The 72,089-nt window shown below is 43.8% G+C and overlaps 14 non-coding genes across 14 annotated transcripts; 6 read left to right on the top strand and 8 right to left on the bottom strand.

The window, feature by feature from the left end:
- Positions 1-4,018: 4,018 nt before the first annotated feature.
- TRNAA-UGC (transfer RNA alanine (anticodon UGC)) lies at positions 4,019-4,090 on the top strand. Its single transcript has one exon. It is a non-coding gene; the product is annotated as a tRNA-Ala (tRNA).
- An 11,566-nt stretch (positions 4,091-15,656) lies between these two features.
- TRNAA-CGC (transfer RNA alanine (anticodon CGC)) lies at positions 15,657-15,728 on the bottom strand. The gene has a single exon. It is a non-coding gene; the product is annotated as a tRNA-Ala (tRNA).
- A 671-nt stretch (positions 15,729-16,399) lies between these two features.
- Positions 16,400-16,471, top strand: TRNAA-UGC (transfer RNA alanine (anticodon UGC)). Its single transcript has one exon. It is a non-coding gene; the product is annotated as a tRNA-Ala (tRNA).
- A 2,617-nt stretch (positions 16,472-19,088) lies between these two features.
- TRNAA-CGC (transfer RNA alanine (anticodon CGC)) lies at positions 19,089-19,160 on the bottom strand. Its single transcript has one exon. It is a non-coding gene; the product is annotated as a tRNA-Ala (tRNA).
- A 3,785-nt stretch (positions 19,161-22,945) lies between these two features.
- TRNAA-UGC (transfer RNA alanine (anticodon UGC)) lies at positions 22,946-23,017 on the bottom strand. The gene has a single exon. It is a non-coding gene; the product is annotated as a tRNA-Ala (tRNA).
- Positions 23,018-25,531: 2,514 nt separating this feature from the next.
- On the bottom strand, positions 25,532-25,603 carry TRNAA-UGC (transfer RNA alanine (anticodon UGC)). The gene has a single exon. It is a non-coding gene; the product is annotated as a tRNA-Ala (tRNA).
- A 314-nt stretch (positions 25,604-25,917) lies between these two features.
- TRNAA-UGC (transfer RNA alanine (anticodon UGC)) lies at positions 25,918-25,989 on the top strand. The gene has a single exon. It is a non-coding gene; the product is annotated as a tRNA-Ala (tRNA).
- An 11,677-nt stretch (positions 25,990-37,666) lies between these two features.
- Positions 37,667-37,738, top strand: TRNAA-UGC (transfer RNA alanine (anticodon UGC)). The gene has a single exon. It is a non-coding gene; the product is annotated as a tRNA-Ala (tRNA).
- Positions 37,739-38,188: 450 nt separating this feature from the next.
- TRNAA-CGC (transfer RNA alanine (anticodon CGC)) lies at positions 38,189-38,262 on the bottom strand. Its single transcript has one exon. It is a non-coding gene; the product is annotated as a tRNA-Ala (tRNA).
- Positions 38,263-40,338: 2,076 nt separating this feature from the next.
- On the bottom strand, positions 40,339-40,410 carry TRNAA-UGC (transfer RNA alanine (anticodon UGC)). The gene has a single exon. It is a non-coding gene; the product is annotated as a tRNA-Ala (tRNA).
- Positions 40,411-40,747: 337 nt separating this feature from the next.
- TRNAA-UGC (transfer RNA alanine (anticodon UGC)) lies at positions 40,748-40,819 on the top strand. Its single transcript has one exon. It is a non-coding gene; the product is annotated as a tRNA-Ala (tRNA).
- Positions 40,820-41,377: 558 nt separating this feature from the next.
- On the bottom strand, positions 41,378-41,449 carry TRNAA-UGC (transfer RNA alanine (anticodon UGC)). Its single transcript has one exon. It is a non-coding gene; the product is annotated as a tRNA-Ala (tRNA).
- Positions 41,450-42,150: 701 nt separating this feature from the next.
- On the bottom strand, positions 42,151-42,222 carry TRNAA-CGC (transfer RNA alanine (anticodon CGC)). The gene has a single exon. It is a non-coding gene; the product is annotated as a tRNA-Ala (tRNA).
- Positions 42,223-44,705: 2,483 nt separating this feature from the next.
- Positions 44,706-44,777, top strand: TRNAA-UGC (transfer RNA alanine (anticodon UGC)). The gene has a single exon. It is a non-coding gene; the product is annotated as a tRNA-Ala (tRNA).
- Positions 44,778-72,089: the final 27,312 nt, after the last annotated feature.

Below are 72,089 nucleotides of genomic sequence, written 5' to 3'. Positions count from 1 at the left end.
TGAGACAGTGGGATAAGCTGGTTGTCATCCAAGGACTCCTATGTCGGACCATATACATACAGTCAGAGCTGCAACACCGGCAACAGATTGTCATCCCGATGTCATTGGGACCAGTAGCCGCTCAGGAAGCCCATGAGAGTGGGGCCCATTTTGGGAGTGCCAAAACGTACCAATGGCTCCAACGATTTGTGTATTGTCCAGATTTGGGAAAGATGGTGACCAAGGCATGTCTTCAATGTCGGTCCTGCGGGCTGAGTAAAAGTCCCGAACAACGTGCCCCTGTACAAACTATTCAAACATCTGCCCCCCTGCAAATTCTAATGATTGATTATGTACAGATTGGGTACTCTACCTCAGGACATTCTTACTGTTTGGTTATGACGGACCATTTTACAAAGTATGCAGTAGCTGTACCCACCAGAGATCAGACGGCTGAATCCGCTGCCGAAGCGGTCTGCAAACACTTTATACAAGTGTTTGGGTGTCCACAGAAAATCCATTCAGATCAGGGGGCGTGCTTTCAGGGGGCTTTGATGAGTGAATTGTATCAACTCTATGGGATCGAACGTTCTCGCACGACCCCATATCATCCACAGGGGAACGGGGCATGCGAGCGGTTCAACCGCACCTTGATACAGATGTTGCGGACGCTAGAGGATAGTCAAAAAGCTCGGTGGCCAGAGTATCTACCTGAACTGATGTGGGCCTATAACAATAGAGTACACAACACCACTGGTTACTCTCCACACATGTTGATGTTTGGGAGGGCAGGTCAAGAGATTGAGGATCTCCACATGCCAGATCCAATGCAGCCTCCTCCAAGGAGCACTACCGCATGGGCGCAAGAACACCGTCGCCGACTGAGAGCAGTACATAAGGTTGTGGGTGAACGCATGAGACAAATAGTACACCCCAACCCAGGGCCGGTGCAGAGGGATGAGTACGCCCCAGGTGATCGTGTGATTGTCAGGGCCAAGAGGCCAACGGGAAAATTGGATGGGCGGTGGGAGGCGGTACCATATGTTGTGAAGCGAAAGGTAGACCCTGATATTCCAGTGTATGAGGTACAGCCAGTAGGGACTGGAGGACCCTCAAGGAACCTTCACCGTAACATGTTAAGACGCTGCAATTTTGAACACTCGGTGGCCGACGAGGTGGTACAGGCTCCTAGCATTGTTACCAGGGAAACCCCCTTAGACGATGAGTGGTGGGTTGTCCCTGCCCCAGCCGATCCAGGGAACCAAGTCGAGTCTAGTTTGCCGCCCAGGGAGGGAGTTGTACAACCTGCAGAACAGCCATCATTGGGTGTGCCGGGTGCCCCTGATTCTGTGACTCTGCGTAGGACAGCCAGGTCCAATGCTGGGGTACCCCCACAGCGCTATGCGCAAGATGAGTTTATATGGGAAAGGTTGCCAGGGACGTCAACCTCTAGTGGGGTGGCATGTAAGAGGGTGAAACAGCCCCTGTGTAGTGAATGTGCAATGTGTAATTGAGTTGGTGTTTTCATAACCTGACATTTTGTTGTTTGACCACGAGAGGTCGCTGTTGCAAGATAACAAGTAAAAGGAAAAAGGCTGCATGCCCCTGGAAGATTGGTGTGGAGACCCTGATCATTGTAGGAAGGTTCTAGGAGCCATTTTGAGTCAGAGTGTGCTGGACTCTAGAGGAGAAGAGAGAGCTGTGGAGACATCACTGTGCAGAGAGGGTCCTTGGAGGGAGAAGCCACAGCAAGAATAGCTGTGGATTTGAGACTTTCAGAGTCTGTCCAGACACCATCCTAAGGAGAAGATTACTGTCAGAGACTTGGCTGAGAAGTGAGACTGCCAGTGAGACCGCATGCTGTCCGAGGAGCTCCTCTTCACCCTGATGCTAACAGAGACTAAAGGTACCCAACAGAAGTAAGCGTGCACGCACCACACTGCAAGTTTTGCACCATATTGCTGGGACTGAGTAAAAAGCCTGTAGTTAGTTAGTTAGGTATAATCATCACCCCAGGCTGCAATACTGGTGAACTATCTACCTGTCTGGTAAAAGGACTAAGTCACAGAGGATTTCTACAGAGTTATATCTCCCAGAGAGGGACTTGTAAGGAAGTCTGGGAGCAACATTTAGTTTAACTTTACACTGTTTGGCTTGCAAGCTAACCAACTATTATACTTGCTTAGTTGTACTTGGTTTGGGGGGAATTTAGTAGTATTGTGATAAGATTGTAAACCCTGGTGTTACACCGCCGGATGCCTGTGTCACACACACTGAATTGTTCCTGTGTAATAGGGTAATAACAGGTAACAGGCAGCTGCATAGGCGCAGCCTGCATGTAGGTAAAAGCTTGGAGTATATTGAAGGCCACACTAGTGGGCACCGTGCTGTATAACACCAGGGTCCCAGCCTCTAGGCTGTGTAAATGTAATACCTGGGAGTGTTCTTTTGGACAAAAGAGGTTATCTAAACTAAGTAAAGTCCTATCTTGGTTAAATTGAATTGGACTCACTTCCTTTGTTCGTGACTTCGCTGTATCCTGGGGAGCCCACCTCGGTACACGGCTTACAGCTCTACCACTGAGCTACATCCCCTATAGACAAGCTCTAAAAAATGCTCCAATTCCTGAGACAATATACTACGTGTAGCCCTATTGTGCTGATACTACTGGATATCATTATGTGATTAGTAAAGTGGAAATATACACTCACCGGCCACTTTATTAGGTACACCATGCTAGTAACAGGTTGGACCCCCTTTTGCCTTCAGAACTGCCTCAATTCTTCGTGGCATAGATTCAACAAGGTGCTGGAAGCATTCCTCAGAGATTTTGGTCCATATTGACATGATGGCATCACACAGTTGCAGTCGCAGATTTGTCGGCTGCACATCCATGATGCGAATCTCCCGTTCCACCACATCCCAAAGATGCTCCTCTATTGGATTGAGATCTGGTGACTGTGGAGGCCATTGGAGTACAGTGAACTCATTGTCATGTTCAAGAAACCAGTCTGAGATGATTCCAGCTTTATGACATGGCATTGCATTATCCTGCTGAAAGTAGCCATCAGATGTTGGGTACATTGTGGTCATAAAGGGATGGACATGGTCAGCAGCAATACTCAGGTAGGTTTTGGCGTTGCAACGATGCTCAGTTGGTACCAAGGGGCCCAAAGAGTGCCAAGAAAATATTCCCCACACCATGACACCACCACCACCAGCCTGAACCGTTGATACAAGGCAGGATGGATCCATGCTTTCATGTTGTTGACGCCAAATTCTGACCCTACCATCCGAATGTCGCAGCAGAAATCGAGACTCATCAGACCAGGCAACGTTTTTCCAATCTTCAATTGTCCAATTTCGATGAGCTTGTGCAAATTGTAGCCTCAGTTTCCTGTTCTTAGCTGAAAGGAGTGGCACCCGGTGTGGTCTTCTGCTGCTGTAGCCCATCTGCCTCAAAGTTGGACGTACTGTGCGTTCAGAGATGCTCTTCTGGCTACCTTGGTTGTAACGGGTGGCTATTTGAGTCACTGTTGCCTTTCTATCAGCTCGAACCAGTCTGGCCATTCTCCTCTGACCTCTGGCATCAACAACGCATTTCCGCCCACAGAACTGCCGCTCACTGGATGTTTTTTCTTTTTCGGACCATTCTCTGTAAACCCTAGAGATGGTTGTGCGTGAAAATCCCAGTAGATCAGCAGTTTCTGAAATACTCAGACCAGCCCTTCTGGCACCAACAACCATGCCACGTTCAAAGGCACTCAAATCACCTTTCTTCCCCATACTGATGCTCGGTTTGAACTGCAGGAGATTGTCTTGACCATGTCTACATGCCTAAATGCACTGAGTTGCCGCCATGTGATTGGCTGATTAAAAATTAAGTGTTAACGAGCAGTTGGACAGGTGTACCTAATAAAGTGGCCGGTGAGTGTATAAATGCCATATACCTGCCCATAATAATAATAATACCAATGTAATACTGCCATATAGGTGGTATGTAGTCTCAGAAACAGGAGCATTTTCACACTGTGTATGAGGGGATGTAGCTCAGTGGTAGAGCGCATGCTTTGCATGTATGAGGCCCCGGGTTCAATCCCCGGCATCTCCATGTTTTGTCTTACATAATAATCACTAAAAAAAGATAGGAGTGCACCATCTGCCCTATATTTAATGCGGCCCTGTATTCCCTGCTCATATAATACCGCCAGACAGTTCACCTATACCACCGTATCATATCCAGGGGCCCCTCCCAAATGTTTTGAGAGAGTTGGAGAATAACAGAGGGGCCTTGAGCCTCCTTGTGCACTTAGGCCCATGTATATCTGCCCTCCCCGCAGCCCCTGGAGCTCTGATCTCCTCATTACACAATATACACATTTACATATATCTGCCATATATTGGAGCATTTGTTGGTGCGGTCGTGTATTTGGTGTAACTGCTACCTCTGTCTTACTTATCATTATAGGCTCCTAGATCACAAAATATTATTATATACAATAAAAAAAGAAAAACAATTTACACAATCTTTTTTTTTTTTTTTTTTTAATTTACATTTTTTTTTTTAGGAAGAATTTGCCATGGAATAAAGTATATGGCACCATCCGGGTCTGGAGCTGCCGTGTCCTGTAACGGATTGTAGTTCAGGCTGTTCTTTTTCCAGGCTTCGATATTCTTTCTGGATAGAAAAAGATAAAATGTTATTATTTCTATGTTACATGTCACATACATCTGATAGGGCGGAGGGAAAAGATGAAATATAGATGACTTACCGTCCATTATTTTGGGATGTCTCTGTTCATAGCCCTTCATGGTGAGTTCACAACCAGGGCTGAATACAAGGCAGGATCCTCCCCTGAGGTTATTGTTGGTGCTTCATTGGACGAAGTGCTCACGGCACACGGGGCACAGAGAGTTGGAGTGCAGCCAGATCGAGATGCAACCCTGATGAAAGTTATGAGTACAGGGAAGCTCTGTGACTCGCTCTCCAATCTCATATTCAGTCATGCAGATTACACATGACTGGGCCTCCTCCTGAGATATTACCTCTCTAGTGGGTAAGTTCTGAATTTGCAGAGCTCTCTTGCTGAATCGAGGATACTCTCTTTCCAGCAAAAGAAGATATTGTGCATTTGGTGCAAGTGGTTGAGTTTCCGTCATCCCACCTATGCACAGCAGCCGAAGGAAGCTACTGAATACACGAGTTATAGGGTGGTGGTATACAGGAGATCTGCTTGGAATTGGAACCTCAGGGGGTCTGCGGCTGGGAGGAACCGGATTTGGCCGTTGAAATTCAGTGGTGTCAGCTGTGGATCCACTTGCTGGACGGCTGCTATCACTGCTACTCTCTCCTATTATTCTGGAGGGCTCTGCAGGGGCGGGTCTTAATGGAGAGCGGCTTCTTTCCCTGCTCTCTTCTAGTCCTCTGTGCTGTGGAGGAGCTCTGTCGCGTCTCCCTGTCCTCGCAGTGATAGGATTCCTGCTTCTTTGATGTCCAGTAGAAGGTTCTCCACGATGTCCTAGGGATGACCTCAGTCTATGGACAATTGCTGCCTGACCTGTAAATATATAAAGGTAACACATTTAGCCCATAGGAATGGATCCTGTTATTGCTAAGGGTTTTGAGGAGAAGAGACCCCAGTATAGTTAAGTTCAACAGTAACCTGAATAAAGATATATATCATTCACTGGATGAAGGGACGCCATCAACTAATATTGGACAAACTGGGCCCCATAATCACAAAACAATAAGTCGTCTGTTTTTTTTTTTTTTTTTATTCCCAATAAATAAATAAAAGAACTCCCAGCAATGTTAAATCCCCAATGCTAAGGGCTAGTTCACACGTAAAAACCGCCTGGCTTATTTTGGTCCCGAAAAAAAACGCTTGCTAATTAGGAAGCGTTGTTTTTTACCTTGAGGCGTTCTTTGGAGCGTTTTCTGGAGCAGTTTCCTCTCCCCTAAAGCGAATAGAGGGGAGGGAAAACTGCTAGCGGAAAAATGAAAGCTAGCAGTCTCCATAGACCACCATTGTATGGAGGCAGGTTTTGAGGTGAAATCTGCTGTCAAAATCTGCCTCATTGCCCCCCGTGTGAACTAGCCCTAACGGTCCCGCTGCTCATAGTGTATAGTAATCATACAGGGAGCAAAACAATAATAATCTAATGGGGATTTATACAGATTATTAGAAGCCTAATCTAATGCCAAACAAAGATCTTTGGGAGATATAATTGTCCAACCTGATAATTGCGGGGATTAATGCATGTCCATAGCATATGCCATTAAGAACAACAGGGAGGCATAGAAGGCACTCTCCCCAGCATTTTGTCGCGGAATGTTCAAATGGAGTGTTCCGTGAAAAAGATATGAAGGTCACAGCTCTTAATATAGAAAAAATGATAATAATTTAGAAGTGCACTACTCACGTGTCAGAGCCGTCAGCGTTGTAGCAGGATTCCAAAAGATCGGTGCACGGATAATGGCTCTCTCGGCTAAGCCAAAATGCAGCAACAGGAAAAGACAAAAGGATATATCCAGCACTCGGAATCCGGCCTAATAAAAATAAAACTGAACTTTTATTAAGAAATGGTCATTCTTCCATTAAAAAATTATGATCATACAAGGGACATTAGCTTACCTCTCGTATGATCAAACAATTTTTAATGGAAGAATGACCAATTCTTAATAAAAGTTAAGTTTATTTTTATTAGGCCGGATTCCGAGTGCTGGATATATCCTTTTGTCTTTTCCTGTTGCGGAATGTTCCGTGACCTTTTCCTCCGTGTGAACATACCCTTTGAGTGGGGGGTTTAATGTTGTTGGGATTTCTTTTATTGATTTATTGGGAATAACAGTTATGTTTTAGACGGGTTATTGTTTTGTGATTATGGGGCCCAGTTTGTCAAATTGCCTGAATAAAGAACTTCTGTTTTCTATCATGGGCAGGGGTGGAATTCGGAGGAAAGTAAAACCCACCCCAAACGACTAGGAATGGAAAATGTGCTGTTTACCCTGAAACATTGCTCAGCAGAGCCCAGGGATAACTCCTCCCAGGAAATCTCCTCTAGGGTGGGGGGAATATTGTCTCTCTCTTCCTGAACAATTCACTTACCTTGATTCTCCGGTCGGCGCAGCCATGTATCATTGTCAGCTATCAGCTGACGCAGCTCTCGGGCGCTCATGGCTTAGTTACCAAGGCGGATCTGATGAAATATTAGAGAACTAAGTTCTCAGGTGGCTCCGATATTACTGGGCCCTGATCAAAGATCAGTAAGAATGAATGGAAGTAATCACTAGATATGTAGTACAAACTAGTTCGCTCTTCCAGAACCAAAGTGAAGTGTCAGCAAAAGCATCAACTCAAGAAATGGCTGTGATGTCACAGCGCTCAGGGTTTATATCCCCTCAGGGTTCCGTTATGATATCATCATATGCAAATATGTGCATTATGACATCATCATATGCAAATATGTGCATTATGACATCATCATATGCAAATGTGAACAGAACCTCACATAATAGGTAAGCAGATCCTAGTTTTATGACATCACAGAAGTAAGGTCATGTGACTGTGTGTGTGTGCAAAAAAAAAAAAATAATAATAATAATTTGAATTAAAATCTGGATGTGGCTATTTCTAGGTACCGTACCTATGAACTCCTGGCTATTTTTAGGTACCATCCGTGTACCGTGCCTATAAACTTAAATGAACTGCAGATGTATCATATTTATCCCAGTAAATTTTCACTTTATTAAGACATTTATGTTACAATGGCTAATCTTCCTCGCACTGCGGACATCCATCCACTCTATAACAATCTTCATGTAGTGTGGAACAACAAGAAAAACAAGTTGTCAATTTTTTAGACTTTTTCCCCAAATCAAAGTGGCAAATCAGACATTTCTCCATTTCCTTGCAATTTTTTTGTGTTTTGGTTGTTTCCCTTTTTCTCCTCTTTGTGGATACCTTCAGCCTGAAAAGGCACAACTACCTGCGGACGTGCAGATGAAGATTTGCAGCTTGTAGAAGGTGGTGTATTTCCATCAACTATATCCGGAACATTTGAAGTCTCAGCACCTGCAACATCTTGATGTACAGACTGGTTATATGACAAGCTGGGTTGTAACAACGAAGAACCTCGTCTGGCATTGTTTTGGATAACCTTGATTTCTTCCAAGTAGTTTAGAAAGGTTGAAGTTCCGTGATTAGATAAAATATCCGCCAACTGAGTTAGGGATTGGAACGCCAGATTGTACTTAGCAGTACTACTGAGTGGTTCTTCATCAATAGTCTCTTGTTCTTCCACAGCACAATATAAATCAAATTCTGTGTCTTCAAAACTAGGCTCAATTTGCAAATTTTCCCAGTATTTTTTGTGGAAGCAGTTCCTATCATACAAAGGAATTGATTCGGTTTCTCTCATTAAAAGCATGTGTCTGCATGGAACACAATATTGTAGCCGGAAACTGCAGTTACACAAGTTAACAGAACTGTCGTAAGCTTTTGAGTGATCGCCATTGCATGTTTCGATTATGGAATTCTACAAAATTTGCAAATTTGGCTTCATCGTTTGAAAACTCTTTAGAACTTTGCAAAAGAACCGTACACCAACTTCTGTCATTTCCTGCGATGCTGAATCAAGGTGAGTTTGCAATGGCGGATCAATTATTCTAAATGTTTTAAGCGACTGTTGAATCTGTTTATGCTGTAATCAGTTATCTATGAACGTTATGAGTTCTCAAGAAGAAAAAAAGTTACCTGGCGCCCGTATATAGAAAACCCTGGAAGGGGGCTGAAAATAGGCAGTTGCAGCTCTTACCCGGACACCAACCAATGAGGTGGTGGAGGTTAATGAACAAGAAAAATAAAACCCGGGATATCTATAGAGCGCTACTGTGTGACAATAAAACAGAAGCCAATTGCATGCAAAAATAAAACCAAATTATTGAGTCTTTATTGATTCCAATTGACAGTAGAAAAATATGCAAAAATGTAGGCTACGCGTTTTGGGCGTCTTCCTCAGGCCACTAAAACAATAGTAGTAAAAAATACACAGATCAGCAGATTGCCAAAACTTAAAAATATTACAAATATAGAAACAGTCTATGGTATGTTCAGAGCAGGAAACAAGTTGTAATGTCACAAACATGTTATATACAAAGTTAAAAACTGAGACAGTAGTCTTATCTTACATTCAGTCAATCAAAGGTTCACATGTAGAGTAAATCTGTAATAAGTTATATCAGAGGATGTTACTCACAGATGTCCTGAACTGTCAGAGCATAGGAATCAGCTAACCTGCGCTCCAGACAGCCAGAACTAAATAGACTACCTGGGCGACGCCTAGGCCTCGTGCATCACAGGGAGCAGGCGTTTACAGGTGGATATGATTACGAGGAGGTGTATACGGGTGTGGAGGTGTATACAAGTGAGGAGGTGCGCCATATACATATACACAAACAGACGCACACATATAAACACATACATATACATACACACACACCTACACAAAATCTCACAATTAGCGAATGATTATAAGGAGGTGTATACAGGGGTAAAGGTGTATACAGGTGAGGAGGTGCGCCACATACACATACATATACACATACAGACGCACATATATATACACACATACATACACACACACACAGTGCTGCATATAATGGTGGTCATGTTTTGATAATATTCGTACATATATATTAAAATTGACATTAAAGCATATCGGAAAGACATGGCTATGGTTATGTGAAACAATACTGGATAAATTGGATTTATGAATCAAGCAATTTAACTAAGCTAAAAAATACAAATGTACGCTTATATGAACACACCCATATAAATAGTGGCATATGACAATAATACAAACAAGAAGAAGAGACAAAAATGTATTAATTATAAAGGTAGAAAAGGTTGAGTACCGAGGATTAACCTAATGCCTAAAGCCCAGATAAGGGGATATGGAGGTCTTGTTTCCAGAATAAATGGACTGACAAATGTATGATGCAGGCTTATATACATACATATATAAAAATAATCGTAATTGATGTTAGACTGAGGATTCCACCACATCATTCAGACCGTGTGGATAAAGGGTGTTCAATTTATAGATCCAATAGGATTCACATTGTCTAAGTCTTTGAAAATGGTCCAGGATGGAATCAGGTATATGTTCTATGGGCAGAATTACTGTGTTGCTAAAATTGCAATTGTTCATTACTCTGTAGTGGGCAGATACAGAATGTTTCTGGTACCCTTTATTGATATTAGACCTATGCCTGTTTACCCTACAATGGAATGGTTGGATGGTGTGTCCGATATATTGGAGATTGCACGGGCATTCGAGTAAATAGATGACATATTTGGTGGTACAGTTAAGTATAGTCTGTATCTGAAATGTTTCTTGGGTTATGTTAGATTTGAATGATATTGCTTTATGGTGTATGTTCTTGCAGCATAAACACCGGGTGTGTCCACATTTGTACACTCCTGGTGCTGTTAGGGGAGATGTTATACTCAGAGGTTTAGGGTTGCGGAGCCTGCTGGGGGCAAGAATGTTCCGCAAGGTGGTCGACCTTCTGAAGGTGACCCTGGGATGAGCGGGGAGGGCTCGATTGAGGAATGGGTCACTACGTAACATGTTCCAATGTTTGGATAATATTGCTTTGATCTGTTTGTGGTCAGAATTAAAGGTTGTAATGAAGTTATTACATACTTCAGAGGGTGTGTTATTTATCAAATGAGAAGTTTTGTCTTCATTTTTATCAGTATGACAGGTAGACTGACTTAGCTGTGAAGCCCTCCGGTAAGCGTTATCCACTAGAGGTTTAGGGTATTTTTTCTCCCTGAATCTATGTTTGAGAATGTTTGCTTGTTGATGGTATGTGGTGTCAATATCGCAGTTTTTTCGCACCCGTTTGAATTGGCTATATGGAATATTGCGCAGCCAAGGGCCATAATGGGCACTGTTGAATTCTAAATAGCTATTAACATCTACTTTTTTAAAATGAGTGGCCGTAGATAGGGTCCCATCTGGAGTGATGGAAATAAGCAAATCAAGGAATTCAATAGTGGTGGTGGAAAACTGATGCGTGAAAGAAAGGCCTAAATTATTGTCATTAAGTGTAGAAATGAATTGATATGCTGATGATTCATCTCCCTTCCAAATGAAGATGAGATCATCAATATATCTCCTAAATAGGGCTATGTGGGTATGAAAGTAATGTGAATGGTAAATATAGGTCTCCTCAAACAGTCTCATATAGAGGTTTGCATAGGATGGAGCGAATCGCGTCCCCATGGCGCAGCCCCTGGTTTGTCTATATACCTTATCCTGAAATGAAAAAATATTATGATTCAAAATAAAATCTATACCCGCCAGTATAAACTGTTTTTGGTGCGTAGGCATGGATGGATTGGATGATAGAAAATGATCAATAGATCGGAGGCCCTCCTGGTGGGGAACATTGCTATATAATGCTGACACGTCAGCAGTGAGTAATGACCACTGTGTGACTTGGTTATGCTGACTGTTAACTTGGTGAAATTCTCTAATCAATTGTGCGGAGTCTTTTAGATATGATGGTAATTGAATGACTAATGGTTGTAAATGTAAATCTATAAAATGTGTGTATGATTTTGATGATGACGTTATTAGTTCTTTCATGCAAATAGTCACTGTTGGTAAGCTTCGAAACTTTTCCTGAAGATTAGAGAGGAGCAAACGCCGTTCGATCGAATAAGTATTCGATCGAATATCATGGCGTTCGATGTATTCTTTCACAATCGAATACCAGGCCGCATACGCAGTAAAAATTCGTATCCCCTCCCACTTTCCCTGGCGTGTTTTTTGCACAAATAACTGTGCAGAGGAGGTGGGACAGGAACTACGACAATGGAGGCAGTGAAAAAAATAGAAAACACCCATTGTCTGCCGAAAACATGTGCCCTCCCATTCATAAGAACGGCCGCCGCCCTATTCGTCATTTTTGCCGTCAGACATATGGAGAGAAACATATCTGCTGAGGGCTAGATAGCAATTAGCTTCATATAGGCAGGGAAGAAGTAATGAAGAAAGCCAACAGCTCTTCTCAGAGCTATACACTGTAGGGACATCAGTCCAGCTTTCCCCAGATGGTGGAAAACAGGGATACACAACAGATACAACTTCATATATAGCGGAGAAACAGCTTTCATTTTTAGCTGTCCGCACACAGAATAGCCGGAATCCATAGCAGTGACTAATTCATATAGAGATTAAAAAAGCCTTGAATTTTTTTTTTTTTTGAGGGGGGGGGGCCTGAAACATAGCAGCAATCCACAGCAATTACAAGTTCATATAGCTGGAAAAAGCCTTGAATTTTGGGGGGGACTGAAACATAGCAGCAATCCACAGCAGTTACTTCTTGCTACATACGTGCTAAGCAGCTTTTCAGGCTGTGTAACCCCAAAACAAGGATACAGAGCAATTAGTTCAGGCTATGTACGCTCAATCCAGATATTCAGGGTGTGTCCCCCCAAAACCTAGGTGGGAGACCCAGAAATTCAGTCACGCTATATCAGCTCAATCCAACTTTTAAGGGTCTACCCCCAAAAGCTAAGTGTGATACACAGAAATTCAGTCAGGCTATATCAGCTCAATCCAATTTTTAAGGGTCTACCCCCAAAAGCTAAGTGTGATACACAGCAATTCAGTCAGGCTATATCAGCTCAATCCAATTTTTTTTTCAATCCAGTATTGTTTGCTCTCCATGATGTGAACTATGCCTTTGTCTCTTGAAAAGCAACCCAACATGAAGTCAGCCATGTGTGCCAGTGTGTTACTTGGCATGACTTCGCTGCCCCCAATTGTAAGGGTCACTCTCCATTTCCTCCATTTTTCACTCCCCTTCACACCATCCGTGCTGAAGCAATGGGATGCACTAAAGTGCACCCACAAGCCTCGTGTGGGACAGTGACATGAAATGCCACTTCATCCCCCTCATCTTCCTCCACCAGCCAATGGTGCGAAGATGACAGGAGTGCGCTATGAATGTTTTCTGCCTAGTAGAGGCTACTTCTCACTTATGAAAATGGCCGCACTTTGACCAGTATATCAGGCACAATGGTGTAGGTTTCAAAGAACCTTTGCACCAACAAGTTGAAAACGTGGGCCATGTGCGGACCGTGTTTGAGTCTGGCAAGCTCCAGATCTGCTACAAGGTTCCGGCCATTATCACATACGCAAAAATGCCTGGCCCTAGGTGCAGCAGGGAAAAACACATTGCCATCTCAGCCAGGATGGCATCCCTGACCTCGGAGGCAGTGTGCTGTCTGTCCCCCAAGCTGATGAGCTTCAGCATGTCCTGCTGACATCTCCCCACGCCAGTGTTACAGCGTTTCCAGCTTGTAGCTGGGGTGGAGGTTGCAGCGCAGTAGGCTTTCAGATAACCCGTGGCATGAATTTTGGGCTGGGAGAGGAGATAGGCCACCCCAGTTTGCACACCCGGCCCAGACTCCCCTACATTCACCCTTCCTGTCATTAAAGATAAGCAGCATCCCTGACCACAGGTGCTTGTCCATGCATCGGTGGTCAAGTGGACCTTGCAGCAAAGCGCGGAGCTCTGGGCCCGACTGATGTTATGGGACACGTGCAGGCGCAAGGCAGGGACAACAAACCAAGAGAAGTAGTAACAGCTAGGCCTAGCATAGGGAGGTGCCCCAGCTGCCATCTGGTGACAGAAGGCCTGGGTATCCAGAAGCATAAACGTCAACATCTCCAGGGCCAACAGTTTGCGCAAGGCAGGGACAACAAACCAAGAGAAGTAGTAACAGCTAGGTCCAGCATAGGGAGGTGCCCCAGCTGCCATCTGGTGACGGAAGGCCTGGGTATCCAGAAGCATAAACGTCAACATCTCCAGGGTCAGCAGTTTTTCGATGACGCCATTAAAGGCTTGGGCATGTGGGTGGCTTGCACTGTACTTGTGCCTGCAATGAAACGCCTGGGAGATGGGGAGTGGCTGGGAAGAAGCGCATGATGGTGTAGGCCAAAAGGGCGGATCAGCGTGAACTCCCCAATGTGTCAGAGACAGATGTGTAGGTGTCCTTGCATCATATCCTTGCACCATACTTGGCTTGATTGGACTTTCATTTTGTGCCAAAAAGTGGTCAAGACAGCGATCCCTCAGCTAATCTCGTTACACCGTCCATTGCCAACTGCAGCACTGAAGTTACCATCACTGGAAGTGGTACAACGTCTTTCTCTGCATTTAGCCATGCTCGATGATATGCTAGCTGACTACACTTGGTTGCTTCACGGTTCTCTTAATGCATATTGCTAAGGGGACTCAGATGTGTTTCTCGGCACTGAGGCCACCTCCTCTGAGATCCCAAAGGAAGTTGGGTAAAAAATATGCAAATCTATTCTCCTGGATGGAATTAGGAGAACAGAGTGCACACTGTACACCACCCTATAGAGGGCAGCATCCTTAACATCATGAATGACTCAGTTATAAAGTTTTTTAATCATGATGTGGATTTAATTGCCAAATCAGTATTTCTGTTCCAAAAGGAACAGATTCCCAGCTATGGACAGCGCTGTTTCGGCCTATTGGACCATCCTCAGCATAGCGTAGGGATACTGATTGGCAGAGTGAGAGACTATAGACCAGGGTTTGGGGACACTCGTCCACATCAGGGAGAGTGTGTGCCTACATAGGCAGTAAAAAAAGATAAATTTGCTCAACTTCAGAGCAGAAATATCCGGATGTGATCCAAGAAACTGTATTAACTGGTAAACCAAGTATCAAAATATCCTTCACACCATACACTATATTGTAGAGATATAGGCATAAAGTGTCAGGTAGGTGGCAGTCTGCTCATACACAGAAACACACAAGGATGAGATCAGCTTCTGACCAGGGCTTGGTGCAAGATGTCTGACACGTGATATTTTATACTGGATTTCCTTGTTACGTCTCCTCCTGTAACTTTCGATTAATTTATTCTATTATATTGGCGGTATTATTTTATAGATGTCGCACTCAATATCCGTTTTCAGATATATCTATATCTACATACACAGATCCAGCATCTCCAAATACAAAAGGGCAGAAAAAAATTCTGTCTACATTTTAGGTCTGTAACCATGGACAGAACTGGTAAAGACTGGGCCCAATAGGAAACATTGACATCATGTGGGGCAGACGGGGCTCCCTGGAGGGCTGAAGCAGAAGTGGAGGCAGCAGGGCTGTCAATGTTATATGGAGGAATATGATGGGCCCTATATAAATAAAAAATGCCTGTTCATTATACCACAGGCAGTGTATTGTGCTGACTATACTGACCCCTGGTGTCCATCACTGACTGTACTGGGGATTCGTAAATGCAGGATGACATTTTGATAGTTGAATCCGTCCTTTGTGTTACGTCCAGACAGACATCCTGTGGATTCCTGCACATTTATCAGTTTTATGGATCTTTGATGTTTTTGTAGTTGTTTATCACATAAAATGGAGATACCTGGATGTTTCTGTGTATGAGCGGACTGCCACCTACTGGCCACATTATGTATACATCTTTAGGAATACTGCACATGACAGTGAAGGATATTTTGATACTTGCTTTATCAGATATTACAGTTTCTTGGATCACATCCAGATATTTCTGCTTAAAGTTGAACAAATTATTATGTAAGACAAAACATGGAGATGCCGGGGATTGAACCCAGGGCCTCATACATGCGAAGCATGCACTCTACCACTGAGCTACATCCCCTAAAGGAAACCTCTGCAAATACTCCAATTCCTGAGACAATATACTACGTGTAGCCCTATTGTGCTGATACTACTGGATATCATTATGTGATTAGTAAAGTGGAAATATATAATAATAATAATACCGCCATATAGATATAATGTAGCCATACAGCGCCCACATACAGTACACCGAAATAACACTGTCGTACAAATAAATACTAAAAACATAGAGTGCATATAAAGGATACTGTCACACTGCGCAAAACAATAATACCACCATATAGTGCACACGGATAATACTCCCATACTATACACATTAGTAGTGCTACCACGCAGTACACGTAAAAAAAACACTTTCATGTAATTTTTTCAGAGACTATAATATTGATGTTCTGTCCTAAGAAAAGGTCATGAATATACAATGTTGTGGGGTCTGAGACCCTTTTTAACCCCCTATATGTTCTATGTGCACTATACCCCGTAGGTGCTGTGGGGGCTCAGTCAGTGTTTACTATGGGGCCCGGTCCTTGCTAGTTACAACCCCTGATAACAGACCTGAAATGTACACAGAATAGTACCAACATATATAAGTGCCATATACCTGCCCATAATAATAATAATACCAATGTAATACTGCCATATAGGTGGAATGTAGTCTCAGAAACAGGAGCGTTTTCTTACTCTTTATGAGGGGGTGTAGCTCAGTGGTAGAGCGCATGCTTTGCATGTATGAGGCACCGGGTTCAATCCCTGGCATCTCCATGTTTTGTCTTACATAATAATCACTAAGATAAGATGAATTTGCTCAATGCAGAAATATCCGGATGTGATCCAAGAAACTGTAATATCTGATAAACCAAATATCAAAATATCCTTCACACCATACACTATATTGTAGAGATATATGCAGAAAGTGTCCAGTAGGTGGCAGTCTGCTCATACACAGAAACACACAAGGATGAGATCAGCTTCTGTATGGACATATTGGGCACAGATCCTTGTAGACCAGGGCTCGGTGCAAGATGTCTGACACGTGATATTTTATACTGGATTTCCTTGTTACGTCTCCTCCTGTAACTTTCGATTAATTTATTCAATTATATTGGCGGTATTATTTTATAGATGTCACACTCAGTATCCGTCTTCAGATATATCTATATCTACATACACAGATCCATCATCTCCAAATACAAAAGGGCAGAAAAAAATTCTGTCTACATTTTAGGTCTGTAACCAGGGCCGCCGATAGGCCAGTACTACTGCTACTGGCGTCAGGGGCCCGGCCAAATTTAAAAATTGGGGGGGCCCGGGCCCCTTGGCGCCGGCAGCAGTCATTGTATGTCCTGCTTGTTTCAACTCAGATCTGCGTCTAGAGGATGCAGATCTGAGTTGAACACATACGCGGCTGAAGCGAGGAGCTGACCTGTGTCAGCTCCTCGCTTCGCCGCTGCCCGCCTCTCTCGCTGACACATGCGGCTGAAGCGAGCTGACCTGTGTCAGCTCCTCGCTTCAGCCGCATATGTGTCAGCGTCAGCGAGAGAGGCCGCAGCGGCGAAGCGAGGAGCTGACACAGGTGAGCTCGCTTCAGCAGCTGAAGCGAGGAGCTGACCTGTGTCAGCTCCTCACTTCGCCGCTGCCGCCAGCTACCCGGCAGTGTAGACGGGATGTGATGACATCACATCGCGTCTACAACTGTGCGCCAGTAAGAGAGAGGCGCGCAGAGAGCAGCGGGGGAACGAAGGAGAAGGTAAGTGTAATGTGGATTATGTGGAACGTGAAACTGGGGGCAGATGAAGGAGAGGACGGCATGACACTGGGGGCAGAGATGGGGGGACATGAATCTGGGGGCAGAGATGGAGAGGACGGCATGACACTGGGGGCAGAGATGGAGGGACATGAATCTGGGGGCAGAGATGGAGAGGACGGCATGACACTGGGGCAGAGATGGGGGGACATGAATCTGGGGGCAGAAATGGAGGGGACATGAATCTGGGGGCAGAGATGGAGGGACATGAATCTGTGGGCAGAAATGGAGGGGACATGAATCTGGGGGCAGAGATGGGGGGACATGAATCTGGGGGCAGAAATGGAGGGGACATGAATCTGGGGGCAGAGATGAGGGGACATGAATCTGGGGGCAGAGATGGAGGGGACATGAATCTGTGGGCAGATGAAGGGTGTATATGAAGCTGGGGGAGAGACGGAGGGGGGACATATAATTTACGGGTGACTAGGAGGATTATACAGTGTGCGGGCACATTAAAATTAATGAGTGGGCGGAGTCAACATAACAGTGGGTGGGGCTAAATTTCCCACGCCGCGCAAAGCGTGCCGCACATTTTATCCCTCTTTTGGTTCTTCAACAGTTGGGAGGTATGGGTACAGGGGGCAATGGAAAGATGTTAGAGGGTGGACGGGGGGGATTGTTGGGACATCAGGTGTGCTGCACTGCGGAGAGGGAACTGGGGCAATAATATATAATATATAAGTTTTTAGCTGGAGAATAATAATGATGTAGGCTGCTATGTTACTAGTATAGCAGCCTGTTTGGGGGTGGGACTTTCACTGTAAAGGAGTATTCACGTTGCGTTTTTGGCCTCCCTTGCCGGGATACGTTGGTAACCAGTCAAAATCAGCTACCCACTTATCCCTGCACGGAGAACTGCAGGCCCCCCTTTTTTTAATGGCCAGGGATAAGTTGACAGCTGATTTTGACTGGTTACCAACGTATCCCGGCAAGGGAGGCCAAAAACGCAATGTGAATAAGCCCTGAGGATTTATTAGGAGGCTCTTATAAATGGTGTTGGCTCTCTATAGGCGCTGTCACATGTAGCAGATTTTACCTGCAAATAGAATCTGATTAAGCCTTGTAATGCTGCTAAATAAAGGGAAATGTAATACAGAATGGGTATGTCGCAAAATAAGGTCGTTTTAAAATGGCAGGGTGGGGGGGGGGCAGACACTTAGGCTGTATGGGGCCCCAAAATTCCTGATGGCGGCCCTGTCTGTAACCATGGACGGAACTGGTAAAGACTGGGCCCAATAGAAAACATTGACATCATGTTGGGCAGACGGGGCCCCCTGGAGGGCTGAAGCAGAAGTGGAGGCAGCAGGGCTGTCAATGTTATATGGAGGAATATGAGGGACTCTATATAAATAAAAACGCCTGTTCATTATACCACAGGCAGTGTATTGTGCTGACTCTACTGCCCCCTAGTGTCCAGCACTGACTGTACTGGGGATTCGTAAATGCAGGATGACATTTTGATAGGGTTGAATCTGTCCTTTGTGTTACGTCCAGACAGACATCTTGTGGATTCCTGCACATTTATCAGTTTTATGGATCTTTGATGTTATTGTAGTTGTTTATCCCAAAACATGGAGATGCCGGGGATTGAACCCGGGGCCTCATACATGCGAAGCATGCGCTCTACCACTGAGCTACATCCCCTATAGGAAACCTCTATAAATACTCCAATTCCTGAGACAATATACTACGTGTAGCCCTATTGTGCTGATACTACTGGATATCATTATGTGATTAGTAAAGTGGAAATATATAATACTAGCTGGTACCTGTGACTTCGTCTGCGGTGATTGTAGCAGTGGGTATATACAGGCGCGGGTAAGGTTTTCGTACTGTGTATAAGGTATGGGATATGAAATGTAACTTTGTATCTTGTTTTTGCTGTAATTCTGAGAATACGTGAGACTTTTGTGTTGAAGTTAATTTGTATTTCAGCCGCTATACGGTGTTGTTATAAACTGTACATAGTGTCTTTGGGACACTATGACACTATGATACTATGTACAGTTTATAACAACACCGTATAGCGGCTGAAATACAAATTAACTTCAACACAAAAGTCTCACGTATTCTCAGAATTACAGCAACAACAAGATACAAAGTTACATTTCATATCCCATACCTTATACACAGTACGAAAACCTTACCCGCACCTGTATATACCCACTTCTACAATCACCGCAGACGAAGTCACGGGTACCAGGTATTTCAGGTTAATATATTTCGAATTAGACATTGTATGATTTGTTATTTTCCGCCAGTACATGTAAGTTTTGGGCACAGGATACTCTTGAGAAAGCAACATAAAGTCTGTCCCTGTGCATGACAGTTTAGTAACTCCATGCGCCTCTTATTAATAGCAATTAACCCCATCATGTTCCTTACTTTAACACTTGTATAAGAGTTACTGATATGTGAGAGACTTGGAGGTAATAATTAAGTATCTTCATTACTGAGGTCTTTTATTAGTACCTCCATATGTCTCACATATTAGTAACCTTTATATGAGTCACACAGGCAGGGCCGCCGATAGGGCAGTACTACTGGTACTGGCGTCAGGGGCCCGGCCAAATTGAAAAATGGGGGGGGCCCAGTTTTGGCCCGCCACCGTGTGCCGCCCCCCTGGCGCCCGTAGCAGTCATTGTGTATGTCCTATTTCAACTCAGATCTGCATCCAGAGGACGCAGATCTGAGTTGAAGACATACGCGGCTGAAGCAAGGAGCTGACACAGGTCAGCTCCTCGCTTCGCCGCTGCGTGCCTCTCTCGCTGACACACATGCGGCTGAAGCGAGGAGCTGACCTGTGTCAGCTCCTCGCTTCGCCGTCGCCGCTGCTACTGGCTTGTAGACGCGATGTGATCACATCGCGTCTAAAAGCCAGTAGCCGGTGGCAGCAGCGAAGCGAGGAGCTGACACAGGTCAGCTCCTCTCTTCAGCCATCGCATCTACAATCCAGTAGCCGGCGGTGAAGCGAGGAGCTGACACAGGTCAGCTCCTTGCTTCGCCGCTGCGCGCCTCTCTCGCTGTCACATATGCGGCTGAAGCGAGGAGCTGACCTGTGTCAGCTCCTCGCTTCTCCGCCTCCGCTACTGGCTTGTAGACGCGATGTGATGACGTCACATCGCATCTATAACTGTGTGCCAGTGAGAGAGAGGCACGCAGAGAGCTGCGAGGGAACGAAGGAGAAGGTAAGTCAGTCAGTGTAATGTGGAACGTGAAACTGGGGGCAGAGAGAGGACGGCATGACACTGGGGGCAGAGATGGAGAGGACATGAATATGGGGGCAGAGATGGAGAGGACGACATGACAATGGGGGCAGAGATGGAGGGGACATGAATATGGGGGCAGAGATGGAGAGGACGACATGACAATGGGGGCAGAGATGGAGGGGACATGAATATGGGGGCAGAGATGGAGAGGACGACATGACAATGGGGGCAGAGATGGAGGGACATGAATATGGGGGCAGAGATGGAGGGGACATGAATATGGGGGCAGAGATGGAGAGGACGGCATGACAATGGGGGCAGAGATGGAGGGGACATGAAACTGGGGGCAGAGATGGAGGGGACATGAAACTGGGGGCAGAGATGTAGGGGACATGAATCTGGGGGCAGAGATGGAGGGCATGAATCTGGGGGCAGAGATGGAGGGGACATGAAACTGGGGGCAGAAATGGATGGGCGGACATGAATCTGGGGGCAGAGATTGGGTGGGAGACATGAAACTGGGTGCAGATGAAGGGTGTACATGAAGCTGGGGGAGAGATAGAGGGGGGACATATAATGTACGGGTGACTGTAGGAGCATTATACTGTGTGCGGGCACATGAAAAATTAATGAGAATGTGTGGAGTCAACATAACGGTGGGTGGGGCTAAATTTACCGCGGCGCACATTTTGTCCCTCTTTTGGTTCTTCAAAAGTTGGGAGGTATGGGTACAGGGGGTAGTGGAAAGATGTTAGAAGGTGGATGGGGGGGGGAAGGGGGATTGTTGGGGCATCGGGTGTGCGGCACTGCGGAGAGGGAACTGGGGCCTGATTAAGCCTTGTAAAGCTGCTAAATAAAGGTAAATGTAATACAGAATTGGTATGTCGCAAAATAAAGTAGTTTTAAAATGGCGGCAGCGGGGGGGGGGGGGGGGGCAGACACTTAGGCTGTATGGGGCCCCAAAATTCCTGATGGCGGCCCTGCACACAGGGGTTAATATGAGGGACATGATGGGGTTTATTCCTATTTATATGAGGCACACAGGGGTTAATATGAGGAACATGATGGGGGTTATTCCTATTAATATGAGGCACATGGAGTTACTAAGACTAAACTAATAACCCCAAATGCCTGACATTAATGAGAATAGTAATCCTATGTACCTGTGTGTTTTTTACTTTCAGTTTGCTAGCACCTTCCTCTCCTCCTCAGGAAATGTTTGCAGGGTGCAGACGGCAGGAGCTATCACTATAGCAGGCAGAGACTTGAGCAATTAAGCTCCACCCCCTGGGTTTCCTGCACCCCTCTCAAAGGGGAGTGTCCTTATGCCTCAGCTCTAGCAGAGCACTGAAGGGACACTCGGACTTCATTTAACTCTTGCAGGTCCTGTGCTGCTGGTGTGCCAGTGAAATATGGCAGGAGTGCCACTCTTGGCACGTGTGCCAGGGGTTGCTGACCTCTGCTGTAGGGGGTAATATTAATTTTGTGGCTAGCTATGGTCCAAAGTGTGTGAGATTGCAGAGATAGTGATGTGAGTTTGGGTTTTGTGGGGGTCCTGGGAAAAACATATGTGCGCTATTGTGACGAAAAGTAGCCTATTGCGCAATCGAGTGTAGTGACTATGTTTGTGGAAAATTTCAGCCAAATCGGTGGAGCGGGTTTTGCGTGATTGAGGAACAAACATGTAGCTGAGGCTGAACAGTGTCAGGACGTTGTTGACAGCAACGTGGTATGCAACGCACAGGGCCCCCTGGAGGGCTGAAGTGTAAGCGAATGATAGATACCACGACTATTTTTCCCAGATGGGGGCAGTCTAGTCCGCGCAATACATGTACAGGAATACATTGCCGGTGACGCTGCAGCATCTGGTGACTTCACATCCTACCACCAACGTGGTATGCCAGAAATCCAGTATAAATTGTCATGTGCCCGACATCTTGCGCCTCCTGTCACTGTGGAGCCGAGCCCTGGTCTACAAGGATCCGTATCCAATATGTCCTTACAAGCTGAAGTGCGTACATGGATGTTTTTGTGTTTGAGTTGACTGCCCCCTACTGTCCACCATGCGCTTATGTTTCCACATTATATGATGGTGAACGATACAATCTTTTTATTTTTAAGCTTATTTTTTGACACAATCCAGTTGTTTGAGGATCATCCAGACACCTGAGCTCTGAAATGTAGTATCTTCATGGTATTTAGATAAACCTGTACAAAACATGGAGATGCCGGGGATTGAACCCATGGCTTCATACATGCAAAGCATGCGCTCTACCACTGAGCTACATCCCCTATAGAAGGTACAATAGTCTATATGGGGTTCACAAGGACACTAACAGCTCAGTGACATGTACAGCAGTTCCGTTTTGCACATTTCCGGTCTGGACGAAACCGCTACATAGATAAAATGTAGCCATACAGCGCCCACGTACATTACACCTAAATAACACTGTTGGAGAAATAATTACTAAAAACATAGAGTGCATATAAATGATACTGTCACACTGTGCAAAACAATAATACCACCATATAGTGCACACGGATAAAACTCCCATACTATACACATTAGTAGTGCACGTAAAAAACACTTTCATGTCATTTTTTCAGAGAATATAATATTGATGTTCTGTCCTAAGAAAAGGTCATCAGTATACAATGTTTTGGGGTCTGAGACCCTTTTTAACTCCCTATACGAGGGGTGATCCAAAAGTAATGATCATCAATAATAAATACAATGAATATAGTAAAAACAATAATGTATTTTTCTACATAGTCTCCTAACAAGTCTATACATTTAGTACATCTCTTTTCTAAACTTAGAATTCCCTTAGAAAAAAAATTCTTGAACTTGACCCTAAAAAAATCCCAAACAGTGGTTATCACGTCGCTATCATCATCAAACTTCTTGCCCCGTGTTCCTTGAGCCGAGGAAGGAGAAAGAAGTCACTGGGGGCTAGATCTGGCGAATGGGGAAGTGTTCCACGAGTTCAATGCCTGCTTCTTGGACGGCAGCCACGGCTTTGTGAGCCGGCGCGTTGTCTTGGTGAATCAGCACTCCAGCCCGCAGTTTGCCGCGCCTTTTCTCCTTGATAGCCTCCCGCAATCTTCTTATTTGTTCTGTGTAGTAGGAGCCTGTAATAGTGGCTCCCTTCTCCAAATAGTCCACCATAATAATTCCTTCAGCGTCCCAATAACCTTCCCTGCTGAGCCTGACACTTCTTGAATTTCTTCAGCGTCGGTTCGTCGGCTCGTTTCCATGTCATCGATTGTTGTTTAGTTTCGGGATCAAAGTGGTGGATCCAGGTCTCGTCCATGGTCACAAAACGTGACAAAAATCTCCTGGTCTCATTGGAACTTTTTGAGATTTGCTCTTGAAATGTCGACTCGTTTCTTCTTTTGCTCGTCGATTAACATTCTCGGCACCCAACGTGCGGAGACCTTTCTCATATGCAATTCGTTCGCAAGGATTCTTTGAATACTGCCATATGAGATCCCTGTGACCTCAGCTACATGCCTGATAGTCACTCTTCCATCTGCCAATACAACTTCTTCAACTTTTTTCACGTTATCTTCAGTGAGGGACGTGGATGGGCGTCCTTCACGATGTTCATCTTCTGTCGATGTTCTTCCCAGCTTAAACTCCTTGGCCAAGCGTGCAACTGTGGAATATGGAGAAGAAGAGTCCCCCAAATGTTTCCACCAAGTCGCTGTGTATGTCTCTGGTAGACATTTTTTTCAAGCAGAGGTATTTGATGACAGCTCTGATTTCATTTTTTTCCATTCTGATGTTCACTCCTTGGCAGTTCGTATTGAAATGAATGTAGCTCCCGGGAATCGTGGCCTATTTAAGTGATTTTTTCCCCCTGAACTAGAGGGTACATAAGCGAGTAGAGGACATTTTATTTTTATTTTTGTGTGCACTAGAAATAATCAATTATCATTACTTTTCGATCACCCCCTATATGTTCTATATGCACTATACCCCGTAGGTGCTGTGGGGGCCCAGTCACTGTTTACTATGGGGCCCGGTCTTTGCTAGTTACAACCCCTGATAACAGACCTGAAATGTAGACAGAAGTTTTTTTGATCTTTTGTATTTGTAGATCCTGGATTTGTGTATGTAGCTATAGATATATCTAAAGACGGATACTGAGTGTGACATCTATACCGCCAGACAGTTCACCTATACCACCGTATCATATCCAGGGCACTCATACTGACAGTGGGATGTGAAGGCTCCAGTGTAACTGTTTATTAGCTTTCTTTCTATATATAGGCTCCTATAGTTGAGCTGGAAACCACAATGACATAGGATGGCGCTATAGAAATAAGGAGGACTATTTATTACATCACTGCTGATGTATTTCTATACATGTATTGTGTTAGTTACACCTAGTGGTCACTATCAAAATAGGATTCTATAAAATAATACCGCCAATATAATAGAATAAAAAAGCCGAAAGTTACAGGAGGAGACGTAACAAGGAAATCCAATATAAATTGTCATGTGCCCGACATCTTGCGCCTCCTGTCACTGTGGAGCCGGGCCCTGGTCTACAAGGATCCGTATCCAATATGTCCTTACAAGATGAAGTGCGTACATGGATGTTTTTGTGTTTGAGTTGACTGCCCCCTACTGTCCACCATGCGCTTATGTTTCCACATTATATGATGGTGAACGATACAATGTTTTTTTTTATTTTGAAGCTTATTTTTTGACAGAATCCAGTCGTTTGAGGATCATCCGGACACCTGAGCTCTGAAATTTAGCATCTGTATTGTATTTAGATAAACCTGTACAAAACATGGAGATGCCGGGGATTGAACCTGGGGCCTCATACATGCAAAGCATGCGCTCTACCACTGAGCTACATCCCCTATAGAAGGATTACATTAATGCTCAATTCTGAGATGAAACAACACGTTCCATTGAGCCCCTGTACTGAGGGGAAATAACTGAGGGAAGTATTAGGCCCTATATAGTTACCGGTCCCTGTCCCTGCCACCTTTGCTTACATTTCAGTCCTCTAGGGGGCCCCATACATCTCATATCATGTAGCTGAGGCTGAACAGTGTCAGCAACGTGATCCGCATCGTACAGGGCCCCCTGGAGGGCTGAAGTGTAAGCGAATGATAGATACCAAGACTATTTTTCTCAGATGTGTTGGGGGCATTAGTATGGATATACTATAGGGGATGTAGCTCAGTGGTAGAGCGCATGCTTTGCATGTATGAGGCCCTGGGTTCAATCCCCGGCATCTCAAATTTTTGAGAAAAACAACTACAAATATGCAACAGATATAGACTTATTGTATTATACTGTGTTGGAGGAACTTACAGCTTCCGGACACTAGATGGCGATGTTATTATTGTTATGTGCTGAATACATGTAATGATAAACTATGGAGACTTGTCTATATCTCAAAATGCTGCATATCTATGGTTAGGTCCTTTCCAGTGTATTCCTTGTATATTGCTGTATAGAGATGATGTATGTTACCTCATGTTCTGATAAGTAAACTGAAGATTAACCCATATAATCTACTCTGAATCTTTCTTCTGTGACTGCACTCTGCAACAGGTTATGGGCCCAGGCACAGACACAGGCCCAGGCACCCAGACAACCTAGACACCCCAGGACCCAGACATCCCAGGCACCCCAGCAACCAGACCCAGCAACCAGGCAGAGAAGAGAAGAGGACTCTGTGAATGCAAAAGAATTCTCCAGAACAAGTCTCTACAACCAAGTAAGATAAGTTAAAGATGAGCAGCAGCTCAGAGGTCAGACTTACAGTAGCTAAGCTGAACAATGAGAACTATCAGTTATGGAAGTTCAAAGTGGAGATGTTGTTGTCTAAGGATGATTTATGGGAGGTAATCACCACAGATAGACCCAATGAGAATGATCAGACATGGGAGAAGAAAAACAGACAAGCTAGAGCTACAATCAGCTTATTAGTGGAGGATGATCAGCTCATTCACATAAGAAATGAGAATACAGCAATGGGAATGTGGCAAGCTTTGAGGAAGTTACATGAAAGATCCAGCTTAAATCACAAGTTATTTCTGCTACGGAAACTGTACAAGATGAGATTAAGTGCAGAGAGAGACATGCATGAGCACATAAACGCCATGATGGAAGTGATAACACAGCTGAGATCTATTGGTGAAGATATTCAGGAAAGTCATATAGCAGCGATATTATTATGCAGCTTACCAGATTCGTATACTGCTCTAATAAACACTCTAGAAACAAGACCTGAAGCAGAGATTACTCTAGAGTTTGTAAAGACCAGACTCATAGATGAATACCAGAGAAGGAAAGAGCAAACCAAAGAATCCACAGAAGAGGTTAGTGGGAATGCTCTTAAAGTTACAGATAAAAAGCGCCACAAGACAGAAACAAGAGAGTGTTTCAGATGTAAGAAAAAGGGTCATTTAAAGAAAGATTGTTCTATATGGAAAGCAGAACAACAAAAATTACAACAGAGAGACAGTAAACAGAAAGTGAAAAGCTCCATTTCTAACTCACATGCAGATCACTGCAACGGTACGTTTAAAGCAGCTGATAAAAAGTCATCATCATCATCAAGTTGGTTTATTGACTCAGGAGCAACAAGTCACATGACAAGTAATAGAAGTTTCTTTACTGAGCTTGATTTAGATAAGAAGGAAGCCATTTATCTTGCAGATGGGAGCAGAATAACAGCAGAAGGTATTGGACAAGGAATGTTGATCTGTTCTGATAAATCTGGAAATAATGTAAAAGTCCTAGTAAAGGATGTATTGTATGTTCCAGGACTAGAAGGAGGATTATTATCCGTAAAACGTCTAAGGGTGCATTCACACTGAGTAAACGCTAGCTTATTCTGAACGTAAAACACGTTCAGAATAAGCGGCGTCTAAAGCAGCTCCATTCATTTCTATGGGAGCGGGGATACGAGCGCTCCCCATAGAAATGAATGGGCTGCTTCTTTCACTCCGTGCAGTCCCATTGAAGTGAATGGGAAGTGCCGGCGTGTACGCTCCGGCATGAGCAGAGCTTGCCGTATACGCCGGCACTCCCCATTCACTTCAATGGGACTGCACGGAGTGAAAGAAGCAGCCCATTCATTTCTATGGGGAGCGCTCGTATCCCCGCTCCCATAGAAATGAATGGAGCTGCTTTAGACGCCGCTTATTCTGAACGTGTTTTACGTTCAGAATAAGCTAGCGTTTACTCAGTGTGAATGCACCCTAACAGCTAAAGGACTTACTGTAAAATTCAAAGATGATAAGTGTACAATCCTAGCAGGAGACAAGGTTATAGTCAGTGTAACTGCAGGAGAACAATTATATCATCTAGACACAGTACAGGAACAGGTGAAGTTATGTACACATGATAAACACAAGAATTGTATTCATGTATGGCATAGACGTCTAGGACACCGACATCCTGAAAGTATAATGGCATTACAGAAGAAACATCTGACAAAAGATCTATTAATATCTAATTGCTCAATGACCATGAAGTGTGAATGTTGTATAAAATCAAAAGCTACAAGAGTGTCAATGTCTAAAGAAAGTGAAACAAGAAGCAAAAGACTACTTGACTTGGTACATACTGACGTATGTGGACCCATGAAAGTGACCACATCAGGAGGTAATAGATACATGGTGACTTTCATAGATGACTATTCAAGATACACAGTCACGTACTTGATAAAGAACAAAAGTGAAGTTTTCAGTAAATTACAAGACTATGTGACAAAGTCGAGTAACAAGTTTCGAAGGAAGCCAATCATCATTAGAAGTGACAATGGAGGTGAATTTACAGGACACCAAATAGAAAACTACTTAAAACAGAATGGAATAGAGCATCAAAAGACTGTTCCATACACACCCGAGCAGAATGGGGTAGCAGAAAGGAAAAACAGAACTTTGACTGAAATGATAAGATGTATGCTGACAGATTCCAAACTACCAGAGTAGTGTAACAGACCCACTTCTCGTCAAACTAAAAAGTGACAGGTGCCCCGCCCCTTTTTTGATGTAACCACGCCCCTTTTATTATATGACCACGCCCCCTTTTATATGATTATTTTGACGTCACTACGGCCATTTTATAATTAAACCCCCCCCTTTATTAATATGATGCTCCGCCCCTTTTTATATAAGCTCTCCTTTTGCGCTGGCATAAATGATATTTCTTTGATAGAAAGGAATATCATTCATTTCAGCGCAAAAGTGTCCGCCCCCCCCCCCCCCTTTTATATATGCTTCTCCTTTTGCACTGGCATGAATGATATTTCTTTAATATTAAAGGAATATCACTCAGTCCATTGCAAAAGTGTCTATAGTTTTATTTAAGATAAATAATATACCTATTTATTGTTGATGTAACCAGCTATGTACTTCAGCACCGCTGCGTGGCGTCATGAGTCAAGCTCCTACACATCCACCCCAGAAGACGGCAAGACATATTGTGACATGGCCGTACAAAGTTCCCCTAATACAACTATGGACCGTGCTTCTGCGCAAGCGTGAAGCGCAAAAACATGTCTTGACATGTAGAGGACCTGGCCACAATGAGCGATTGGCATGACCGCACATGGCTTTTCAGCAGAACTTATGGTACATTCTGCGTACGAGCAAAAACCACAAACACACAGCATTTATTTTAAAAAATATAGAATAATTTTATTCAGAATACCAAAAAACACATGAAATATTATTATTACAATGTTAACCACGCCTGCTGTAATAGTGGAAAAGTTCTCACTTTAGGTAATAAAGTCGCATGGGGCAGTCCCGAGGCTGTGGGTGATGAGGGAAAAATGTGGGTTCTGGACCGAGGTAGTTCTGAAGTTGAGGGATGAGTCAAATTCATTTTTAAACGGTCCAGATTTTCCCTTCTGGTCGGATTACCCACTACACTGGAGGGTATATTTAATTCGGCCATCGAGCTAAAAAATACGTCCCAGCCGGGAGGCGTATTCTTTTTCACCAAGCTGTGACTCTGCGTGGCGTGTTTAATGAGATCCAACATATTAGATCCGGGGATCGGTTCCCCTCTGTAAATAAATTCACCTTTGTCATTCCAGGCTGTGACATCTGATTTCTGATCCATTTTGCTCAGTATAATTTCTGCGCTCCTTTTAAAGCGCGGGCTGACACTGTCCACAATTTCACGGATTGAAGCATTTTTATCAGGTAGTGTATTTGACAATTGCTGGTGGTCGGTGAGAGGAGGCGCAATAAGGTTCAAACTAGATAACTCGGTCGTCTCCTGTTTTACAAGATTCAAGTACCTCGCTAGCACCTCTGTGTATCTCTTAATTTTCACATCATCAGGGAGATCTCTACGCTGTAAAATGTTGTTAAGCTCCTCCTCAAGAGTATGCAGGGTATTTTGGCGCATAGTGGGTGCTGGTGTAATAGTCTGTTTTAGTTTGTTAAGTTCACTTTTAGGAACCAGGTACATTTTCTCTGCGTGTTCCATTACTTATTAGCAATAAGTCCAGCTATTAGCGGTATAGCAAAACTCAGCAGAGGTCCTATAAATCCGCCGCACTGGTTCACTATGCGCTTCTTTTTCTTTGCGTCTATATATTTATTCCCCAGCTGTCTTATAGCCTTACGCCATTTCTTGAGTATATTCTTCTGTCTCTCTTTTAGAGGAATTCTACCTTTCAAAATATTTAAAGCAATTTCACCTATGGCCAGTATTAAATCTCTACTGGCATTGCGTAAAATTGATGTCCTGAGCGGCGGGGGTGCCTTCACCAGAGTTTTTAAGAGGTGCCAGTTACGGCGTATTCTCTCAGACATCTTGTCGATACTATGCGCAGGACATAGAATGTGACTAGATCTCTAAGTTTTTGTCTTATTAACCTTTGATTTTCTTTTGAACATAGGCAACTGGTAAATCTGGTGGAAACAAACCCGCTCTTAATCGCATATCCTCAGGAGTAGAACCTCTTAAGTCTACTAACAAATAACCGTAAGGGTTACGTGTCGCGTCTTCAAAAGCTTCTAAAAAGAAGCGTGTTTTCCCCGGGTACATCTGCCGTGCTAATGTCATAACTTGTAATTTATCACGAGGATTATTAAAGAGAACCATGTACTTTGTGTTTAAAGCTATTGTTCTACTCTTTTTACCCTGACAAAATATGTTCTGAACTAAATAGAAAATGCTTAGATTTCTGTGATGTACGTACTTGGTGAAAGCCTTCTCTATCTCGCCATTCTGGCTAGCGCTCTCCATGAGATCATCAACAATTGTCAAATTTACCTTGTCAGGGGGGAAAAGTTCGTCGTCTATAAAAGTTGCCGGTAGACCTTCAATAAAACGTATGTTAGGAATGGTGCGAGACAGATCATCGTATAATTTTTGCCAACATGCATAAAACCAGACAATATTTTCGGGTTTGTGTGATAAATGAGTGTCAGCGTAATGTAACAATTGTTTTACAAAATAGCTTTTCCCTGAATTACTTGGTCCCGCTAAAATGCACGAGAAAGGGTGCTGTAACCGAGGATCCATAATAATGATGATGAGGGCGGCATCCAAAATGTTCCCAATTATATTCTAGGGCAAACCGGTATTCTAAGCGGTGCAACCGCCGTAGACTGCGCTGTAGACGCCCTATTTCTTCTCTTGAGCCACGGCCGTGTATTTCAATGTTCATGTGTCTCACAAGAGCGTTCCACAAATCTAGTAAAAACACATGAAAAAATGGAGTGGAGTAATGTAACAAGACTAATACCCGAAAGGCAGTGTTGTAAAATCATCGAGCATATGACGTTTTGTGTATACACATCTCTGTGTTTTACTCAGAGGCCGAGTCTCAATACACCAGTATTTCTTACTACGAACAATGCCAGGCTGTTGAACAAATAACGATTTCTGGGTGTGAGCGTCTGAATTGCGGGGGTAGTCCAAAACTAAATCTTTTAAACTGTCAAAATTAATAACCTGGCTATTGGCGACATTCAGTGTTATCCCCTTAACTTTCAAGACAGTCTTACCAGTGTTCAGTTTGTAGCCGTATGTTTTTGGGCCTGCAGATACAAACTCAGTTATGTAGGAGTCATCGGGTATTTCACTGGTCAATTCACCCAGATAGTCGCCTAAAGGCGGACACCACTCACCATCACGATGGATGAAGATGACAGAGTCTGTGTCGTGGTAGAGACACCGTTCCTGCAGTCTGTCCAGTAACTTGTACAGTTCAAGTCTGGCATAAGCGGTAGTAAAGCAAGCTATAAAGATGTTTGTGTTTCTGTTGACCGTGTAGTGATCTTTTGCATATTTCCAATTGACAGTGGCCGTTTCATCGTCTATAAAATTGAGCTCTGAGACTTCATAGTAGGGGAGGAAGACATAATTGAAGAGCTCGTCAGGGTCTGTGACCAAACTAGTTGTTGGTAAATTTGATTTTTGACCAAACTTCCCCCATAACGACACACAGACAATATTTTACGGCGTATTTCCGTGCGACTTCCAACCACAATACAGAATACAAGACCACCCCGCTGCATTTGTTGTCAATACCGATGATTCTACTCGTCCGGGGACCCACTGGATCTTAATTGTACTATGTGACGGGAAAAAGGCGATATTCTTTGACAGTTATGGGATTGCTCCATCAAACGCTGTATTTCCTAAAGAATTTATTTCTTTCTTACATCAGAATTCTGTCAGCTACGTTTATCAGGATCGGCAACTACAAAGTGTGGACTCAGCTTACTGCGCTCATTATTGCATATACATACTGTATTGGCTTAGCAGGGGCGTCCCATTTAGAGACATTTTAAATCATTTTAATTCAGATTTAAAAAGAAATGATTCTTTAGTCAGCAACTTTGTATCTGAAACATTGCGATGTGTGCATGGGAAAAATTCGTTCGTATATAATCAAGTCTGTAGAGCCTGTTCATTTGACTAAGTTTATTGTGCTGTGACATTCTGAATAAACCTTTTTAAATAATTATTGTGTGTTTGTTAGTTTTCTCACATAATGTATGTATTTAAGAGGTCATGACACTCAGGCCATTCAATTGTTTTCATTGTCACATAAGGTTACATTAGATACTAGGTTTCTCAAACCATTCAATTGTTTACCAGGTTTCTCAAACCCTTAACTTTAAGATGTATTATCTAATGTCACATAAGGTCACGTTAGATAACAGAGCATCCCGGCTGGGACGTATTTTTCAGCTCGATGGCCGAATTAAATATACCCTCCAGTGTAGTGGGTAATCCGAATGAATTTGACTCATCCCTCAACTTCAGAACTACCTCGGTCCAGAACCCACATTTTTCCCTCATCACCCACAGCCTCGGGACTGCCCCATGCGACTTTATTACCTAAAGTGAGAACTTTTCCACTATTACAGCAGGCGTGGTTAACATTGTAATAATAATATTTCATGTGTTTTTTGGTATTCTGAATAAAATTATTCTATATTTTTTAAAATAAATGCTGTGTGTTTGTGGTTTTTGCTCGTACGCAGAATGTACCATAAGTTCTGCTGAAAAGCCATGTGCGGTCATGCCAATCGCTCATTGTGGCCAGGTCCTCTACATGTCAAGACATGTTTTTGCGCTACACGCTTGCGCAGAAGCACGGTCCATAGTTGTATTAGGGGAACTTTGTACGGCCATGTCACAATATGTCTTGCCGTCTTCTGGGGTGGATGTGTAGGAGCTTGACTCATGACGCCACGCAGCGGTGCTGAAGTACATAGCTGGTTACATCAACAATAAATAGGTATATTATTTATCTTAAATAAAACTATAGACACTTTTGCGATGGACTGAGTGATATTCCTTTAATATTAAAGAAATATCATTCATGCCAGTGCAAAAGGAGAAGCATATATAAAAAGGGGGGGCGGACACTTTTGCGCTGAAATGAACGATATTCCTTTCTATCAAAGAAATATCATTTATGCCAGCGCAAAAGGAGAGCTTATATAAAAAGGGGCGGAGCATCATATTAATAAAGGAGGGGGGGGTTAATTATAAAATGGCCGTAGTGACGTCAAAATAATCATATAAAAGGGGGCGTGGTCATATAATAAAAGGGGCGTGGTTACATCAAAAAGGGGCGGGGCACCTGTCACTTTTTAGTTTGACGAGAAGTGGGTCTGTTACACTACTTACCAGAGAAATACTGGGGTGAAGCAGCAATGACGGCCACTTATCTGCAAAACAGACTTTTTTCAAGGAAACTGAAAAAGACCCCATATGAGCTATGGCAAGGTAATAAACCAAGTGTGAAGCATTTAAGAGTTTTTGGTTGTAAAGCCTTTGTGTTTATTCCAGAAGAGAAACGATCCAAACTTCAAAACAGAGCCGTAGAAGGAATATTTGTTGGATACTGTGAAAACTGCAAAGGATACAGAATCCTAGATCCGAATACAGACAGAGTTACAGTGAGTAACAGTGTGACATTCATTGAGGATCTAAATGATGACGTAATGACATCACTGGAAATGAGAAATGATGAAAGCAGTGATATCAATGCAGGAATATCTGATGAGAAAGAAGTAGAAATTGCCGAAAATCAAAACATTGAAAGTAAAGAGATACAAGAACAGGCAAACAATGAACCAAGATGTTCAATAAGAGAGAACAAGGGAAAACCACCTGTACGTCTTTCATACAAGGCGAGTACAAACAAGATATATGAACCTACATCTTGGGAAGACATATCAAAACTCTCAGAAGAAGAAGCTAACAAATGGATAAAAGCAACAGAAACAGAAATGAAATCCATGCGTGATAATAAGGCCTGGACACTGACAGAATTACCAGAAGGAAGAAACTATAGGATGTAAATGGGTTTTTAAGGTAAAATATCAAACGGATGGCACAGCTGAACGATATCGAGCGAGACTCGTAGCTAAAGGTTATACTCAGAAATATGGAGAAGACTATGATGAAGTTTTTGCACCAGTTGTCAAACATACTACAATTAGAACCTTGTTTGCAGTTGCAGCAACAAAACAAATGCAATTGAGACATCTGGATGTAAAGACAGCGTTCCTAAATGGAGATTTAACAGAAGATATCTACATCAGGCATGTCAAACATGTGGCCCTTTACAGGCATATCTGCGGCCCGCACAAAAGTCTCAAACTTTGTATCTAAAGTTTGGAGACAAAGTTTGAGACTTTTGTGCGGGCCGCAGATGTACAAAACTGACGCTGCTACTTGCTGTGTAGACGCGATGTGATGATGTCACATCGCGTCTACAACTGTTAGCGCGCGAGAGAGAGAGAGTGCAGCGGGGGAGCGAGGACTCAGAGTCGTCGGAGAAGGTAAGCTTAATGTGTGTACACATAGAGGTGGAACGTGAAACTGGGGGCAGATGAAGGAGGGGACGGCATGACACTGGGGGCAGAGATGGAGGGACATGAATCTGGGGGCAGAGATGGAGGGGGGCATGAATCTGGGGGCAGAGATGGGGGGATATGAATCTGGGGGGCAGAGATGGGGGGATATGAATCTGGGGGGCAGAGATGGAGGGATATGAATCTGGGGGGCAGAGATGGGGGATATGAATCTGGGGGGCAGAGATGGGGGATATGAATTTGGGGGGCAGAGATGGGGGGATATGAATCTGGGGGGCAGAGATGGAGGGATATGAATCTGGGGGGCAGAGATGGGGGATATGAATCTGGGGGGCAGAGATGGGGGGATATGAATTTGGGGGGCAGAGATGGGGGGATATGAATCTGGGGGGCTGAGATGGGGGGATATGAATCTGGGGGCAGAGACGGAGGGAACATGAAACTGGGGACAGAGATGGAGGGGGGGCATGAAACTGGGGACAGAGATGGAGGGGGGACATGAAACTGGGGGCAGATGAAGGGTGTATATGTAAACAAATAATTTTCTTTCATGAAACTAACAAAATCTTCTCAGAGAACAAGGCTGACTGATCACCACTTATCATCTTTGATCAAAGTAGGCACTGCGTTGTCATTTCAGTCTGATATACCAACAATTGTTAGCACAAAGAGGTGTCAAGCCTCAGGACAAAACACTAAAAAAGATTGAAAAAAATGATAGCAAATAAATGTTTAGTTTTTAATTGCTGTATTTTTGTTAAATATATTAGTTGCTGTTACATATTACTACTTCATATCTTGTTTTCATGACTGCTGTTAAAATACGTGTGTGACATTAGCTTTTGTGTGCGGCCCTCGCAACAACCTGTTGTTACTCATGTGGCCCTCGGGGTACCCTGAGTTTGACATGCCTGATCTACATGGAACAACCTCCAGGATACAAAGATAAAAGAAAACCAAACATGGTTTGTAAGCTACAGAAAAGTATCTATGGTTTAAAGCAAGCTGCTAAAGCCTGGAATGATAAAGTCACAAAAGTGCTGACAAATGAACATTTTCAAAGAAGTAAAGCAGATCCGTGTCTATACACAAAGAAACTGGGAGATAGATGGATCTATGTACTGATATATGTGGACAATATTTTAGTTTGTTTTGAAAAAGAAAGGGATGTAACAGAAATACAGAAAATTCTGGATCAACACTTTGAGATCAAAGATTTGGGAAATGTGAAACAGTACCTAGGGATACAAATAGAAAGAGAAGAAGATGGAAGTTATCTTCTTAACCAAAGTCACATGATTCAGGACATCATTGAAACATTTGGATTGAAAGATGCGAAACCAAAAAAGTCTCCAATGGAAATCAACTATCTGAAGGAGATGAACAGTGAACAAAATATGTTACCAGACAACGAACAGTACAGAAAGGCAATGGGAAAATTACTGTATCTTGCAACGGTTACAAGACCAGACATTGCAGCAGCAGTAGGAATTTTGAGCAGAAAGGTGTCAAAACCAAATAAAATGGACTGGAATGCCGTAAAGAGAGTAATACGTTACTTGAAAGGAACTATCGATGTTAAACTAAAACTACCTGCAAGTAACAAATGCATTTTAACTGGATATGTGGATGCAGACTGGGCTGGAGATACACTTGACAGAAAATCTACCAGTGGTTATGTTTTCTTACTCTCAGGTGGACCAATTAGTTGGGCTAGTAAAAAACAATCAATAGTGACACTGTCGACAACAGAAGCGGAGTATGTTGCCGCAGCACAAGCAGCTCAAGAAGTCTTATGGTTGAGACAACTACTGACAGACTTAGGAGAACAACTGTTGGAACCAACAAAGTTGTATGAAGACAATCAAGGTTGTATTGTTCTTGCTCAGATGGAAAGAGTTAATCCAAGAACAAAACACATTGATATAAAGTTTCATTTTTTGAGGGATTATCAGGAGCAAGGAATGCTGAAGTTAGAGTATTGTCCAACTGAAGATATGACAGCCGATATTCTTACTAAGGCATTGAATGCTGAAAGACATCAGAAACTGATGAAGAAACTAAGTTTGACTGAATAAGTCTTTATTGTTGAGAAAGGGTGTTGGTATATACATATATGCAACAGATATAGACTTATTGTATTATACTGTGTTGGAGGAACTTACAGCTTCCGGACACTAGATGGCGATGTTATTATTGTTATGTGCTGAATACATGTAATGATAAACTATGGAGACTTGTCTATATCTCAAAATGCTGCATATCTATGGTTAGGTCCTTTCCAGTGTATTCCTTGTATATTGCTGTATAGACATGTATGTTACCTCATGTTCTGATAAGTAAACTGAAGATTAACCCATATAATCTACTCTGAAGCTTTCTTCTGCGACTGCACTCTGCAACACCTGCCACCTTTGCTTACATTTTAGTCCTCTAGGGGGCCCCATACATCTCATATCATGTAGCTGAGGCTGAACAGTGTCAGCAACGTGATCCGCATCATACAGGGCCCCCTGGAGGGCTGAAGTGTAAGCGAATGATAGATACCAAGACTATTTTTCTCAGATGTGTTGGGGGCATTAGTATAGATAAACTATAGGGGATGTAGCTCAGTGGTAGAGTGCATGCTTTGCATGTATGAGGCCCCGGGTTCAATCCCCAGCACCTCCAATTTTTGAGAAAAACAACTACAAAACATCAAAGGTCAGTAAAACTGATATACAAGCAGGAAGTCACACGAAATATGTTCGAAGATAATACGAAGACGGAATTTAATGTAAAAGAGCTTAACCTTTTGTCTGTAGAGAAAATGATGGACACTAGGGGGCAGTCTAGTCCGCACAATACATGTATAGGAATACATTGCCGGTGACACAATGACATAGGATGGCGCTATAGAAATAAGGAGGACTATTTATTACATCACTGGCCATGTATTTCTATACATGTATTGTGTTAGCTACACCGCCCCCTAGTGGTCACTATCGACATAGGATTCTAAAATGGTGAAGAGATAATATTCAGCCTTTATAATACAGACGGGCAGATGTTTCCTGAATTCCTGCACATTTATCAGTTTTCTGGATCTTTGATGTTTTTGTAGTTGTTTATCGCAAAAGATGGAGATGCCGGGGATTGAACCCGGGGCCTCATACATGCGAGGCATGCTCTCTAACCACTGAGCTACATCCACCATAGGAAACCTCTAAAAATACTCCAATTCCTGAGACAATATACTACGTGTAGCCCTATTGTGCTGATACTACTGGATATCATTATGTGATTAGTAAAGTGGAAATATACAATACTAGCTGGTCCCCGTGACTTCGTCTGCGGTGATTGTAGAAGTGGGTATATACAGGCGCGGGTAAGGTTTTCGTACTGTGTATAAGATATGGGATATGAAATGTAACTTTGTATCTTGTTGTTGCTGTAATTCAGAGAATACGTGAGACTTTTGTGATGAATGTAATTTGTATTTCAGCCGCTATACGGTGTTGGTATAAACTGTACATAGTGTCTTTGGGACAGAGGGATTACAAGTGACTATACTTGGATATACGACATTGTAGGATTTGTTATTTTCCGCCAGTACATGTAAGTTTCGGGCACAGGATACTCTGGAGCAGCCACATAAAGTTGTCCATGTGAGGAGCCTGGTGTGGTAAATGTATTCCTGCTACTTTCAGCGTTTGTCCTTGGGATTTATTAATGGTCTTTGTAAAAGCAACTTAAGGGGAAACTGTAGTGGTTTGAATTGTAATGGGAAATGATTTGGTGTAATTGGGATGCGTGGGGTTAACACACTGTCACCTGTAGCTGCTCCTGTAAGAATAGTGGCTGCAATGATATTTGTTCCTAGTTGTGTGACACGTAGCCTCGTGCCATTACACAATCGGGGGCATCCAGATTACGCATGAGTAGAACAGGGACGCCAATCGTGACATTATTATCCACCGTTACATGTCCGTGGTGATGTTGAAACGGTACATGGGAGTATACAGGCCAGAAGTAGTCCCAATGCAAACATGCTATCGGAACTTATCAGTGTCATTGGCGCGGAGACCTAGGGAAGGTGGATGGATCGTGAAGACGAAACAGCAGTGAGGTGAGAGTGTCGTCGGGGAGTGTGGCGGGCTGGAGAGAGTAGTTCGGGTGCTGCGCCCTACGGTGGAGGCGCAAAATGGTGGCGTGCTGGAAACATGTTCTGTAGGTGGGTAACATGCGCATGCTCCTGGCAACACAGTGGAGTGGCTGGGTGGGCGGTGTCACGGATCGTCAGAGCGGTGGGGGTCGGCAAACATGGCTGCCTTAAAGAGGCTCTATCAGCAAAATCATGCTGATAGAGGCCCACATATGCGTGAATGGCCTTTAAAAAGACTATTCGGGCACCGTAAATGTTATATTAAACTACCCCCCCCGTTTTAAAATAATGCCCTAAGAAAGAATCCAGTTGTTTGAGGATCATCCAGACACCTGAGCTCTGAAATTTAGCATCCCCCTTCGCTCTCCACCCTGGCGGTTTTCTGCAGTTCGCCTCGGGCGGCGAAAGGGGCAGGTTACAAGTGTGTAGGTGGCCTGGGATAGCTGCGGCGCCGGGACGATGTGGGCTGCCGCCATCTTGCCCACCTTCAGCCCCCAACCTCCCCCTGGCTCCAGAGCCCGCCCACAGCCTGCCATGCACCAATAGGAGGTGCGTGCACAGACCAGCGCTGGCGGAGGGTTCTTTGGAGGGTCACGGTGGCGATTTGGGGTGAGTGACCCACATTTAAAGTATCCTATTACCTTTTCCTGGGCAATACGTGTGTGTGTGTGTGTGTGTGTGTGATTGATGAACAAACATCCAAACTCACAAACTTTCACCTTTATAATATTATTAGGATATCCCTGCATGTGGTAGAGTTTAGGTCAGAAATTTGGAATTTTTGATTTTTTTTAGAAAATTTTTTTTTTACTGAAATGTATACAAGTATAATGTAGCATCCCACGATAGAACTGTTCAAGCTATATTCCCCTGGCTCCCTGCTTTCAGAAAATATACTGGTATGGGGGTCTCTCACAAACATTTAATTTAGAAATATGCGTTTTATTTACATGTCAAAACTGTGAAAATTGCTCTGGCTATTGGAGATGCAAAATTTCCAGAGACCCTTGGCAGCGAAAAGGTTAAACTTATTTTTTGACAGAATCCAGTTGTTTAAGGATCATCCAGACACCCGAGCTCTGAAATCTAGCATCTTTATTGTATTTAGATAAACCTGTACAAAACATGGAGATGCCAGAGATTGAACCCGGGGCCTCATACATGCAAAGCATGCGCTCTACCACTGAGCTACATCCCCTATATAGCTATTCCATTAATGTTCCCAATTCTGAGATGAAACAACACGTTCCATTGAGCCCCTGTACTGAGGGGAAATAATCCCAGCAGGTATTAGGTCCTATTTAGTTACCGATCCCTGCCGCTGCCCACAGCCACCTTTGCTTACATCTCAGTCCTCTAGGGGGCCCCATGCGTCTCATATCATGTAGCTGAGGCTGAACAGTGTCAGGATGTTGTTTTTCGCAAAGTGGTATGCAACGCACAGGGCCCCCTGGAGGGCTGAAGTGTAAGCGAATGATAGGTACCACGACTATTTTTCCCAGATGCATTGGGAGTATTAGTAGGAATGTACTATAGGGGATGTAGCTCAGTGGTAGAGCGCATGCTTTGCATGGATGAGGCCCCGGGTTCAATCCCTGGCATCTCCACCCTTTGAGACAAACAACTACTAAACATCAAAGGTCAGTAAAACTGATATGCAGGAAGTCACACGAAATATGTCCTGGGATAATACGAAGGCGGAATTTAATGTAAAAGGGCTTAACCTTTAGTCTGTAGAGAAAATGATGGACACTAGGGGGCAGTCTAGTCCACACAATACATGTACAGGAATACATTGCCGGTGACCCTGCAGCACCTGGTGACTTCACATCCTACCACCAACATGGTATGCCAGAAATCCTGTATAAATTGTCATGTGCCCGACATCTTGCCCCTCCTGTCATTGTGGAGCCGAGCCCTGGTCTACAAGGACCCGTATCCAATATGTCCTTACAAGATGAAGTGCGTACATGGATGTTTTTGTGTTTGAGTTGACTGCCCCCTACTGTCCACCATACGCTTATGTTTCCACATTATATGATGGTAAACGATACAATCTTTTTAAGCTTATTTTTTGACAGAATCCAGTTGTTTGAGGATCATCCAGACACCTGAGCTCTGAAATTTGTCATCTTTATTGTATTTAGATAAACCTGTACAGAATATGGAGATGCCGGGGATTGAACCCGGGGCCTCATACATGCAAAGCATGCGCTCTACCACTGAGCTACATCCCCTATAGAAGGTGCATTAGTCTATATCGGGTTCACAAGGACACTAACAGCTCAGTGACATGTACAGCAGTTCCGTTTTGCACATTTCCGGTCTGGACGAAGCCACCGGGAGATCTCATGAGACAAATCTCTCGAGGTTCCCCCAACAAATGCTCTCAGTGCTGCCCCCTCCTGGATTCAGCAATCTGCCTCCTCTGGCCTCACAGCAGATGTAAACTGGGACTGTCCTGGTGTCCCAAGAGGCCCCCGCTACCATAGGGCCCAGTAGGAGTGCACCATATGCCCTATATTTAATGCAGCCCTGTATTCCCTGCTCATATAATACCGCCAGACAGGTCACCTATACCACCGTATCATATCCAGGGCACTCATACTGACAGTGGGGTGTGAAGGCTCCAGTGTAACAGTTTATTAGCTTCCTTTCTATGTATAGACTCCTATAGTTGAGCTGGAAACCACAATGACATAGGATGGCGCTATAGAGATAAGGAGGACTATTTATTACATCACTGGCCATGTATTTCTATACATGTATTGTGTTATCTACACCGCCCCCTAGTGGTCACTATCGACATAGGATTCTAAAATGGTGAACAGATAATATTCAGCCTTTATAATACAGACGGGCAGATGTTTCCTGAATTCCTGCACATTTATCAGTTTTCTGGACCTTTGATGTTTTTGTAGTTGTTTATCACAAAACATGGAGATGCCGGGGATTGAACCGGGGGCATCATACATGCGAAGCATGCGCTCTACCACTGAGCTACATCCCCTATAGGAAACTGCTAAAAATACTCCAATTCCTGAGACAATATACTACGTGTAGCCCTATTGTGCTGATACTACTGGATATCATTATGTGATTAGTAAAGTGGAAATATATAATAATAATACCGCTATATACAGTGGCGTAACTAGGAATGGCGGGGCCCCGTGGCGAACCTTTGACATGGGCCCCCCCCTCCCCGGCTGACATCAAAAACCCCGACCAATGCCGAAAACCCCGCACGACCCCACCCCTCGCATTCCTACGCACACTATTACGCTCCATAGTGGCCCCTGCACACATTATTATACCCCATAGTGGCCCCTGCACACAGTATTATACCACATAGTGGCCCCTGCACACAGTATTATACCCCATAGTGGCCCCTGCACACAGTATTATACCCCATAGTGGCCCCTGCACACAGTATTATACCCCATAGTGGCCCCTGCACACAGTATTATACCCCATAGTGGCCCCTGCACACAGTATTATACCCCATAGTGGCCCCTGCACACATTATTATACCCCATAGTGGCCCCTGCACACATTATTATACCCCATAGTGGCCCCTGCACACAGTATTATACCCCATAGTGGTCCCTGCACACAGTATTATACCCCATAGTGGCCACTGCACACAGTATTATACCCCATAGTGGCCCCTGCACACAGTATTATACCCCATAGTGCCCCCTGCACACAGTATTATACCCCATAGTGGCCCCTGCACACAGTATTATACCCCATAGTGGCCCCTGCACACAGTATTATACCCCATAGTGGCCCCTGCACACAGTATTATACCCCATAGTGGCCCCTGCACACAGTATTATACCCCATAGTGGTCCCTGCACACAGTATTATCCCCCATAGTGGTCCCTGCACACAGTATTATCCCCCATTGTGGCCCCTTCACACAGTATTATACCCCATAGTGGCCCCTGCACACAGTATTATACCCCATAGTGGCCCCTGCACACAGTATTATACCCCATAGTGGCCCCTGCACACAGTATTATACCCCATAGTGGCCCCTGCACACAGTATTATGCTCCATAGTGGCCCCTGCACACAGTATTATGCTCCATAGTGGCCCCTGCACACATTATTATACCCCATAGTGGCCCCTGCACACAGTATTATACCCCATAGTGGCCCCTGCACACAGTATTATACCCCATAGTGGCCCCTGCACGCAGTATTATGTCCCATAGTGGCCCCTGCACACAGTATTATCCCCCATAGTGGTCCCTGCACACATTATTATGCCCCATAGTGTCCCCTGCACACAGTATTATCCCCCATAGTGGTCCCTGCACACAGTATTATCCCCCATTGTGGCCCCTTCACCCACTATTATGCCCCGTTGTGGACACCCATTAACAATTATTATACTCTGGGGTCTTTTCAGACCCCAGAGTATAATAATCGGAGACCCGGAGGAAGAACAACATAAAAAAAACAAAAAAACAAACACTGTAACTTACCTGTCTCCCGACTCCCCGCTGGCGGCCATCTTCAATGACGTCAGGGACGTCATGTGACCGGGAGCCTGCGTCGCGACGCATAAGGACGCAGGCCCCGATCATGTGACGTCTGAGACGTCACACAAGTAGGCCGAAGCCTGCGCGGAGCCTGGAGAGGTAAGTAACACAGTTTTTTATGTTCAGTTACCTCTCCTGCACTTCCGATCATTATACTCGGGGGTCCAAAAAGACCCCTGAGTATAATAGTGCTTGTGGGGCCCGCAGTGTCACTTACCGATCTGGGCCCCTGCCAGGATCGGTAAGTATATAGGGCCCGTTAGCGGCTGGAGTAACTCCAGCCGGTAACGGCCTATTAAAAAAAAAAAAAAACGCAGCGGTAGCGGCTGTCACCGGGCCCCTAATGTCCCGGGCCCTGTGGCAGCTGCTACTGCTGCTACCATGGTAGTTACGCCACTGGCTATATAGATATAATGCAGCCATACAGCGCCCACATACAGTACACCGAAATAACACTGTCATACAAATAAATAGTAAAAACATAGAGTGCATATAAATGATACTGTCACACTGTGCAAAACAATAATACCACCATATAGTGCACACGGATAATACTCCCATACTATACACATTAGTAGTGCTACCACGCAGTACACGTAAAAAACACTTTCATGTCAATTTTTCAGAGACTATAATATTGATGTTCTGTCCTAAGAAAAGATCATGAATATACAATGTCGTGGGGTCTGAGACCCTTTTTAACCCCCTATATGTTCTATATGCACTATACCCTGTAGGTGCTGTGGGGGCCCAGTCAGTGTTTACTATGGGGCCCGGTCTTTGCTAGTTACAACCCCTGATAACAGACCTGAAATGTAGACAGAATAGTACCAACATATATAAGTGCCATATACCTGCCCATAATAATAACAATACCAATGTAATACTGCCATATAGGTGGTATGTAGTCTCAGAAATAGGAGCGTTTTCACAGTGTGTATGAGGGGATGTAGCTCAGTGGTAGAGCGCATGCTTTGCATGTATGAGGCCCCGGGTTCAATCCCCGGCATCTCCATGTTTTGTCTTACATAATAATCACTAAAAAAAGATAGGAGTGCACCGTATGCCCTATATTTAATGTGGCCCTGTATTCCCTGCTTATATAATACCGCCAGACAGTTCACCTATACCACCGTATCATATCCAGGGAGAGAGTTGGAGAATAACAGAGGGGCCTTGAGCCTCCTTGTGCACTTAGGCCCATGTATATCTGCCCTCCCCACAGCCCCTGGAGCTCTGATCTCCTCATTACACAATATACACATTTACATATATCTGCCATATATTGGAGCATTTGTTGGTGCGGTCGTGTATTTGGTGTAACTGCTACCTCTGTCTTACTTATCATTATAGGCTCCTAGATCACAAAATATTATTATATACAGTAAAAAAAGAAAAACAATTTACACAATCTTTTTTTTTTTTTTTTTTTTTATTTACATTTTTTTTTTTTTTTTAGGAAGAATTTGCCATGGAATAAAGTATATGGCACCATCCGGGTCTGGAGCTGCCGTGTCCTGTAACGGATTGTAGTTCAGGCTGTTCTTTTTCCAGGCTTGGATATTCTTTCTAGATAGAGAAAGATAAAATGTTATTATTTCTATGTTACATGTCACATACATCTGATAGGGCGGAGGGAAAAGATGAAATATGGCTTACCTTCCATTATTTTGGGATGTCTCTGTTCATTGCCCTTCATGGGGCTTCATTGGAAGCAGTGGCTACGGCACAGGGGGCACTGAGAGTGAGAGCGGAGCCAGGTCGAGATGCAACCCTGATGAAAGTTATGAGTACAGGGAAGCTCTGTGACTCGCTCTCCAATCTCATATTCAGTCATGCAGATTACACATGACTGGGCCTCCTCCTGAGGTATTACCTCTCTAGTGGGTAAGTTCTGAATCTGCAGAGTTCTCCTGCTGGGCGGACGTCGCCGTCTCTCGTGCCAAAGTAGATATTGTGCATGTGGTTCAAGTGGTTGCCCCTGTGGCATTGCCGGTGACGTTGGGGTCATCCCACCCATGTCCAGCAGCTGAATGAATCTACTGAATGCACGGGTTGCAGGGTAGGAGTATACAGGAGATCTGCTTGGAATTGGATCCTCAGGGGGTGGAACCGGATTTGGCCGTTGAAATTCAGTGGTGTCAGCTGTGGATCCACTTGCTGGACGGTTGTTATCACTGCTACTCTCTCCTATTATTCTGGAGGGCTCTGCAGGGGCGGGTCTTAATGGAGAGCGGCTTCTTTCCCTGCTCTCTTCTAGTCCTCTGTGCTGTGGAGGAGCTCTGTCGCGTCTCCCTGTCCTCGCAGTGATAGGATTCCTGCTTCTTTGATGTCCAGTAGAAGGTTCTCCACGATGTCCTAGGGATGACCTCAGTCTATGGACAATTGCTGCCTGACCTGTAAATATATAAAGGTAACACATTTAGCCCATAGGAATGGATCCTGTTATTGCTAAGGGTTTTGAGGAGAAGAGACCCCAGTATAGTTAAGTTCAACAGTAACCTGAATAAAGATATATATCATTCACTGGATGAAGGGACGCCATCAACTAATATTGGACAAACTGGGCCCCATAATCACAAAACAATAAGTCGTCTGAATTTTTTTTTTTTATTCCCAATAAATAAATAAAAGAACTCCCAGCAATGTTAAATCCCCAATGCTAAGGGCTAGTTCACACGTAAAAACCGCCTGGCTTATTTTGGTCCCGAAAAAAAACGCTTCCTAATTAGGAAGCGGTTTTTTTTACCTTGAGGCGTTTTTTGGAGCGTTTTCTGGAGCAGTTTTTTCAGAAAATGACATGCGGTTTTCCCCTCCCCTAAAGTGAATAATGAAAGCTAGCAGTCTCCATAGACCACCATTGTATGGAGGCAGGTTTTGAGGTGAAATCTGCTGTCAAAATCTGCCTCATTGCCCCCCGTGTGAACTAGCCCTAACGGTTCCGCTGCTCATAGTGTATAGTAATCATACAGGGACCAAAACAATAATAATGTAATGGGGATTTATAGAGATTATTAGAAGCCTAATCTAATGCCAAACAAAGATCTTTGGGAGATATAATTGCCCAACCTGATAATCGCGGGGATTAATGCATGTCCATAGCATATGCCATTAAGAACAACAGGGAGGCATAGAAGGCACTCTCCCCAGTAAACACTAACCCCAATGGGCTGTTAGTTCCCTAAATTTAAAATGTACAACTACCTGCGGACGCGCAGATGAAGATTTGCAGCTTGTAGAAGGTGGTGTATTTCCATCAACTATATCCGGAACATTTGAAGTCTCAGCACCTGCAACATCTTGATGTACAGACTGGTTATATGACAAGCCGGGTTGTAATAACGAAGAACCTCATCTGGCATTGTTTTGGATAACCTTGATTTCTTCCAAGTAGTTTAGAAAGGTTGAAGTTCCGTGATTAGATAAAATATCCGCCAACTGAGTTAGGGATTGGAACGCCAGATTGTACTTAGCAGTACTACTGAGTGGTTCTTCGTCAATAGTCTCTTGTTCTTCCACAGCACAATATAAATCAAATTCTGTGTCTTCAAAACTAGGCTCAATTTGCAAATTTTCCCAGTATTTTCTGTGGAAGCAGTTCCTATCATACAAAGGGATTGATTCGGTTTCTCTCATTAAAAGCATGTGTCTGCATGGAACACAATATTGTAGCCGGAAACTGCAGTTACACAAGTTAACAGAACTGTCGTAAGCTTTTGAGTGATCGCCATTGCATGTTTCGATTACGGAATTCTACAAAATTTGCAAATTTGGCTTCATCGTTTGAAAACTCTTTAGAACTTTGCAAAAGAACCGTACACCAACTTCTGTAATTTCCTGCGATGCTGAATCAAGGTGAGTTTGCAATGGCGGATCAATTATTCTAAATGTTTTAAGCGACTGTTGAATCTGTTTATGCTGTAATCAGTTATCTATGAACGTTATGAGTTCTCAAGAAGAAAAAAAGTTACCTGGCGCCCGTATATAGAAAACCCTGGAAGGGGGCTGAAAATAGGCAGTTGCAGCTCTTACCCGGACACCAACCAATGAGGTGGTGGAGGTTAATGAACAAGAAAAATAAAACCTGGGATATCTATAGAGCGCTACTGTGTGACAATAAAACAGAAGCCAATTGCATGCAAAAATAAAACCAAATTATTGAGTCTTTATTGATTCCAATTGACATTGAAATGTAGGCTACGCGTTTTGGGCGTCTTCCTCAGGCCACTAAAACAATAGTAGTAAAAAATACACAGATCAGCAGATTGCCAAAACTTAAAAATATTACAAATATAGAAACAGTCTATGGTATGTTCAGAGCAGGAAACAAGTTGTAATGTCACAAACATGTTATATACAAAGTTAAAAACTGAGACAGTAGTCTTATGTTACATTCAGTCAATCAAAGGTTCACATGTAGAGTAAATCTGTAATAAGTTATATCAGAGGATGTTACTCACAGATGTCCTGAACTGTCAGAGCATAGGAATCAGCTAACCTGCGCTCCAGACAGCCAGAACTAAATAGACTACCTGGGCGACGCCTAGGCCTCGTGCATCACAGGGAGCAGGCGTTTACAGGTGGATATGATTACGAGGAGGTGTATACGGGTGTGGAGGTGTATACAAGTGAGGAGGTGCGCCATATACATATACACAAACAGACGCACACATATAAACACATACATATACATACACACACACACACACCTACACAAAATCTCACAATTAGCGAATGATTATAAGGAGGTGTATACAGGGGTAAAGGTGTATACAGGTGAGGAGGTGCGCCACATACACATACATATACACGTACAGACGCACATATATATACACACATACATACACACACACACAGTGCTGCATATAATGGTGGTCATGTTTTGATAATATTCGTACATATATATTAAAATTGACATTAAAGCATATCGGAAAGACATGGCTATGGTTATGTGAAACAATACTGGATAAATTGGATTTATGAATCAAGCAATTTAACTAAGCTAAAAAATACAAATGTACGCTTATATGAACACACCCATATAAATAGTGGCATATGACAATAATACAAACAAGAAGAAGAGACAAAAATGTATTAATTATAAAGGTAGAAAAGGTTGAGTACCGAGGATTAACCTAATGCCTAAAGCCCAGATAAGGGGATATGGAGGTCTTGTTTCCAGAATAAATGGACTGACAAATGTATGATGCAGGCTTATATACATACATATATAAAAATAATCGTAATTGATGTTAGACTGAGGATTCCACCACATCATTCAGACCGTGTGGATAAAGGGTGTTCAATTTATAGATCCAATAGGATTCACATTGTCTAAGTCTTTGAAAATGGTCCAGGATGGAATCAGGTATATGTTCTATGGGCAGAATTACTGTGTTGCTAAAATTGCAATTGTTCATTACTCTGTAGTGGGCAGATACAGAATGTTTCTGGTACCCTTTATTGATATTAGACCTATGCCTGTTTACCCTACAATGGAATGGTTGGATGGTGCGTCCGATATATTGGAGATTGCACGGGCATTCGAGTAAATAGATGACATATTTGGTGGTACAGTTAAGTATAGTCTGTATCTGAAATGTTTCTTGGGTTATGTTAGATTTGAATGATATTGCTTTATGGTGTATGTTCTTGCAGCATAAGCATCGGGTGTGTCCACATTTGTACACTCCTGGTGCTGTTAGGGGAGATGTTATACTCAGAGGTTTAGGGTTGCGGAGCCTGCTGGGGGCAAGAATGTTCCGCAAGGTGGTCGACCTTCTGAAGGTGACCCTGGGATGAGCGGGGAGGGCTCGATTGAGGAATGGGTCACTACGTAACATGTTCCAATGTTTGGATAATATTGCTTTGATCTGTTTGTGGTCAGAATTAAAGGTTGTAATGAAGTTATTGCATACTTCAGAGGGTGTGTTATTTATCAAATGAGAAGTTTTGTCTTCATTTTTATCAGTATGACAGGTAGACTGACTTAGCTGTGAAGCCCTCCGGTAAGCGTTATCCACTAGAGGTTTAGGGTATTTTTTCTCCCTGAATCTATGTTTGAGAATGTTTGCTTGTTGATGGTATGTGGTGTCAATATCTCAGTTTTTTCGCACCCGTTTGAATTGGCTATATGGAATATTGCGCAGCCAAGGGCCATAATGGGCACTGTTGAATTCTAAATAGCTATTAACATCTACTTTTTTAAAATGAGTGGCCGTAGATAGGGTCCCATCTGGAGTGATGGAAATAAGCAAATCAAGGAATTCAATAGTGGTGGTGGAAAACTGATGCGTGAAAGAAAGGCCTAAATTATTGTCATTAAGTGTAGAAATGAATTGATGTGCTGATGATTCATATCCCTTCCAAATGAAGATGAGATCATCAATATATCTCCTAAATAGGGCTATGTGGGTATGAAAGTAATGTGAATGGTAAATATAGGTCTCCTCAAACAGTCTCATATAGAGGTTTGCATAGGATGGAGCGAATCGCGTCCCCATGGCGCAGCCCCTGGTTTGTCTATATACCTTATCCTGAAATGAAAAAATATTATGATTCAAAATAAAATCTATACCCGCCAGTATAAACTGTTTTTGGTGCGTAGGCATGGATGGATTGGATGATAGAAAATGATCAATAGATCGGAGGCCCTCCTGGTGGGGAATATTGGTATATAATGCTGACACGTCAGCAGTGAGTAATGACCACTGTGTGACTTGGTTATGCTGACTGTTAACTTGGTGAAATTCTCTAATCAATTGTGCGGAGTCTTTTAGATATGATGGTAATTGAATGACTAATGGTTGTAAATGTAAATCTATAAAATGTGTGTATGATTTTGATGATGACGTTATTAGTTCTTTCATGCAAATAGTCACTGTTGGTAAGCTTCGAAACTTTTCCTGAAGATTAGAGATGAGCAAACGCCGTTCGATCGAATAAGTATTCGATCAAATATCATGGCGTTCGATGTATTCTTTCACAATCGAATACCAGGCCGCATACGCAGTAAAAATTCGTATCCCCTCCCACTTTCCCTGGCGTGTTTTTTGCACAAATAACTGTGCAGGGGAGGTGGGACAGGAACTACGACAATGGAGGCAGTGAAAAAAATAGAAAACACCCATTGTGATGTTGTTATAAGTATGTTCTGTATGTTCTGTTCTGCTTACTTATTCTGCTTTGTCTGCCTAGCAACAGTGAGGTAGTAATGGAGGAGGAGCTGAGCTTAGGGGGAGGAGTTGTTAGACAGGGGGCCATGATGGAGCATGGAATAAAGGGTTCTGATCTACAAGAGTAACCATCTCATAGTGGACTTATTCCAGAAGACCTGCATCCTCACTACAACACTACAATTGGCGACGAGGATTAAGAATCATCAGCTAAAGGTATTTCCCTGCTACAGAAAACTGTTTACAAGACTGCAATCCTAGCACCAGCCATGGCCTGCTTACCCTCCTTTGCTGTATTTGATGTGCACCAGCCCCAAGCAAACTTAGCAGCATGCTGGAATAAATGGCTGAAACGCTTTGAGATATTCCTGCAAGCAATGAACATTACTGACAATGCAAGAAAGAAAGCCATGTTATTACACTATGCAGGGGAGCAAGTCTATGATATCTTCACAACTCTGCCCAATACAGGGGAGGACAGTGACTGTGATCTAAGCAAAGCAGCGCTAACTAAGCATTTCTCTCCATACATAAATGCAGCTTTTGAAATTTTCAAGTTTAGACAGTCAAAACAGTCAGCAACAGAAACCATTGATGAATATCATGTCCGCTTAAGACAACTTGCAGCTTACTGTGAATTTGCAGATATAGACAAGGAAATTCTGATGCAAATCATACAAGGTTGTGTGTCCTCTAAGTTAAGGAGACAAGCACTCAGAGATCCCACCATGACTTTAGCAAAGCTACTGGACATTGCACGTATTCATGATGCAGCAGAGAATCAAGCTAAACTTATAGAGAACACAGACTGTATACCAGAGCAGCCATCTTCTGTAGCAAAGCTCACTCAGAAGCCACATGTGCCTCACACACAGGCTGCAACCTGCTACAACTGTGGAGGTCCTTATCCTCATCAGAAACCATGCCCAGCAAAGGGAGGAACTTGTCATAACTGTGGGAAACTAAATCACTTTGCAAAAGTCTACAGATCAAAATCACAATCTTCTCTCTCTGCTAAACAAGCCTTGCCACAGAAAGTTCAGGCAGTGCAGTCGGTGTCCCCTGCTGATCAGCCCAGCAGCACCTGCTTATTCTCAGTGACTGAGGGGTCTCACAATGTGCATGCAATGTCTAATCCCAAACAAGTCATCTTAATACATGGTAATCCGGTGGAGACACTGGTAGATACAGGGGCGTCTGTCAATGTTATTAGTCATGCCACTTATAGCCAGCTAAAGAACAAACCTGCTTTGCAATGTACTAACCTGAAGATATTTCCTTATGGTTCAGCTACTGCATTACCCCTATGTGGCAAATTTCAGGCATTGCTAACGGCTGAAGGGAAATCCATCCCGGACACTTTCTATGTAGTGGAGTGTTCTGCAGACACTCTTCTCAGCTGCAATAGTGCGGTATCTCTGGGCCTAGTGAAACTGGCAAACAGCGTAACACACTCTTCTGTCCAAACTATTATGCAGAAATATCCTCAACTCTTTCAAGGCATAGGAAAGCTGAAAGACTTTCAAGTGAAATTACACATTGACCAGTCAGTCCAGCCGTCAGTTCAACCTCACAGGCGCATCCCATTTCATGTCCGCAAGCTGGTGGAGAAAGAGCTACAAGACCTTGAGACAGATGATGTTATTGAACGTGTCGAGGGCCCAACTCCCTGGGTCTCACCAATTGTTGTTGCGCCTAAACCTAAGCAGCCTGGTAAAATCAGGTTATGTGTGGATATGCGACATGCCAATCGAGCCATTCAAAGAGAAAGGCATATTACGCCTACCATTGATGATATTCTCACAGATCTAAATGGTGCAAAATTATTCTCAAAAATTGATCTAAAATCTGGTTATCATCAGCTTGAATTGCATCCAGACTCCAGATATATCACAACTTTTAGCACTCATGTCGGTCTAAGGCTGTATTCACACAGAGTAACGGCAGGCGTTTTTTGTGTGTTTTTTGCACATAGCGCCGCGTAGCGCCGCGTTAACGCCGCGTATACGCCGCGTTAACGCCGGGCAACGCCACCGCTAAATAGCGCGGCGTTAACGCTGCGTATACGCGGCGTTAACGCGGCGCTAAGCGGCGTAAACGCGGCGCTATGTGCAAAAAACACACAAAAACCGCCTGGCGTTACTCTGTGTGAATACAGCCTAAGAAGGTTCAAGAGGCTGAATTTTGGCATTTCATCGGCTGCAGAAATCTTTCAGAATGTTATCAGGCAGGTTCTTTCAGGAATACCTGGAGTCCTCAATGTTAGTGATGACATCCTTATCTTTGGCACAACCCAAGAGGAACATGACAATCACCTAGAACAAGTCTTTCAGAGACTGCAAACCTGCAATTTAACTGTTAATCCATCAAAATGCAAATTCAACAAGACGTCATTGAATTTTTTTGGCTACATTTTTTCTGAAAATGGTGTTTCTGCAGACCCTGAGAAAGTAGCTGCCATAACCTCTGCTAGCCAACCACAAAATGTCTCAGATGTTCGAAGTTTTCTTGGTCTGGTCACATACTGTGGACGATTCATACCTGATCTGGCTACTGTTTCTGAACCCCTACGACAACTCACTAAAAAGGATACTCCTTGGTCATGGACAGTTGAACATCAATCAGCTTTTGATACACTTAAGTCCAGTCTTTCTAGTGACACGGTCATGGCCTATTTTGACCCACTAAAGTCTACTGAGCTTATTGTGGATGCCAGTCCTGTAGGCCTTGGTGCAATTTTAACTCAGGTGTCCAAAACTGGCAGCATCTCCACAGTCTCCTATGCGAGCAAGGCTTTAACAGAAACGGAACAGCGCTATTCTCAAACTGAGAGGGAAGCTCTCGCAGTTGTATGGGGATGCCTTCATTTTCATCTTTACCTCTTTGGTCGTCCATTCACAGTGATCAGTGATCATAAACCACTCATTCCAATCTTCAATAAACATTCATCAAAACCACCCCCACGACTTGAACGCTGGCTACTCCGCCTGCAGAACTATCGCTTTCACTTGAGATATGAGGCAGGAGCTGGGAACCCTGCAGACTATTTTTCAAGACACCCTTCACCACAGTCTACCAAAGATGACTTGACTGCCACTGTCTTAGCTGAGGAACATGTAAATTTCATTGTTACACACTCTGTGCCAAGAGCAATGACCCTCGAAGAAATTAAACATGCGGTGGATTCTGATCCCCAACTTCAGTTGGTAATTGACACTGTTTGGTCTAAGAACTGGAACTCTTTTCTAGCTGAGACTCGTCTTCAACCGCAGGGCCAAACAGCATATTTGCAGGCCTTCTTTAATGCAAGACACTCTCTTTCTGTATCTGACTCAAACATACTACTGCGGGACAACCGCCTGGTCATTCCTCAGAAACTTCAGAGTAGAGTGATCGATCTGGCCCATGAGGCCCATCAAGGTATAGTTAAAACAAAGCAATTACTTAGGGAGAAAGTATGGTTTCCTGGACTAGATAAACAAGTGGAAGCACTTATTGCCACATGTATACCTTGCCAAGCAACTACGGTGAACCATAGCCGAGCACCAGTACAAATGACACCTCTGCCAGACAATCCATGGACTGCTGTGAGTGTTGATTTCTGCACTTTGCCAGATCATTCCTATTTACTGGTTGTCATAGATGATTTTTCTAGGTTTCCAGTCATTGAACCCGTTTCCACCACCTCTGCAAGAGCTGTCATACCAAAACTGGACAAAATCTTTTCTGCATATGGCATACCTGAAACAGTGAAGACTGACAATGGGCCACCTTTCAATAGTGCAGATTTTCAGTCTTTTGCAACTTATCTTGGTTTTAACCACAGGAAAATAACTCCTTACTGGCCCCAAGCCAATGGTGAAGTGGAGCGCTTCATGCAATCAATCAACAAAACTCTTTGGATTGCTACCATGGAACACAAGGATTTGCAGCAAGAATTATACAGATTCCTTAGACAGTACAGAGCCACCCCACACTCTACTACAGGAACTCCGCCAGCGACTGCGCTTTTCGGCAGGCCTTTGCGCATTAAGCTTCCAAACATCCCAGTAGTTCACGTCCAGACTCCATTGGTCCTCAATGATTCCCTTGCCAAAGGCAGGATGAAAAGATATGCAGATAAGAGAAGTTGTTGCTTCAAACAGCTGGATGTGGGAGACTGGGTCCTGGTTAAAAGGCTGAGACCCAGTGACAAGTTATCATCCCCTTATCATCCAGAACCCTTTCAAGTCACACACGTCAAAGGTACCATGGTTACTGCTCAACGCCAGGGTCATCAAGTGACACAAAATGTCTCCCATTTTAAAAAGCTTCGTGACTACAACCCAGGAGCCAGTGCAGAGGAGACAGATGATGAGGACATTTCACCAGGTACAACTGGTTCAGCAACACCAACAAGAGATACCGAAAATTCACAGACTGTTTCTGATAACGAGATGTCTCAACGCTACCCGACAAGGATAAGTCGAAGGCCACCAACGAACCTCAGGGACTATGTTCTGCAGTAAAATGTTCTTTTCAGTTCGGACCTTTTATTTATTGTTCATTTATAATGTTTGCATTTTATTTTTTTTTATAAGAAGGGGAGAGATGTGATGTTGTTATAAGTATGTTCTGTATGTTCTGTTCTGCTTACTTATTCTGCTTTGTCTGCCTAGCAACAGTGAGGTAGTAATGGGGGAGGAGCTGAGCTTAGGGGGAGGAGTTGCTAGACAGGGAGCCATGATGGAGCATGGAATAAAGGGTTCTGATCTACAAGAGTAACCATCTCATATTGGACTTATTCCAGAAGACCTGCATCCTCACTACAACACTACACCCATTGTCTGCCGAAAACATGTGCCCTCCCATTCATAAGAACGGCCGCCGCCCTATTCGACATTTTTGCCGTCAGACATATGGAGAGAAACATATCTGCTGAGGGCTAGATAGAAATTAGCTTCATATAGGCAGGGAAGAAGTAATGAAGAAAGCCAACAGCTCTTCTCAGAGCTATACACTGTAGGGACATCAGTCCAGCTTTCCCCGGACGGTGGAAAACAGGGATACACAACAGATACAACTTCATATATAGCGGAGAAACAGCTTTCATTTTTAGCTGTCCGCACACAGAATAGCCGGAATCCATAGCAGTGACTAATTCATATAGAGATGAAAAAAGCCCTGAATTTTATTTTATTTATTTTTTTTTTTGGGGGGGGGCCCTGAAACATAGCAGCAATCCACAGCAATTACAAGTTCATATAGCTGGAAAAAGCCTTGAATTTTGGGGGGGCCTGAAACAGCAGCAATCCACAGCAGTTACTTCTTGCTACATACGTGCTAAACAGCTTTTCAGGCTGTGTAACCCCAAAACAAGGATACAGAGCAATTAGTTCAGGCTATGTACGCTCAATCCAGATATTCAGGGTGTCTACCCCCAAAACCTAGGTGGGAGACCCAGAAATTCAGTCACGCTATATCAGCTCAATCCAATTTTTAAGGGTCTACCCCCAAAAGCTAAGTGTGATACACAACAATTCACTCAGGCTATATCAGCTCAATCCAATTTTTTTTTCAATCCAGTATTGTTTGCTCTCCATGATGTGAACTATGCCTTTGTCTCTTGAAAAGCAACCCAACATGAAGTCAGCCATGTGTGCCAGTGTGTTCCAAACCAAAATTTGACTGGTGCAAAAGTATGGGCACCTCAACAGAAAAGTGCCATTAATATTTAGTGATCCTCCTTTTGCAAAGATAACAGTCTCTAGTCGCTTCCTGTAGCTTTTAATCAGTTCCTGGATACTGGATGAAGGGATTTTGGACCATTCCTCTTTACAAAACAATTCAAGTTCAGTTAAGTTTGATGGTCGCCGAGCATGGACAGCGCGCTCTCAAATGATCTGAAAACAGCAGTCTGTAAGTGTATATGTCTTGTATCCGAATACACTGGCGATCAGTCATTGGCTCTTAAATTTCAACATCTTCTTAGGTTTCGATTCCCAGAAAATAATACTGTCTTTCTTGTAAACCACATGACAATCGTGTGCGTCAGCATTTGGGTGCGGTACTGGATACAGGCGCCATCTTAATGTGTATAAGGTATAATAAGCTTGCATAGAGAAAAATATAATTTCTTAAGCAGTATAAGAGATATATAAAAACAGGAATATATGGGTTTACCTTCACAACGCTATATCAGCTCAATCCAATTTTTAAGGGTCTACCCCCAAAAGCTAAGTGTGATACACAGCAATTTAGTCAGGCTATATCAGCTCAATCCAATTTTTAAGGGTCTACCCCCAAAAGCTAAGTGTGATACACAGAAATTCAGTCAGGCTATATCAGCTCAATCCAGTTTTTTTTTCAATCCAGTATTGTTTGCTCTCCATGATGTGAACTATGTCTTTGTCTCTTGAAAAGCAACCCAACATGAAGTCAGCCATGTGTGCCAGTGTGTTACTTGGCATGACTTTGCTACCCCCAACTGTAAGGGTCACTCTCCATTTCCTCCATTTTTCACTCCCCTTCACACCATCCATGCTGAAGCAATGGGATGCACTAAGGTGCACCCTCATGCCTCTTGTGGGACAGTGACATGAAATGCCACTTCATCCCCCTCATCTTCCTCCACCAGCCAACGGTGCGAAGATGACAGGAGTGCGCTATGAATGTTTTCTGCCTAGTAGAGGCTACTTCTCACTTATGAAAATGGCCACACTTTGACCAGTATATCAGGCACAATAGTGTAGGTTTCAAAGAACCTTTACACCAACAAATTGAAAACGTGGTCCATGTGTTGACCGTGTTTGAGTCTTGAAAGCTCCAGATCTGCTACAAGGTTTCGGCCATTATCACATATGCAAAAATGCCTGGCCCCAGGTGCAGCAGGGAAAAACACATTGCCATCTCAGCCAGGATGGCATCCCTGACCTCGGAGGCAGTGTGCCGTCTGTCCCCCAAGCTGATGAGCTTCAGCACGTCCTGCTGACATCTCCCCACGCCAGTGTTACAGCGTTTCCATCTTGTAGCTGGGGTGGAGGTTGCAGCGCAGTAGGCTTTCAGATAACCTGTGGCATGAATTTTGGGATGGGAGAGGAAATAGGCCACCCCAGTTTGCACACCCGGCCCAGACTCCCCTACATTCACCCTGCGTGTCATTAAAGATAAGCAGCATCCCTTACCACAGGCGCTTGTCCATGCGTCGGTGGTCAAGTGGACCTTGCAGCAAAGCGCGGAGCTCTGGGCCCGACTGATGTTATGGGACACGTGCAGGCGCAAGGCAGGGACAGCAAACCAAGAGAAGTAGTAACGGCTAGGCCCAGCATAGGGAGGTGCCCCAGCTGCCATCTGGTGACGGAAGGCCTGGGTATCCAGAAGCATAAACGTCAACATCTCCAGGGCCTGCAGTTTTTCAATGACGCCATTAAAGGCTTGGGCATGTGGGTGGCTTGCATTGTACTTCTGCCTGCAATGAAACACCTGGGAGATGGGGAGTGGCTGGGAAGAAGCGCATGATGGTGCAGGCCAAAAGGGCGGATCAGCGTGAACTCCCCAATGTGTCAGAGACAGATGTGTAGGTGTCCTTGCATCATATCCTTGCACCATACTTGGCTTGATTGGACTTTGATTTTGTGCCAAAAAGTGGTCAAGACAGCGATCCCTCAGCTAATCCCGTTACACCGTCCATTGCCAACTGCAGCACTGAAGTTACCATCACTGGAAGTGGTACAACGTCTTTCTCTGCATTTAGCCATGCTGGATGCTATGCTAGCTGTCTACACTTGGTTGCTTCCCGGTTCTCTTAATGCATATTGCTAAGGGGACTCAGATGTGTTTCTCGGCACTGAGGCCACCACCTCTGAGATCCCAAAGGAAGTTGACAAGAGATGTGTAGTACAGAAAAACAGATGAGAAAATACAGTCCTATGAAAAAGTTTGGGCACCCCTATTAATCTTAATCATTTTAGTTCTAAATATTTTAGTGTTTGCAACAGCCATTTCAGTTTGATATATCTAATAACTGATGGACACAGTAATATTTCTGGATTGAAATGAGGTTTATTTTAATAACAGAAAATGTGCAATATGCATTAAACCAAAATTTGATTGGTGCAAAAGTATGGGCACCTCAACAGAAAAGTGCCATTAATATTTAGTAGATCCTCCTTTTGCAAAGATAACAGTCTCTAGTCACTTCCTGTAGCTTTTAATCAGTTCCTGGATCCTGGATGAAGGGATTTTGGACCATTCCTCTTTACAAAACAATTCAAGTTCAGTTAAGTTTGATGGTCGCCGAGCATTGACAGCCCACTCTCAAATGATCTGAAAACAAAGATTGGTCAACATAGTTGTTCAGGGGAAGGATACAAAAAGTTGTCTCAGAGATTTAACCTGTCAGTTTCCACTATGAGGAACATAGTAAGGAAATGGAAGACCACAGGGACAGTTCTTGTTAAGCCCAGGAGTGGCAGGCCAAGAAAAATATCAGAAAGGCAGAGAAGAAGAATGGTGAGAAGAGTCAAGGACAATCCACAGACCACCTCCAAAGAGCTGCAGCATCATCTTGCTGCAGATGGTGTCACTGTGCATCAGTCAACAATACAGCACACTTTGCACAAGGAGAAGCTGTATGGGAGAGTAATGAGAGAGAAGCCGTTTCTGCAAGCACGCCACAAACAGAGTCATCTGAGGTATGCAAAAGCACATTTGGACAAGCCAGCTTCATTTTGGAAGAAGGTCCTGTGGACTGATGAAACAAAGATTGAGTTGTTTGGTCATACAAAAAGGCGTTATGCATGGCGTCCAAAAAAACAGCATTCCAAGAAAAACACTTGCTACCCACTATAGAATTTGGTAGAGGTTCCATCATGCTTTGGGGCTGTGTGGCCAATGCCGGCACCGGGAATCTTGTTAAAGTTGAGAGTCGCACGGATTCCACTCAGTATCAGCAGATTCTTGAGAATAATGTTCAAGAATCAGTGACGAAGTTGAAGTTACGCCGGGGATGGATATTTCAGCAAGACAATGATCCAAAACACCGCTCCAAATCGACTCAGGCATTCATGCAGAGGAACAATTACAATGTTCTGGAATGGCCATCCCAGTCCCCAGACCTGAATATCATTGAACATCTGTGGGATGATTTGAAGCGGGCTGTCCATGCTCGGCGACCATCAAACTTAACTGAACTTGAATTGTTTTGTAAAGAGAAATGGTCTAAAATACCTTCATCCAGGATCAAGGAACTGATTAAAAGCTGCAGGAAGCGACTAGAGGCAAAAGGAGGAGCTACCAAATATTAATGTCACTTTTCTGTTGAGGTGCCCAGACTTTTGCACCGGTCAAATTTTGGTTTAATGCATATTGCACATTTTCTGTTAGTACAATAAACCTCATTTCACTCCTGAAATATTACTGTGTCCATCAGTTATTAGATATATCAAACTGAAATGGCTGCTGCAAACACTAAAATATTTAGAACTAAAAATGATTAAGATTAATTTGAGTGCCCAAACGTTTTCATAGGACTGTAAGTGTAGGCTGTAGAGCACAGAGGAATCGGAGAGAACAGAGCTGGGGCCGGCCAGGTATTCCCATAACATGCGCCTATACTTGTCCCTCCTGGTGACACTAGGCCCCTCAGTAGCAGTAATTTGGCCAGGGGGGCCATTAACGCGTCCCAGACCTAGTAATAAGTCTTGCAACAGGGAAGAGTTTTGTATGCCTTTGCCTGTAGCCACCGTTTTTGCTGCTTAGCTTGCCTCCACATCTACACTGCTTTCACCCCTAGATATCAACCCAGTCTATGCCTCTGCTTCTAACCACCTATTTTGTTGATTAGCTAGCCTCCACATCTACACTGCTTTCGCCCCTAAACATCACCCCAGTCTATGCCTCTGCTTCTAGTCACCTTTTTTGTTGATTAGCTAGCCTCCACATCTACACTGCTTTCGCCCCTAAACATCACCCCAGTCTATGCCTCTGCTTCTAGCCACCTTTTTTTGTTGATTAGCTTGCCTCCACATCTACACTGCTTTCGCCCCTAGACATACATCACCCCAGTCTATGCCTCTTCTTCTAGCCACTTTTTTTGTTGCTTAGCTAGCCTCCACATCTACACTGCTTTTGCCCCTAAACATCACCCCAGTCTATGCCTCTGCTTTTAGCCACCTTTTTTGTTGATTAGCTTGCCTCCACATCTACACTGCTTTCGCCCCTAGACATACATCACCCCAGTCTATGCCTCTTCTTCTAGCCACTTTTTTTGTTGATTAGCTTGCCTCGACATCTACACTGCTTTACCCGCTAGACATCACCCCTGTCCATGTCGAGTCGGTGGCCTCGTTGTCCACCAACTCCTCTTACAATTGCTCAATGTCCCCTTACTGCAAACCGCACATAACCACAGCTCGGGCTTGGTCTGCATTGTACCCTACACCCTGCTTAACGCAGCTGCCATATCCAGAGTTGTGATGAGCGCATGCTAATGTTTTGTGTCCAGTGGAAAGGATGGGAAAGGATTTCACATAAGTCTGCCACCCATGGAAACTCATGGTGCAGAAACTGGGGGAGCTGACTCTGAGGAACCTTTGGGTTTTGGACATGGTACTCCATCAAAGGTCTCTGCTGCTCACACACTCTATTCTGGCAGATGGAGGCATTGCTGGAGGCTTTGGAGGCTAGCAGAAGCTCCTGTACACTTGCGAAAGTGGACGCACCAGCGCTGCACTTTCACCAGTAGCTCGTGTACATTTGGGTATGTTTTCAAAAAACGTTGCACCACTAAGTTAGACGTGGGCCAGGCATGGAACGTGTTGGAGGCTGGCAAGCTCCATAGCCGCTACCAGGTTCCTGCCGTTATCACACATGACAAACATGCCTGGCCCCAGGTGCAGCAGGGAAAAAGACATTTCCATCTCAGCCAGGATGGCATCCCTGACCTTGGAGGCAGTGTGCTGTCTGTCCCCCAAGCTGATGATCTTCAGCGCGGCCTGCTGACGTCTCCCCACGTCAGTAGCTGAGGTCGATTCAACGGCGGAGGAGGAGGAGAGTGGTGTTTCAGCAGTCCTGCCAGGAACATTGGGCGGGGAGACAAAGCAGGCTGCCAAAGAATCTTGTGTTTTGCTTGAAGAAGAGACCATCTTAGTCTGACTGCTGGTTGCTTTTGCTGCAGCATGTGGAGTTGTGTCTGTCAGCCTTGTGATATACTCCTCATTCTGGATCCCATTACTTTCAACAGTCTCTAAAGTCTTTGGACACTTTGAATTTTGTTCAGTTCCAAAGGACTCTGTGTTTAGATTTGGCTCAGTCGCAGCTCCAGGACATGCCTTTGAAGGCAAGGGTTCGTTTAGTGGCTCCATCTCAGCAGGATGATGATGGTGAACTTACTCCCCCCTGGTGTCCACTTACCTCCAGAGATGGCTGGTCCGGTGCCTTCCTTGTTCCTTGCCTCGCTGCCGCTCCACGCTGCTCTTCTCCCTTCGCTGCCCCTCCCTGCCAGGTTAGGAGAGTGTGGGCGGGTTAGGAGAGTGTGGGCGGGTACTGGGAGGGGAGACGTCACGTCTCCCCGCCCTGTACCCGCCCACACTCTCCTAGGCTGCAAGACCCGCCTACCTAGCGCTTTAAACACTAACCTGGGAGGCGGGGCAGCGAGGCAAGAAGAAGGAGGGCACCGGAGCAGCCATCTCTAGAGGTAAGAAGCTGCTAGAAATGTTTAGTTTAGCCTCCCATTCGAATGAATGGAGGCAGCCGGCGCGCAGGGGGTTAAGGCTGTGTGCCGGCTGCTTCCATTCATTCCTATGGAACTGTAGCGGAGCCTTCACACTGAGTATACAGCGTATACTCAGTGTGAAGGCTAAGCAAAGCATTGTGGGAAAAGATCACCGATCTCGATCGAAATTTTCTCGATCGCCGATCGGAATCAGATCTTTCCGAACACGATCGCTCAACCCTACCTGTAACCTAATTTGGAAGGGCTCATGTTAAGGGCTAGAAAAGTGAATTTTGAAAGGTCTTACCACATCTCTCACACACACACACACACACACACACACACACACACACACACACACACACACACACACATCCACAATGACAGTTGAGGGTGGGTACTGTTGGATTTCCCATTGCCTATTCCATCTGTGATTGTCATGGGCAACGTGATTTAAAGGGGTGCTTGTTAATGTTTATTTAGCTTAAATTTGGGTTTGTGTCCATCCATATGGGGAGTAGAGAAGGTTTCCAGATATTATCCCACTTTGATAGAGGTATTTTTGAATGTGCAAAGTGTGTAGTTGTTAGTCTGTGATAGTGGGGTAATAGAGGGACTTTGGTGTGTTAGATGTCCCCAGACATGCTTCCCCTGCTGTCCCAGTTGCATTGCAGACGTGTTGGCATCGAATGGTGGGATCCCCTGAAACGAAGCATTTTCTCCCATAGACTATACTGGGGTTCGATATTCGTTCGAATAGTCAAATATTGAGATGGAATATGGAATATTTTACTGTTTGCTCATCTCTAGCAGTGACAAATAATCTGCTCTTGGACTGGCTTATCTGCCATCTTCCAATGTGATGAAACTCCCCTTAAACATGCTGGAGCATCTGTATGAGCAGCAGAAGGGGTGAACGATTGTAACAGATTTTTAGGAGTCCAGAATTGTGTAGGTCTGTAGTGTCTGAATGTGAATGTGTTCTAGTCCCCTCTTCACCATCATACAGGCAGTTTTTGGGACCAGTTTCAAAATCTGAAACAGGGCCCCACCTACCATGTGCCATTTATTATACTTGTGTCTACATATACAAACACTTGCTAAATTTGACATATTGGCCTCTGGGAGACCTGGTGCACAAAGCGTTTTGTAAAAATTGTCCGGCGGCCCAAACCCTTTTGGGAGAACACCCCCTTTTTGCAGATCACTCCCCATTTTTGTGACATTAATGCTAAATGTGTCAGTCACATTGCTTTTCTGATATGACTGGCACATATAGTGCTCATGTTATGTTATTCTGCTGGGCTGAGGACACTTGTCCACCCTGGGAGTCCAGGCAGTCAACCTTTCTGAGGGCCCCTCCCAGATGTTTTGAGAGAGTTGGAGAATAACAGAGGGGCCTTGAGCCTCTTTGTGCAATTAGGCCCATGTATATCTGTTGGTGCGGTCGTGTATTTGGTGTAACTGATACCTCTGTCTTACTTATCATTATAGGCTCCTAGATCACAAAATATTATTATATACAGTAAAAAAAAAGTATAAACAATTTACACAATCTTTTTTTTTTTTTTTTTTTTTATTTTCTTTCTTTTTTTTTTTAGGAAGAATTTGCCATGGAATAAAGTATATGGCACCATCCGGGTCTGGAGCTGCCGTGTCCTGTAACGGATTGTAGTTCAGGCTGTTCTTTTTCCAGGCTTGGATATTCTTTCTGGATAGAAAAAGATAAAATTTTATTATTTCTATGTTACATGTCACATACATCTGATAGTGCGGAGGGAAAACATGAAATATAGATGGCTTACCTTCCATTATTTTGGGATGTCTCTGTTCATAGCCCTTCATGGGGCTTCATTGGAAGCAGTGGTTACGGCACAGGGGGCACTGAGAGTGAGAGCGGAGCCAGGTCGAGATGCAACCCTGATGAAAGTTATGAGTACAGGGAAGCTCTGTGACTCGCTCTCCAATCTCATATTCAGTCATGCAGATTACACATGACTGGGCCTCCTCCTGAGATATTACCTCTCTAGTGGGTAAGTTCTGAATCTGCAGAGTTCTCCTGCTGGGCGGACGCCGCCGTCTCTCCTGCCAAAGTAGATATTGTGCATGTGGTTCAAGTGGTTGCCCCTGTGGCATTGCCGGTGACGTTGGGGTCATCCCACCCATGTCCAGCAGCTGAATGAATCTACTGAATGCACGGGTTGCAGGGTAGGAGTATACAGGAGATCTGCTTGGAATTGGATCCTCAGGGGGTGGAACCGGATTTGGCCGTTGAAATTCAGTGGTGTCAGCTGTGGATCCACTTCCTGGACAGTTGTTATCACTGCTGCTCTCTCCTATTATTCTGGAGGGCTCTGCAGGAACCGGATTTGGCGGTTGAAATTCAGTGGTGTCAGCTGTGGATCCACTTGCTGGACGGTTGTTATCACTGCTACTCTCTCCTATTATTCTGGAGGGCTCTGCAGGGGCGGGTCTTAATGGAGAGCGGCTTCTTTCCCTGCTCTCTTCTAGTCCTCTGTGCTGTGGAGGAGCTCTGTCGCGTCTCCCTGTCCTCGCAGTGATAGGATTCCTGCTTCTTTGATGTCCAGTAGAAGGTTCTCCACGATGTCCTAGGGATGACCTCAGTCTATGGACAATTGCTGCCTGACCTGTAAATATATAAAGGTAACACATTTAGCCCATAGGAATGGATCCTGTTACTGCTAAGGGTTTTGAGGAGAAGAGACCCCAGTATAGTTAAGTTCAACAGTAACCTGAATAAAGATATATATCATTCACTGGATGAAGGGACGCCATCAACTAATATTGGACAAACTGAGCTCCATAATCACAAAACAATAAGTCGTCTGAAATTTTTTTTTTTTTATTCCCAATAAATAAATAAATAAAAGAACTCCCAGCAATGTTAAATCCCCAATGCTAAGGGCTAGTTCACACGTAAAAACCGCCTGGCTTATTTTCTTCCCGAAAAAAAACGCTTCCTAATTAGGAAGCGTTGTTTTTTACCTTGAGGCGTTCTTTGGAGCGTTTTCTGGAGCAGTTTTTTCAGAAAATGACAGGCGGTTTTCCCCTCCCCTAAAGTGAATAATGAAAGCTAGCAGTCTCCATAGACCACCATTGTATGGAGGCAGGTTTTGAGGTGAAATCTGCTGTCAAAATCTGCCTCATTGCCCCCCGTGTGAACTAGCCCTAACGGTCCCGCTGCTCAAAGTGTATAGTAATCATACAGGGACCAAAACAATAATAATCTAATGGGGATTTATACAGATTAGAAGCCTAATCTAATGCCAAACAAAGATCTTTGGGAGATGTAATTGCCCAACCTGATAATTGCGGGGATTAATGCATGTCCATAGCATATGCCATTAAGAACAACAGGGAGGCATAGAAGGCACTCTCCCCAGTAAACACTAACCCCAATGGGCTGTTAGTTCCCTAAATTAACTGGAAACACAAGCAACAGCCTCTCCCTGTCATAGACTTGTATGTGCGCTGGCCACCAAGGATTAAAGCCCATAAGTTCCCTCTCCACACAGGTGAGCGCTAGCTTTCCCCCAACCAGGGCCGCGCCTCTGAGGCGAGGTCACGCAGCCTCCTCAGGCAGCACTTTCAAAGGGGCGGCAATTTTACCAGTTGATTTTTTTCTCTTAACCAGCCCAAGACAGGACGCCCTGAAAACAGATCTGAACAGTAATGTCCCAGATGTCACGTGGGGACGTCACGTCTGGGACATTGCCATAAATTCCTGAAGCCTGTGCTAGGAGTAACAATGGATCCCGGAGAGGTGAGTTACACTGTTTATTATGCTTCTTCACCTCCCCTGAGTCTCTGATTATTATACTCCGGGGTCTGAAAAGACCCCAGGGTATAATAATAGCGGCAGTTTCTCTCGGGGTTAGCCTTGTTTGTTCCGCTGCCCGTTCAAAGAGGGTAACCTCTCGCCAGAAATCTATTCAGCAAAAACTCACTTTGCTGATCATATTGATGTATGCTTGATCAGTTACTCTGTACTGCTGGAAAGCTGACAGTGCTTGTCCATAGACAAATATTATCAGGAGGGAGGGGGCGTTCCTCCCAGCTCACCCAGTACAGCGCAATAGGCACTGCTGTGGAGAAGGATGTACCTGAGTGACTGTCAGGAACGCCCTTCTGACTGTAAAGAGCTACGGTACCAGGGCCGATAGTTCTTTACCCGGGGCACAGATTGGGAAAGCCGACAGTGCGCTGAATTCAGATCATCGTCAGCGTTCCAGCAGTATATAGAATTGCCTACGCCCAAATCGGTGAAAGGTCCTCTTTAAGGGTCTGGGGGTGGCAGTTTCTTTTCTGAACAAGGTAGTGATGGGAGATATGAAGAAACTGGACCGAACGCTAGCTAGTAGCGGAAAAAAGAAGCGACATTCTCTATCTGCGGCAGGATCAGCCGTGAATTCCATGGTTTGACCATTTATTCGGGCCTACACAGGAGTGGGTTGCCGCGATAGAAAGCTGATGCTGCATCGGCATTTCGTCGCGGAATGTTCAAATGGAATGTTCCGTGAAAAGATATGAAGGTCACAGCTCTTAATATAGAAAATATGATAATAATTTAGAAGTGCACTACTCACGTGTCAGAGCCGTCAGCGTTGTAGCAGGATTCCAAAAGATCGGTGCACGGATAATGGCTCTCTCGGCTAAGCCAAAATGCAGCAACAGGAAAAGACAAAAGGATATATCCAGCACTCGGAATCCGGCCTAATAAAGATAAAACTTAACTTTTATTAAGAAATGGTAATTCTTCCATTAAAAAATTATGATCATACACGGGACATTAGCTTACCCCTCGTATGATCAAAAATTTTTAATGGAAGAATGACCAATTCTTAATAAAAGTTAAGTTTATTTGTATTAGGCCGGATTCCGAGTGCTGGATATATCCTTTTGTCTTTTCCTGTTGCGGAATGTTCCGTGACCTTTTCCTCCGTGTGAACATACCCTTAGAGTGGGGGGTTTAACGTTGTTGGGATTTCTTTTATTGATTTATTGGGAATAACAGTTATGTTTTAGACGGGTTATTGTTTTGTGATTATGGGGCCCAGTTTGTCAAATTGCCTGAATAAAGAACTTCTGTTTTCTATCATGGGCAGGGGTGGAATTCGGAGGAAAGTAAAACCCACCCCAAACGACTAGGAATGGAAAATGTGCTGTTTACCCTGAAACATTGCTCAGCAGAGCCCAGGGATAACTCCTCCCAGGAAATCTCCTCTAGGGTGGGGGGAATATTGTCTCTCTCTTCCTGAACAATTCACTTACCTTGATTCTCCGGTCGGCGCAGCCATGTATCATTGTCAGCTATCAGCTGACGCAGCTCTCGGGCGCTCATGGCTTAGTTACCAAGGCGGATCTGATGAAATATTAGAGAACTAAGTTCTCAGGTGGCTCCGATATTACTGGGCCCTGATCAAAGATCAGTAAGAATGAATGGAAGTAATCACTAGATATGTAGTACAAACTAGTTCGCTCTTCCAGAACCAAAGTGAAGTGTCAGCAAAAGCATCAACTCAAGAAATGGCTGTGATGTCACAGCGCTCAGGGTTTATATACCCTCAGGGTTCCGTTATGACATCATCATATGCAAATATGTGCATTATGACATCATCATATGCAAATATGTGCATTATGACATCATCATATGCAAATGTGAACAGAACCTCACATAATAGGTAAGCAGATCCTAGTTTTATGACATCACAGAATAAGGTCATGTGACTGTGTGTGTAAAAAAAAAAAACAAAAAAAACAATAATAATAATTTGAATTAAAATCTGGATGTGGCTATTTCTAGGTACCGTACCTATGAACTCCTGGCTATTTTTAGGTACCATCCGTGTACCGTGCCTATAAACTTAACCCCTTCCCGCCGATGGCATTTTTTGATTTTCGTTTTTCGTTTTTGACTCCCCTCCTTCTAAACCCCATAACTTTTTTATTTCTCCGCTCCCAGAGCCATATGAGGTCTTAATTTTTGCGGGACAAATTTTTCTTCATGATGCTACCATTAATTATTCTATATAATGTACTGGGAAGCAGGAAAAAAATTCAGAATGGGGTGGATTTGAAGAAAAAATGCATTTCTGCGACTTTCTTACGGGCTTTGGTTTTACGGCATTCACTGTGCAGCCAAAATGACATGTGTCCTATATTATGTGTTTCGGTACAGTTCCAGGGATACCAAATTTATATGGTTTTATTTACATTTTGACCCCTAAAAAAAATTCCAAAACTGTGTTAAAATTTTTTTTTTCTAAAAGTCGCCATATTCCGACGGCCGTAACTTTTTTATACGTAAGTGTACGGGGATGCATAGGGCGTATTTTTTTGTGGGGCCAGGTGTAATTTTTAATTTTACCATTTTTGCGAAATGTTCTTGCTTTGATCACTTTTTATTAAAATTTTTATCAGAATCAAAACAGTGAAAAAAAAGGCGGTTTGGCACTTTCGACTATTTTTCCCGCTACGGTGTTTACCAAACAGGAAAAATATTTTTATAGATTTGTAGAGCGGGCGATTTCGGACGCGGGGATACCTAACATGTATATGTTTCACAGTTTTTAACTACTTTTATATGTGTTCTAGGCAAAGGGGGGTGATTTGAACTTTTAATTCTTTTTATATTTTTCTATATTTTTTTTTACTTTTTTTTTTTTTTTTTTGCATTTATTAGACCCCCTAGGGGTGTTGAACCCCAGGGGGTCTGATCACTAATGCAATGCATTACAATGCTAATGCATTGCAATGCATTGCAAAAAAGCATCCTTTCTTTTGCAGGCTGCATAGACCAGCCTGCAAAAGAGAGGATTTGCAGACAAGCCTGGAAGCCTTGTACAAGGCTCCCGGCTGTCATGGCATTGGGACGTCAGCCCGGGAGCATGCTCCAGGAGCCGGCAATCCCGGCCTTTGACCGCGGTGCCGGAGGGGTTAATGCCTCCGATCGGTCCGGGGACCGATCGGAGGCATGAGAGCCGGTTGTCTACTGCTTAAAGCAGTAGACACCCGGCGGCTATGGCGGCCGCCCAGCTCCCGGGCGGTCGCCATAGTTACAGACCCGACATGCGCCGTACTATTACGGCGCATGTCGGGAAGGGGTTAAATGAACTGCAGATGTATCATATTTATCCCAGTAAATTTTCACTTTATTAAGACATTTATGTTACAATGGCTAATCTTCCTCGCACTGCGGACATCCATCCACTCTATAACAATCTTCATGTAGTGTGGAACAACAAGAAAAACAAGTTGTCAATTTTTTAGACTTTTTCCCCAAATCAAAGTGGCAAATCACACATTTCTCCATTTCCTTGCAATTTTTTTTTGTGTTTTGGTTGTTTCCCTTTTTCTCCTCTTTGTGGAGACCTTCTGCACTTTGTTACCTTCTAAGGGGCGTTTGTTTGAAGAATTTTTAGGTGTATGGTCAATTTCCTTCTTGTTGAATGTTAATTGTTTGGTCTTTTTCTTAGGACGACCTTTTACTCTAATTTTAGATGTGAAATGCATATCTTTGCCTATAGCCTGAAAAGGCACAACTACCTGCGGACGCGCAGATGAAGATTTGCAGCTTGTAGAAGGTGGTGTATTTCCATCAACTATATCCGGAACAATAGAAGTCTCAGCCCCTGCAACATCTTGATGTACAGACTGGTTATATGACAAGCTGGGTTGTAATAACGAAGAACCTCGTCTGGCATTGTTTTGGATAACCTTGATTTCTTCCAAGTAGTTTAGAAAGGTTGAAGTTCCGTGATTAGATAAAATATCCGCCAACTGAGTTAGGGATTGGAACGCCAGATTGTACTTAGCAGTACTACTGAGTGGTTCTTCGTCAATAGACTCTTGTTCTTCCACAGCACAATATAAATCAAATTCTGTGTCTTCAAAACTAGGCTCAATTTGCAAATTTTCCCAGTATTTTTTGTGGAAGCAGTTCCTATCATACAAAGGGATTGATTCGGTTTCTCTCATTAAAAGCATGTGTCTGCATGGAACACAATATTGTAGCCGGAAACTGCAGTTACACAAGTTAACAGAACTGTCGTAAGCTTTTGAGTGATCACCATTGCATGTTTCGATTACGGAATTCTACAAAATTTGCAAATTTGGCTTCATCATTTGAAAACTCTTTAGAACTTTGCAAAAGAACCGTACACCAACTTCTGTAATTTCCTGCGATGCTGAATCAAGGTGAGTTTGCAATGGCGGATCGATTATTCTAAATGCTTTAAGCGACTGTTGAATCTGTTTATGCTGTAATCAGTTATCTATGAACGTTATGAGTTCTTTCATGCAAATAGTCACTGTTGGTAAGCTTCAAAACTTTTCCTGAAGATTAGAGAGGAGCAAACGCCGTTCGATCGAATAAGTATTCGATCGAATATCATGGCGTTCGATGTATTCTTTCACAATCGAATACCAGGCCGCATACGCAGTAAAAATTCGTATCCCCTCCCACTTTCCCTGGCGTGTTTTTTGCACCAATAACTGTGCAGGGGAGGTGGGACAGGAACTACGACAATGGAGGCAGTGAAAAAAATAGAAAAAAACCCATTGTCTGCCGAAAACATGTGCCCTCCCATTCATAAGAACGGCTGCCGCCCTATTCGACATTTTTGCCGTCAGACATATGGAGAGAAACATATCTGCTGAGGGCTAGATAGAAATTAGCTTCATATAGGCAGGTAAGAAGTAATGAAGAAAGCCAACAGCTCTTCTCAGAGCTATACACTGTAGGGACATCAGTCCAGCTTTCCCCGGACGGTGGAAAACAGGGATACACAACAGATACAACTTTATATATAGCGGAGAAACAGCTTTCATTTTTAGCTGTCCGCACACAGAATAGCCGGAATCCATAGCAGTGACTAATTCATATAGAGATGAAAAAAAGCCCTGAATTATTTTTTTTTTTTTTTTGGGGGGGGTGTGGGGGGTGGGGGGCTGAAACATAGCAGCAAACCACTGCAATTACAAGTTCATAAACCTGGAAAAAGCCTTGAATTTTTTTTTTTTTTTTTGGGGGGGGGGGCTGAAACATAGCAGCAATCCACAGCAGTTACTTCTTGCTACTTACGTGCTAAGCAGCTTTTCAGGCTGTGTAACCCCAAAACAAGGATACAGAGCAATTAGTTCAGGCTATGTGTGCTCAATCCAGATATTCAGGGTGTGTACCCCCAAAACCTAGGTGGGAGACCCAGAAATTCAGTCAGGCTATATCAGCTCAATCCAATTTTTTTTTCAATCCAGTATTGTTTGCTCTCCATGATGTGAACTATGCCTTTGTCTCTTGAAAAACAACCCAACATGAAGTCAGCCATGTGTGCCAGTGTGTTACTTGGCATGACTTTGCTACCTCCAACTGTAAGGGTCACTCTCCATTTCCTCCATTTTCCACTCCCCTTCACACCATCCGTGCTGAAGCAATGGGATG

This window comes from Leptodactylus fuscus, chromosome 3 (genome assembly GCF_031893055.1).
Source record: "Leptodactylus fuscus isolate aLepFus1 chromosome 3, aLepFus1.hap2, whole genome shotgun sequence".
Taxonomy (NCBI): Eukaryota; Metazoa; Chordata; class Amphibia; order Anura; family Leptodactylidae; genus Leptodactylus; species Leptodactylus fuscus.
The sequence above is the reverse complement of the archived record's forward strand: the minus strand, read 5'-3'. Positions and strand labels throughout refer to the sequence as shown.